At 41.6% G+C, this 69,117-nt stretch overlaps 8 protein-coding genes across 8 annotated transcripts in view; 7 read left to right on the forward strand and 1 right to left on the reverse strand.

Annotated features, from left to right (window-relative positions):
• Positions 1–10,249: 10,249 nt before the first annotated feature.
• Positions 10,250–12,615, forward strand: LOC115787459 (signal-regulatory protein beta-2-like). The gene is made up of 6 exons (XM_030740183.1): positions 10,250–10,307; positions 10,425–10,745; positions 10,830–11,189; positions 11,907–12,023; positions 12,353–12,402; positions 12,494–12,615. The coding sequence occupies exons 1-6, from the start codon at positions 10,265–10,267 to the stop codon at positions 12,599–12,601; spliced, it is 999 nt and encodes a 332-aa protein (XP_030596043.1). The 5' UTR covers positions 10,250–10,264; the 3' UTR covers positions 12,602–12,615.
• A 3,186-nt stretch (positions 12,616–15,801) lies between these two features.
• On the forward strand, positions 15,802–17,715 carry LOC115787157 (uncharacterized). Its single transcript, XM_030739735.1, has 6 exons — positions 15,802–15,844; positions 16,000–16,320; positions 16,404–16,763; positions 16,947–17,063; positions 17,379–17,428; positions 17,519–17,715. Exons 1-6 carry the CDS (start codon positions 15,802–15,804, stop codon positions 17,633–17,635), a joined length of 1,008 nt encoding a protein of 335 aa, XP_030595595.1. The 3' UTR covers positions 17,636–17,715.
• Positions 17,716–22,207: 4,492 nt separating this feature from the next.
• Positions 22,208–23,739, forward strand: LOC115787129 (signal-regulatory protein beta-2-like). The gene is made up of 6 exons (XM_030739705.1): positions 22,208–22,262; positions 22,357–22,686; positions 22,776–23,129; positions 23,239–23,361; positions 23,463–23,500; positions 23,605–23,739. The coding sequence occupies exons 1-6, from the start codon at positions 22,220–22,222 to the stop codon at positions 23,737–23,739; spliced, it is 1,023 nt and encodes a 340-aa protein (XP_030595565.1). The 5' UTR covers positions 22,208–22,219.
• A 14,232-nt stretch (positions 23,740–37,971) lies between these two features.
• LOC115787130 (signal-regulatory protein beta-2-like) lies at positions 37,972–40,613 on the forward strand. The gene is made up of 5 exons (XM_030739706.1): positions 37,972–38,065; positions 38,191–38,514; positions 38,763–39,113; positions 39,195–39,320; positions 40,552–40,613. Exons 1-5 carry the CDS (start codon positions 38,023–38,025, stop codon positions 40,611–40,613), a joined length of 906 nt encoding a protein of 301 aa, XP_030595566.1. The 5' UTR covers positions 37,972–38,022.
• Positions 40,614–43,243: 2,630 nt separating this feature from the next.
• LOC115787131 (uncharacterized) lies at positions 43,244–46,166 on the forward strand. Its single transcript, XM_030739708.1, has 5 exons — positions 43,244–43,286; positions 43,395–43,718; positions 43,796–44,169; positions 44,716–44,756; positions 46,118–46,166. The coding sequence occupies exons 1-5, from the start codon at positions 43,244–43,246 to the stop codon at positions 46,164–46,166; spliced, it is 831 nt and encodes a 276-aa protein (XP_030595568.1).
• Positions 46,167–49,807: 3,641 nt separating this feature from the next.
• LOC115787132 (signal-regulatory protein beta-2-like) lies at positions 49,808–51,225 on the forward strand. The gene is made up of 5 exons (XM_030739709.1): positions 49,808–49,873; positions 49,964–50,287; positions 50,365–50,721; positions 50,877–50,998; positions 51,097–51,225. Exons 1-5 carry the CDS (start codon positions 49,831–49,833, stop codon positions 51,223–51,225), a joined length of 975 nt encoding a protein of 324 aa, XP_030595569.1. The 5' UTR covers positions 49,808–49,830.
• A 1,864-nt stretch (positions 51,226–53,089) lies between these two features.
• Positions 53,090–56,656, reverse strand: LOC115787133 (uncharacterized). The gene is made up of 4 exons (XM_030739710.1): positions 56,581–56,656; positions 56,073–56,411; positions 55,632–55,976; positions 53,090–53,106 (listed from the first exon to the last, which is right to left on the reverse strand). The coding sequence occupies exons 1-4, from the start codon at positions 56,621–56,623 to the stop codon at positions 53,090–53,092; spliced, it is 744 nt and encodes a 247-aa protein (XP_030595570.1). The 5' UTR covers positions 56,624–56,656.
• Positions 56,657–63,557: 6,901 nt separating this feature from the next.
• Positions 63,558–69,117, forward strand: part of LOC115787436 (uncharacterized) — a 9,169-nt gene continuing 3,609 nt past the window's right edge. Inside the window, exons 1-2 of the mRNA XM_030740141.1 lie at positions 63,558–63,620; positions 64,611–65,243. The gene's annotated coding sequence lies outside the window, so the exon portion shown is untranslated. The remainder of the gene's footprint in view (positions 63,621–64,610; positions 65,244–69,117) is intronic.

A 69,117-nucleotide genomic window follows, 5' to 3' on the forward strand; every position in this document is an offset into this window, starting at 1 on the left:
AAACACTTTTCATCACTGAAATCCATTCAGCATTCAACATCGCAAAACAGGAGTTACCGACGTTTGATAACATTTATTTCAACAATGAATTAAGACCTTCACTCCAAGGTCAGAGGTAAAGTTTTATGAAAATCTTGTGAACATGATACCTGGAGAAAGATGTCACCCAAGATTTTCAAATTGATGCCGTGGATGTATCTACTACAAACCTCAGACGAGTTAGTTTTTTACCATAATGATACCCATCACAGAAAGTGACATTATTCTCAGTGGTTTATATTTATTATGGATTTAGCATTTCTAATTCCTGATTCTTACTTAGCCATTTGCAAATTACTAAGGTTCATATGGACCAATTAAAATCTATGGAGACCTGGTAATTATGTGTTCTAGAACTCGTACTTCCAGCAGATTTGTGCCACCTAAACGGGGTGCACTGGTGGCTACCAATATTTTTTTTTTTATTTTACTCTCATTGCATAGCAATTTATTGCTGCAGTCTGAAATGGCAGACATTTCATAATCTGTGCCATCAACATAAATTAAAGTGATATCAGTGAAATAGTCTGTGTCCTAATGTAGCTAGGCCCAAACGCAGGACTGAGAGTTAGACGTGACAAAAGATGAAGATTTATTGCAGGAGTGCCGCAAAGACCGAACTGAGGCAACAGAAAATCAGCTTAAGAACACAGAAATTGTTTGATTTGTGAATTAAGATAATTGGATAACGTTAACACTTTTTAAACTGATTTTTCTTTTTAAAGTGACAGTACAAAAAAATAAATTTTCTTATTCTCTTGTTTGGTCAAGGTCCTTGGTCTGCAACCTAATGCTTTTGTGTTTAATGGACTTTAAATTAGTTAGTTTGCCTTCATGTTCACTGAGTTGTTTTATTGTTTCATGTGTTCTCATACCTTAAGTAGCCTTAAGTTTACAGTATATTCATTCCTGTGCCTGCCTCTGAGCGTTGTCAAGTCTACGTTCCTGTTGTTTCCTGTTGTTTCCTGTTTTACTTTGTCAGTCTGTGTCTCTTGTGCTCTGTTTAGTTTACTTCCTTGTCTCGTTTTGTGATTACATTCAGCTGTGCTCCCCACCTGTTGCCTGTTCATTGATTGTCCTTCTGTGTATTTATTGTGTCAGGCTTCCTCTTGTCTCTTGTCGGTTTCTGGTTTGTCGTTGTGTTCTGTTCCTGTGCACTCTGTGCTCCTCGTGCTCCCTCGTTAGTTATCCCTCCCAGTTTGGGTTTGCTTAGTTTCTGTACTCACCTTATTTTGTTTGTTTGTTTAATCAACCACAATAGAGTCCTCTCCTCCACCCACGCCACACACTCTGCTTCCACACACTGTGACATGTTTCTATATAACACCACCTCACATTATTATCCAAATACTGCCACAAGTTTAATGTCGACATTCTTGTCTAAATTCTAAAGATCTGAAAGAAGTTAGTAATTGGTTAAAGTTCAGCATCTCATTACTTGATCCTGTCCCCATCAAATCTCTGTCATTCTTTTATTACATTTATATTGTTGAGTCTCTCCTCCTTAAGAAAAAACAAATAAACCCATAGTTTGTTTGTACTCTTTTATCACCAATACCTACAACCTGTACCTGTCACAGTTACCTAAATGGATTCATGGATAGTACATGATAGAAAGTTGACAAGATAGAAAGTTTAGTAAACTTTAATTTCAGCAGAGCAGGAGTTAAATAAGGATGGTACAGGAAGATTTGCAAGGTATGCAACCACACAAGCAGACCTAAATATGTTATGTTTTCATCTTTAATGATAAGTACATTGATTTACTGGTACTGAAATGTGCTGTATTAATGAAATTGCCATTGCCAGTCAGGCTCTTCTTGATGGGATTATTGCTTGGCTGCTTCTTTGTGCAGCTGGGACTCTCGGTCTGTGTCTTGCATGGCTTTTCCTGTGCTGTATCGCAAATGTTGGATAGGATGAAAGGATGGTGTGGTGACAGTTTACATTAAAACAGTCAGTTTAACTGTGAAAGCGTAAGATTCTATAAAAACATTTTTGTGGCCATTATTTGATGGCATAGCAAACAAAATTAGATATTGTGACCACATTTCACAGATTTTGAGTTTGTGACGTTAATCTGGTTGACCTTGAACCTGTGGCGATTGTTTAGATGTTCTTTGCTGCTGTGTTGCACACATGTTAACGTGTGTGCAACACAGCAGCTAAAAATGTCTGGCTTTCTTGCAGCTTCCTGTAGGTATAATAAGTAGGTGGCCTATGTTTGTCCACAGAGTGTATGTCTTCCCCCATTTTTACTGGGTCAGATTGGTAGCTGTTTTAAGGCCAGGAGAGGTCTGTTTATTTAATTCAATTTAGTTTATGTATATAGCACCAAATCACAACAAGCAGTCACCTCAAGGTGCTTTATATTCTATATATCTACAATAATTACAAAGAAAACCCAACAGTCAAAACGACCCCCTATGAGCAAGCTCTTAGCGACAGTGTGAAGGAAAAACTCCCTTTTAGCAGGAAGAAACCTCCAGCAGAACCAGGCTCAGGGAGGGGCAGTCATCTGCTGTGACCGGTTGGGGCTGAGGGGAGAGAGACAGGACAAAAGGCATGCTGTGGAAGAAAGCAAGAGATTAATAATAACAAATGATTAAATGCAGAGTGGGGTATAAGCAGAGTAAAAAGAGGCAAATGAAAAGTAACACTCAGTGCATCATAGGAATCCCTCCCCCAGCAGCCTAGGCCTATAGAGAGGGTGTCTGTCTCCGGAATCCAAACTGGGAGCTGGTTCCACAGAAGAGGGGCCTGAAAGCTGAAGGCTCTGCCTCCCATTCTACTCTTAAGTATCCTAGGAACCACAAGTAAGCCAGCAGCCTGAGAGTGAAGTGCTCTGTTGGGGTGATATGGTACTATGAGGTCTGTAAGATAAGATGGGACCTGATTATTCAAGACCTTGAATGTGAGGAGAAGAATTATAAATTCTATTTATTCTAATTTCCCTGATCGAATCTTCCTAAAGGGATTAATAAAATTTAATCTAATCTAATCTGAAGCATTTTGCATCAGCTAAAGGTTTTTAGAGAGCTTTAAATACAACCTGATAATAATGAATTACAATATTCCAGCCTAGAAGTAGAGATTTGGGGGAGGAGTGGAGGGGAACATTAACAGATGTACTGGTGCAGCATGTGTTGTGATGGCGACCCTGTATTTGTATGTTTTGGTAATCAGAGAGCTGACAGTGAAAGCAAAACTGTGGTTTCTGGTTAATCTACATTCATTAAACCTCAGGTTTGGCATCTTTGCTTCAACTGTTTCCCCCAAGACCTGAATCCAGATAAGCTACTGCATATTGACAGATGACTGCACATTTGTATTTTAAGAGAGTAATTCACACTTTACAAATGGGCAGTGCAGTTGTAGGGTGGTTAGCATTGTCACCTCACAACAAGAAGGTGCCTATTTTTAACCCCAGCATAGATCATTCTTTCTGCAGTATCAGTGTTCTCGTTGTGCCGGAATGAATTTCCTTCGGAGACTCCACCTTTCAACCACAGTTCAAAGATGTTGCATGTCAGGTGATTCTAAATTGGCCATGGATATGCCTTAGATGAAGTCTATAGAATAAAGCCCTGTATGAATGCTTGTGCTTCGAGGAAAATGAAACAGGCATTGAGAATAAACTGAGTAAAAAACACAGTTTTACTGATAATTTACTATTTTCATGATTACAGGTCAATCATTTTTTTAGGATATTTAATAGAAAAATAATATTGTACTCAAAAATATATATTGATTAGTGTATAATTATGTCTGATTCATTCTCCTAAACTTAGAATTAATATGTTAAAATACACAAGAGCGGGCACCAGTTTGTGGAAGTTGCCATGTTGCCCCACCATCTTGAGCACAGTGTGATGTACATTGGTATTCCAATGAATTTTATGTATGTGGCTAAAGATTGGTGAAACAGCAGTGCTTACTGACAGAAAAGTTCAGGATATATTCAACAACTTATCACTGTGTCTGTCATGTCCTGGGCCGTTGGCCCAGCGTTTTGTGTTAGTTTATTTCCTGAGTGTGTCCTCCCAGTAGGTTGATGTCTTGTGTTTCCTAGTGTTGTGATATGTCTGCGTCTCTGTCCTGAGTCTGTGCCTGTTCCCCGTGTTTAGTCAGTATGTTCCTTGGTTTGTCACTTCCTGTTTATTTTGACAGTCTGGTTTTCCTGTGCTTTGTGTTCAGCTTTGCTTCCCCTGTGTAATTAGTTTCATTTGCCTCACCTGTTGTTCCCTGCTGTTTCCTCTTGCCCTGATTACCCAGTGTGTATTTAAGCCCTCAGTTTCCATGTGTTCCTTGTCGCGTCGTTGATGTTGTGTGCCCGTGTGTTCCCTGTGTTTGCCCGTCGTCTCCCTTCCAAGATTTTTGTATTTGTTTTTCCCCTGCTTAAATAAATCCCTTTTAAGTTACGCTGACTTCTGGAGTCCTTCGTGTCAGCCATTCCTCGCCTGTTTCCTCCCCGGCCGTGACAGAACGACGCGACCAGACTATGGACCCCGCGGATACCAGGAGCCCCTCCGAGCAAGAGGAAGTGATTTTGGAGCTCATAGATCTCTCCAGGAACATCATTCATGCCACTGATGAACCCCGTCAAATTATTCAGGCAATTTTCTGCTGCAGACTTTTTTCTTCCTCCACTTGGCTCCTCACCCATCCTGACACTGCCTCCCTTGCCCATTCCATAATCATGCTCCGGAAAAACTTACAAGCTAAACTGTATAATATTGGTCGCCCTGTCCAGGGCAAGGACACAACCTTTTTCCTCCAAGCCATCACTAATTCACCTCTCCTGCAGCCGGTCATCTCACCTCCGTCGTCTCCTCCGCACCACTGCAGCTCAGCACCACAGGCGCTGCCTCGCTTTCCGGATCCGCCGTCATCCCTTCAACTCACCTCTCCCACCTCGTCATTTTCATCCTTTCACCCACAGCCCACCGCCTCCCCAGACCTCTCTTGGCTGCCAGATGATGTGGAGATTATTGATTCACCTCTGCTGGTGGACATCCTGGATGCTGAGAATCGTGCTTCCCACTCCAACAGAACGCGAAGGAAGCAGCGCTCCCGGCGTCGCCGTGCTCCTCCCCAGCCACTCTCGCCTCAGTCAGCTGTAGCGCCTGCTCAGTCGCAGTCTTCCCAGTCAGCTGTAGCTCCAGCTCCCCCTCAGTCGCAGTCTTCCCAGTCAGCTGTAGCTCCAGCTCCCCCTCAGTCGCAGTGTTCCAAGTCAGCTGTAGCTCCAGCTCCCCCTCAGTCGCAGTGTTCCAAGTCAGCTGTAGCTCCAGCTCCCCCTCAGTCGCAGTGTTCCAAGTCAGCTGTAGCTCCAGCTCCCCCTCAGTCGCAGTGTTCCAAGTCAGCTGTAGCTCCAGCTCCCCCTCAGTCGCAGTGTTCCAAGTCAGCTGTAGCTCCAGCTCCCCCTCAGTCGCAGTGTTCCAAGTCAGCTGTAGCTCCAGCTCCCCCTCAGTCGCAGTGTTCCAAGTCAGCTGTAGCTCCAGCTCCCCCTCAGTCGCAGTGTTCCAAGTCAGCTGTAGCTCCAGCTCCCCCTCAGTCGCAGTGTTCCAAGTCAGCTGTAGCTCCAGCTCCCCCTCAGTCGCAGTGTTCCAAGTCAGCTGTAGCTCCAGCTCCCCCTCAGTCGCAGTGTTCCAAGTCAGCTGTAGCTCCAGCTCCCCCTCAGTCGCAGGGTTCCATGTCAGCTGTAGCTCCAGCTCCTCCTCAGTCACAGTCCCAGACCCCTCAGTTAGCTCCAGCTCCCTCTCAGTCGCAGTCCCAGACCCCTCAGTTAGCTCCAGCTCCCTCTGTTCACCCTGCTCCAGCTCCCTTAGCTCCAGCTTCCCCTGCACCTGTACCTGTTCGGCGGGTGGGGGCAGCCGCGGACGGGCTGACCTCGGCACTCGCACCTGTTCCGCGGGTGGGGGCAGCCACTGACGGGCTGACCTCGGCACTCGCACCTGTTCCGCGGGTGGGGGCAGCCACGGACGGGCTGACCTCGGCACTCGCACCTGTTCCGCGGGTGGGGGCAGCCACGGACGGGCTGACCTCGGCACTCGCACCTGTTCCGCGGGTGGGGGCAGCCAGGTCCAAGCCTTCGCATCGGTTTTCTGTGTTAGCTGCAGCAGCAGGGTCTCAGTCAGCTCTAGCTCCAGTCGCTCTCCCTCGCCTTCAGTCAGCTCCAGTAACTCTTCCTCGGTCCCCAGTGTCAGCTGTTTCAGTGCCCTCTCAGTCAGTTCCCTCAGCCCCTGTCTTAGTTCCTTCGGTTTTGGTCCCAGTTCCCTCAGCTCCTGCTCCTTCTGTAGCTCCAGTAGTGTCAGCTCCCTCTCAGGCCCCAGTGTCAGCTAGCTCTCGGTCTGTTTCCACGCAGCCAGATCTCCCTAGCTCTCGGTCTGTTTCCACGCAGCCAGATCTCCCTAGCTCTCGGTCTGTTTCCACGCAGCCAGATCTCCCTAGCTCTCGGTCTGTTTCCACGCAGCCAGATCTCCCTAGCTCTCGGTCTGTTTCCACGCAGCCAGATCTCCCTAGCTCTCGGTCTGTTTCCACGCAGCCAGATCTCCCTAGCTCTCGGTCTGTTTTCACGCAGCCAGATCTCCCTAGCTCTCGGTCTGCTTCCACGCAGTCTGCTCTCTCTCGCTCGCGGTCTGTTTCCACGCAGCCAGATCTCCCTAGCTCACAGCCCGCTCTCTCTGGCTCCCGGCCTGCTTCCACGCAGCCAGGCGTCTCCCGGCCTGCTTCCACGCAGCCAGTCGTCTCCCGGCCTGCTTCCACGCAGCCAGTCGTCTCCCGGCCTGCTTCCACGCAGCCAGTCGTCTCCCGGCCTGCTTCCACGCAGCCAGTCGTCTCCCGGCCTGCTTCCACGCAGCCAGTCGTCTCCCGGCCTGCTTCCACGCAGCCAGTCGTCTCCCGGCCTGCTTCCACGCAGCCAGTCGTCTCCCGGCCTGCTTCCACGCAGCCAGTCGTCTCCCGGCCTGCTTCCACGCAGCCAGTCGTCTCCCGGCCTGCTTCCACGCAGTCCCCTGCACCTCGGCTATTCCCCGAGCAGCCCCTGCTGCTCAATAAAGCAGCAGTGTGCCCTGTTCCGCGGTCCCAGCCTACGCATCCGGTGCCTCACTATGTAGGCCCCGTTCAGCCCATGGGCTCAGCTCACTCCGAGCCAATGGGGGTCTCCGCTCAGTCCGAGCGCTCCGCGCCTGAGGGCCCCGCTCAGTCCGAGCCGATGGGGGTCTCCGCTCAGTCCGAGCGCTCCGCGCCAGAGGGCCCCGCTCAGTCCGAGCCGATGGGGGTCTCCGCTCAGTCCGAGCCGATGGGGGTCTCCGCTCAGTCCGAGCGCTCCGCGCCAGAGGGTCCCGCTCAGTCCGAGCCGATGGGGGTCTCCGCTCAGTCCGAGCGCTCCGCGCCAGAGGGTCCCGCTCAGTCCGAGCCGATGGGGGTCTCCGCTCAGTCCGAGCCAGGGGGTCCCGCTCAGTCCGAGCGCTCCGCGCCAGAGGGTCCCGCTCAGTCCGAGCCGATGGGGGTCTCCGCTCAGTCCGAGCGCTCCGCGCCAGAGGGTCCCGCTCAGTCCGAGCGCTCCGCGCACGAGGGTCCCGCTCAGTCCGAGCCGATGGGGGTCTCCGCTCAGTCCGAGCGCTCCGAGCCAGGGGGTCCCGCTCAGTCCGAGCCGGTGGGGGTCTCTGCTCAGTCCGAGCGCTCCACGTCACCCGAGGGTTCCCCACCAGAGCCCGGGGTCGCCCTTCTCCGCCGCCGCATGCCCCGCGGTCGGCCTCCAGTGTCTGCTTCCCGTCGCCGCCGCCGCATGCCCTGCGGTCGGCCTCCAGTGACCCCTCCTCGTCGCCGCCGCCGCTGGGAGCGCGGTCGGCCTCCAGTGACCCCTCCTCGTCGCCGCCGCATGCCGCGCGGTCGGCCTCCAGTGTCTTCTCCTCGTCTCCGCCGCCGCCGCTGGAAGCACGGTCAGCCTCCGGTGCCTGCTCCCCGTCGCCGCCGCCGCTGGGAGCGCGGTCGGCCTCCAGTGACTCCTCCTCGTCGTCGCCGCCGCCGCTGGGAGCGCGGTCGGCCTCCAGTGACTCCCCCTCGTCGTCGCCGCCGCCGCTGGGAGCGCGGTCGGCCTCCAGTGATTCCTTCTCGTCCTCGTCGCCGCCGCCGCTGGGAGCGCGGTCGGCCTCCCTCGTTGGGACTTTGCTTTGTGGCCCCTTGGCCTCTGCGGCCTCCTGAACTGTGTGTTTTTTGTTTTGGATTTCCCACTGACTCCCCTGAACTGTGGACTGTTTTTTCCCCTGCTGTTTTTGTTTTGTCATAGCTCCTGGACTGTTCCTTGTTTCGACCCCCTGTTTTGGACATTGGAGCTCTCCGGCCTTGTGCCGTCGCTTTTTGTTTCATCCGGTTGTTTTTTTTTTGTTTTCTCATCCCCGTGTTTTTGCTCTGGTTTTTGGACTGTATTCAGCTTGTGCCATTGCTTTTCTTTGTTCGGTTCCTTGTGCTTATTGTTTTTTGCCCTTGTGCTCTACCCTTGCTCCAGTGCTTCCTTGTGTTTTTGGGTTTGTTCCTGACTTTGTTTGCTCCCTGTCTGTTTTTGTTTCGGGCCCTCCTTCCTGGTCCCCCGCCTCCCGCCCTGGTCTGGTTTTGTTTCTTGTTTTGGCCGTCGGGAGCCGGCCTTTGAGGGGGGGGTACTGTCATGTCCTGGGCCGTTGGCCCAGCGTTTTGTGTTAGTTTATTTCCTGAGTGTGTCCTCCCAGTAGGTTGATGTCTTGTGTTTCCTAGTGTTGTGATATGTCTGCGTCTCTGTCCTGAGTCTGTGCCTGTTCCCCGTGTTTAGTCAGTATGTTCCTTGGTTTGTCACTTCCTGTTTATTTTGACAGTCTGGTTTTCCTGTGCTTTGTGTTCAGCTTTGCTTCCCCTGTGTAATTAGTTTCATTTGCCTCACCTGTTGTTCCCTGCTGTTTCCTCTTGCCCTGATTACCCAGTGTGTATTTAAGCCCTCAGTTTCCATGTGTTCCTTGTCGCGTCGTTGATGTTGTGTGCCCGTGTGTTCCCTGTGTTTGCCCGTCGTCTCCCTTCCAAGATTTTTGTATTTGTTTTTCCCCTGCTTAAATAAATCCCTTTTAAGTTACGCTGACTTCTGGAGTCCTTCGTGTCAGCCATTCCTCGCCTGTTTCCTCCCCGGCCGTGACAGTGTCATTACCATTAGACAGAATTGACTCATCAACCAGTATCAGACTCTTTTCACAAAGTTTTATCACCTCCTCCAAAGTAAACAGACATGGACACTTCTCATTCGATATGCTGTCAGCTACGGTAGAACAGACTGACAGCCTACACTGACACGAAAATGTTTTTATGAACAAACAATAACAGAAACACGGTGGGTGGCAGCAGCTGTTATGGGGAAACACAAAGTGGCCGGCCATGGCTACTGTGTGGTACAGTCTAAATTCCGTGTGTTTGATCTCGCTTGCCTACTAAAATGTGTTTGTCGTATAGCGGCCATGGTAGCTATGAATATGCACTTGAACTGGGTAGGGGGTAAAAAAAAAAAAAAAAATTCAGTTGACTGCAATCTACTGACATCTAGTGGTGAGATTTTACATACACAGGTTTTACCTTTTAACAGCTTTCCGCAGAATTTTTTATTTTTTTTTTACTGACTTTCATTGCCCTGTATGACCTGTTTGTGACTGGGTAATGCCAGCAGAGGTTTTCAACGAGTCAGATAAAGAAAACCTATCTTGGCCCATTAAATGATTTCTATTAATATATCTCATTAATGCTGATGACATTTGCTGCCAAAACCATCAAATAGTTCTTTAGAGAAGTTTAAACTATCTCCATTGAGCACCGGGCATTGGTTCAGTCTACTCTTCAACACTCCAGGAAGCAAAATGTCATGACTACCAACCAATGAAATATCCAGCATGCAAATATCCTCTCAAATGCAGAATGTGGTAGATTTGAGGTATGTCTTGCATAAATCTAAGAATATAACTATCATATTGGCAGTGTTCAAAACTACACTCGACATAAAAACTGAACAATCTGGACAATTGCAATAGTAGATGAAAGAGAGGTGATAGGTTTTACAAAGCGCAGGAGGAGGTAAATGTGACAGGAAGTGTACTTCTGAATCTCTTCTGTGTTAGCCAATCAGTTACAGTTTACCATCTGACCTAAAGCAATCCTCTCACCTCCTTCACTCATTGAAAAACCAGTAAGGTCCCTGAGAAGAAGCAGTGTCAAGATGATTGTCCTGTGGATTATATTCTTTTGTCTTCAACAAGCATGTAAGTGCTTTATGATTTTGTATAAAAAATGTTCTTAGTTAACAAATTTACATGTCAAATAGATTTGCACTGCAAAGTTACCATGTCAAACAGAGTTCTACTTTTCTATTAATTCAGATTCTTTAGTTCCAGTGAAAACTGTTCAGCTTGGTGAACCAGCAACTTTAACATGTGCTTTACCCAAAGAGCTGAGCAGTAGAGGAGTCAACTGGTACAAGCAGAGCGTTGGGGACACTCTTAAACTAATAGCCACACTGTATAAATCTACAAGTGATTATGGTCCTGGATTTTCTAGTACAAGAATTCAGGTTCATAAAGATAAGAATTTTACCAGCCTGACCATTTTGAAGACAGTTCAAGAGGATGAGGCACTCTATCACTGTGCAAATACAGAATGGATTGGAACTACATGGAGTGGAACATATTTGTTAATAAAAGGTAATAAACTGTCATACTTTTACAAACTTTGAAATTGTTTCTTAGCATGTTTTAAAGAATGTCTTTGTGTTTTGTATTACACAGGAGATACTCAGGGGGTGTCAAACTATACAGTCAGTCAGTTGCTGATAGAAATGAATCCAGTCCATCCAGGAGACACAATGACTCTCCAGTGTTCAGTCTTCTCTGACTCTGAGAACAAGACATGTCCAGGAGATCTCAATGTCCTCTGGTTCAGAGCTGGATCAAATAAATCTCATCCAAACATCATCTACGCTGACAGGAACAGACGTAATGAATATGAGACCAGATCTGAGACTCAGCAGAGTTGTGTTTTTCGCTTCTCCAAGAACGTCAGCTCCTCTGATGCTGGGACTTATTACTGTGCTGTGGCCACATGTGGGGAGATATTATTTGGAAATGGAACTACACTGGATATTCAAGGTAACTTTATCACTGATCTATCAATTACACTTTAACATTTATGTTTCAAACAATTGGTCATAATTAACTATTAGTAATTTTTTTTTTGCATTCGCAGTCATCTCATCTGTAGGTGGCATTACTATTCAGCACTGGAAGTTATTTCCAAATATGTTGATACTAACATGATTGTGGGCTTTGGATTCAGTGTTTTTTAGTTTTTGAAATTTAGCAGTTCCTGGTTTTCATGTTTTGTTTTTTTAAAGTGCTTCTTCTTGTGCTCTAGTTGTATTTCCTGTCAATACTTACTGTTCCCTCAGTGTTCCTACTGTGCTTAATGCTTTTTCCTGACTTATTTTGGTAGCTTTTTGTCTCCTGTGTTTTGCATTTAGTTTTACTTCCACTGTCTTGTTAAGGTCACATGTTCCTCGTTTTCCCCAGCTGTGTCTCATTCCCCTGATTAGCCCTTGGTGTGTCTGTGAGTATAAGTAGTGATGTCTTCTCTTTGTCCATGTTACAGTTTCCAGTGTGTTCTCTTCTAGCTCTGAGTTCTGTTTACCTCATGTATGTGAACTTTCTATGTATTTTTGTCAGGTAACACAAAGGCTCACTTTCTCTTTCTGCAGTTTGTCTCCACACATCTGTGGGTCCTCTATCCTGCAACACTGTGACAGTGTCAGATACCAGTTGGGGTGATAAATATTCTTCAGAATTAATTCTTTGTTTGTTTTTTCATAGTGCCATCCACACAGTCATCATTTATTCATATGGCAATATTAATAGTCTGTTTGGCCATTTCTGCCATTGGAAATGTTTTCCTTATCTGCAACCAAAGACTATATAAGCAATTTAAAGGTAAGTGTTACAAGAAGCTAAAGAACATTATAAAGATTAAACTTATTCAAATTATATTTAAATGATTAAAAAGAACAAATATTTATCCCTATTTCATAAGAGAGTCACATTACATGAGCTGCTGTAATACAAAGATTCAATCATTGTATTATAAAGAAACTACATGCACAGGTCTCCATAGTGATTACTTCATCAATCAATCCAGCTTAAGTTTGACAAATAATTGATTATTATCAGTGAGATTTTTTATTAATAATAGGTTCTAATGGAAATGCAATATTAAGTTAATTTCACTATTATATATTTACTACTCATTCATTTATCCTTAGGAACAGAAAGTGCTATATCAGATACACAAACTGAGACCTCACACCAACCAGTAAGTGATGGAAATTTGTGTTATTCACTTCACATATGTTAGAATTTTTCTGTATTACTTTATTGATAACTTTTTAAAAATTATTACACAGACTGAAGCACTAAACTACGCTGCACTGAATTTCTCTGAAAGAAAAACAAGAGGAAGAAGGAAGAGAGAGTTTGCCGAAGACAGCGTCTACTCTCAAGTCGCATGCTGATGTTGATGCCACTGTTGAGCATATCTTGAAATTTAAATTGACACTGATGTCTTGTTACACTGCCTATATTTGTGACTACTTCTTGTTGTTTTTTATCTTAATATTTAACAGTTATTGTGTCATTATTTCTGCAATTAAAAGAAAACTGTACACATAATGCCTCATAAGTTTATTTAATGTTGTACTTCCTCATTCCGCCACCAAGTCTCCTTGTCCTCTTTTCTCTGTCAAGATTATACAACAAGTACTTTCTAGGCAGATTCCCTCAGCACTTCTGCTGTACTTTCTCAGCCATCGTTAAGCTATTCAGTACTACCCAGAGCCTCAACTGCATTCTGTAACACCATCCCAACCCAACATCTCCTCATTACCTACAGTGGGGGAAATAATTACTTGATCCACTTCTAAATTTGAAGTTTGCTCAAAAATAAATGAACAGTCTCTAATCTTTATGGTAGTTTCATTTTAAAGAAGAGAGGCAGAATATCATGTAAAAGTCCAGAAAAAACACATTACATAAAAGTCATAAACTGATTTGTGTGTCATTGAGTGAAATGACTGTGATTCCCAAGCAACTTGGCACTTGGGGGAGAAACCCTTGTTGCCAAGCACAGTGGTAAGATGTTTGTTGTAGAAGTTGGCCTTCAGGGTTGCACACACCTCAGAGGACTTTTTGGTCCACTCCTCTTTACAAACACTCTCTAAATCCTTTGAGTTTCTTGATTGCTGCTTGGCAGCTTGAAGCTTCAGGTCCCTTCACAGATTGTCTATAGGACTGAGTCTGGAGACTGGCTAGAACACTCAGTGACCTTAATGTGCTTTTCTCCTTCTCCAAACATGATGGGGTCAAGTTGATGCTAGAGAGTTTCATCTAACCACAACACTTTCTCCCAGCCTTCTCTGACTCATTTAAATATTCACTGGGAAGCTTAGGTCAACCCTGTATATATTCCTTCTTGAGCAGGGGGGACCTTAGGTGCACTGCAAGCTTTCAATCCATTATGGCGTAGTGTGTTACCAGTGGTGTTCTTGTAGTCCCAACTCCCTTCAGATCATTAAGAAGATCTTTGCATACAGTTTTGTCCTGATCCAACACTTTTCTCAAGATCATTCTTACCTTATAAGGAAAGATCTTGCATGGAGCTCCAGACCGAGAGTAATGGTAATTTTATATTTCTTCCATTTCTGACTAATGGCACCAACAGTTGTCACCTTGAAGATGTTTCACCTCTCATCAAAGGCCTTTCTGATGAGAGGTGAAACATCTTCAAGATGAGGAGGCACAGAGGAGGCCTCAGGTGAAGCTACAGTTTCAAAAGATGCGGGCATTGAAACATTAGCAGTCTTTGGAGGGGTTGGCACAGCAACACACACAGCCTCAGAAAGTGTTGGCCTGTAATCAGTAGCAGTCTATAAGAGGTCCAGCAAAGAAAGAGAAGTAGTATTTGAATTTGCTGGCAGAAGAACACAAAGTCTTTGGGGTGCTTGATCGGATACATAACAAAAAGGAACAGGCTCATGAACACTAGTAGCAGTCCTATTTTGGTGGCTGTGGCTCAGGAGGTAGCGCAGGTCATCTACTAATGGGAAGGTTGGTAGTTTGATTCCTGACTCCTCCAGTCTGCATGCCAAAGTATCCTTGGGCAAGATACTGAACCCCAAGTTGCTCTCCGATGCAACCATCAGAGAATGAATGTGTGTGAATGTTAGATAGAAAGCACTTTGATATAGAAAACAGTGCTTGTATGAATGTGTGTGTGAACAGGTAAATGCAAATGTGTTGTATGAAGTGCTTTGAGTTGAGATTTAAAAAATACACTTTTCCTCACATTATATTTATTGTTTAGATTTTCTTAATACTGCTTGCATCATCTCACTCATATGTGACTTCTTCAAGGTCATAATTTTCACTTAAATATAAAACTACTGAGCCCCGTTTGAAGCCTAATCAAAAAAAAAAGAAATCACAGGCAATGACAGGTATAAGCAGCAGAAAGAACTTCTGGGGTCAACCTTAGTTCCCTTCTGCATCATAAGGAACCAGCAGAGGTGGTTCAGGCATCTGTTTAGGATGACACCTACCAGATGGGGACATGCCATACTGAGAAGAGAGCTGTGGTTTGGTATCTCTGCTTGAACTGTTTCCCCCAAGACATAAGTGGCAGAAAATTGATAGATGATTGCATGTTTCTAGTTTTGGAGCTCTATGCAACTCACAGATTACAAATGAGCAGCACAGCAGTGGGGTAGTTAGTTATGGTGCCTGTTATTAACCCGAGCTGAAGCTGCTCTTTCAGGAGAGTGCATCTTCTCTCTGCTTCTTAATCGATTTCCTCTGTTCCAGCTTTGCCTACACGGATCATGTTTAGCTTTTTTAAATTGGCCGATTTGAGTGTATAGAATAAAATGGTGGATAAATGTATTGTTAAAAATGTGACTTGTGTTCTAAAGCATTTTGAGTGGTCAGTGAGACAAGAAAGTGTTATATTATTGCTTTTACATTAAAAATGAAACAGGCTTTGAGTATATATTGAGCAAAATCAAGGTTTACTGATATATATTTACCATTTGGATAATTAACAATAATTAACAAACTGCAGAAACTGTAGCATCACTTCATTATTTCTTACCATTATTTCTGTTTCTCTCTGCTGTGAACTAAAATATATTTTTAATATTTTTCATTGTTCTTTAAGACCTGTAAAAGCTAAAATATTGTAGTCTGAGTTCAGCATCATTCTGGATTTAACTCTAGCTCCACCATGGGGTTAACGTGTGATTTGAAATCTCTCTTTAATACTGATGAAATTTACTACAAATTTTCCAAATGGTTCTGTTTTGTCATGACCCCTGACCAATGACATATCAAGCCTGCAAATATCCTCTGAAATGTGATTCATTTGAGGTATTTTTTTTCTTTTTTACATAAATCTAAGAATAAAGATAACTATCATACTGGCAAGGTTCAAAAGTACAGTCAAAAGAAAAACTGAACAATCTGGACAACTGCAATAGAAGATGAAAGAGAGATGATAGGTTTTACAAAGTGCAGGAGGAGGTAAATGTGACAGGAAGTCTACTTTTGAATCTGTTCTGTGTTAGCCAATCAGATACAGTTTACCATCTGACCTAATACAATCATCTCACCTCCTTCACTCACTAAAATACCAGTAAAGTTCCCCAAAAGAAGCAGTGTGAAGATGATCGTCTTATGGATTACAGTGTTCTGGCTTCACCGGGGATGTAAGTGCTTTTTTTAGTTAAATTTTGTCTAAATATATTTGTAGTTAATAATTTACATGTCAAATAGACGCATGTAGACTATTTGAGAAAATATTTTACACTGCAAAGTTACCACATCAAACAGAGTTTAATTTTTCTGTTTTCTCTTAATTCAGATTCTCTGGTTCCAGTGAAAACTGTTCAGGTTGGTGAACCAGCAACTTTAACATGTGCTATACCCAAAGAGCTGAGCAGTAGAGGAGTCAAATGGTACAAACAGAGCGTTGGGGATAGTCTTAAATTAATACTTACACTGATCAAATCTACAGCTGAATATGATCCTGGATTTTCTAGTTTAAGATTTCGAGTAAATGATGATGAGAATTTTACCAGCCTGACCATTTTGAAGACAGTTCAAGAGGATGAGGGACTCTATCACTGCGTGAACACAGAATGGATTGGAACTACATGGAGTGGAACATATTTGTTAGTAAAAGGTAATAAACGGTCATACTTTTACAAACTTTGAAATAGTTTTTACCATGTTTTGAAGGATGTCTTTGTGTTTTGTATTACACAGGAAACACTCAGAGGACATCAAACTATACAGTCAGTCAGTTGCTGATAGAACCAAATCCAGTCCGTCCAGGAGACACAATGACTCTCCAGTGTTCAGTCTTCTCTGACTCTGAGGACAAGACATGTCCAGGAGATCTCAATGTCCTCTGGTTCAGAGCTGGATCAGATAAATCTCATCCAAACATCATCTACACTCACAAAAACAGACGTAATGAATACGAGACAAGATCTGAGACTCAGCAGAGTTGTGTTTTTCGCTACTCTAAGAACGTCAGCTCCTCTGATGCTGGGACTTATTACTGTGCTGTGGCCACATGTGGGGAGATATTATTTGGAAATGGAACTACACTGGATATTCAAGGTAACTTTATCATTGATCTAATTCATTTATATAATTTTTATTGCATTCACAGCAGTCTCATCATTAGGTGACATTAATGTTCAATACTGGAAGTTACACACCAATTGTGTTGATACCAGAAGTGATAAGGGTTGTTGAAATTTTATTTATGTATTTATTTTTGCTTGTTTTTTTTTTTTATAGTGCCATCCACACAGTCAGGATTTATTCAGATGACCATATTAATAATCTGTTTGGCCATTTCTGTCACTGGAAATATTTTCCTCATCTGCAACCAAAGAATATGTAAACAATTTAAAGGTAAGCGTTACACAAAGCTAAAAACATTTAATAGACTAAACTTATTCAAGTTATATTTAAATGACTAAAAGAAAAACCTTTATGCATTTTATTTTATGTGCATAATCACAATATAAGATCTTTAAAACCATATAGATTAAATTACTGTACACACTGTTAATGAATCTACAAACACTGAGGTCTAGATAGTGATTCCTTTGTACACATTATTATTCAGGCCAGCTTTAGTTGTACAAATAAAGCCTAAGGTAAATGCCATATTAAATAAATTTCACTATTACGTATGTTTATTGTTATTATTTCATTTATCCTTAGGAGCAGAACATTGTATACCAGATACACAAACTGACAACTTACGGCAGACGGTAAGTAATGAAAATTGTTGTTATTCACTTAAATGTGTCAGAAGATTTCTGTATCACTACACTGACACCTATTTTTAAATTACTGCACAGACTGTAGTTGATGAAGAACTAAACTATGCTGCGCTGAATTTCTCTGAAAGAAAAACAAGAGGAAGAAGGAAGAGAGAGTGTGCAGAGGACAGTGTCTACGCTCAAGTTAAATGCTGATGTTGACGACACTGTTGAGCTGTTGAGCAAAAATTTAAAATGATCCTGACATCTTGTTACACATCTTATGTTTGTAAATCTTTGGCCTCGATATTTGGTTTTTATCTTAGTTAATCATCACTGACAATATTTGGGTTCCCATAGCATGAAAGCTAATTGCAGTTCTGTCATCACTGATTTTAGCTGTATTAACTGGTTGTCATGCTTTCTGCAATTAAAAAAATTGCACACATAATGCCTCAGAAGTTTATTTTATGTTTAATGAATTATTTAATTATGGAGTCAGTTTTGAGATTTTGACTTGTTTTGCTTGAAATAAATTCTCTGGGAACAAAGATGTTAAATACACATTTAGGTGTTTATTGTACTACATTTTCTGTAACTGAACAAATATTACAGAATATTGTGTTAACACCTCATTTGCATGTTTAAAGTAACATTTCTAAAAAACATTTAATGTTGCCTATCCCCGCTGTCACATACAGTACCTACAGCCAATTTAGAATCGCCAGCTAACTTCAACATGCATGTCTCTGGACTGTGTGAGGCAGAGTACTCAGAGTGAACCCACAAAGACAAAAACTCTACAGAAAGGCCCCAGCTTAGATTCAAACGACAGCACTAACCACCGCACTGCCATGCTGTCTGCACTTTAATTAATTTTTAGTGTAAATAGAAAGCGCTCTCTAACAGAAATCAACTAAAAACAAATATCCATCCATTTACTTCCGCTTATCCTATTTGGGGTTGTGGGGGGGCTGGAGCCTATCCCAGCTGACATAGGGTGAGAAACAGGGTACCCCCTGTACAGGCCACCAGCCTGTTGCAGGGCCAACACAGAGAGACAGACAACACTGTCTTTGGACTGTGGGAGGAAACCAGAGTACCTGGAGAAAACCCACACAGACACAGGGAGAACATGCAAACTACACACAGAGAAAGAGGGAGGGGCCCGGGCCAAGGTGGAATGGAACCTAGGCCTCCCAGATGGTATTCTAACTGCAAGGCAGCAGTGCTAACCACCGCGCCACTGTGCTGCCTAAAAAAAAAAAACAAAACAAAATAAATATACATAATTAAAATCTACAGATTGCAATGTCATCTGCAAACATCATAGTCCATGGAAACTCCTGTTTGATCTCGTCAGCCTGTCCATGACCACTGCAAACAAGAACAAGAAGCTCAGAGCTGATCCCTGAACCCATCTCTCTACTACTACACACCTCAGCACTCTCTTGCTGTCCTTACACATGTCCTCTACCATCATCTCCACTCCCGACTCCCTCAAACAATACCACAGGTCCTCCTTTGGCATCCTATCATATGCTGTCTCTCAATATACAAAGACAAAATGCAACTCCTGACCTTCTTTATAAGAATCTGTGGTCCTGCAAATGGGGTTGTATGTGCGTGTGTGTTGGGTTTTTTTGTTGTTTTTTTTCCTTGGGGGTGGGGTGCTAAGATTATGCAGAACTTGATGGCTAACCAATAGGACAGCGTAGTGGTGGGCAAGCAAAGGGAGAAAGCCGTATTGATAGACGTTGCAATACCAAGTGTTGGCAAGAAGAAAGAACTTGAGAAGCTTGAGACAGAAGAGCTAAAGATTATGTGGAAGGTGAAGGTAACAGTGGTCACTGTGGTAATCAGAACACTCTGGGCAGTGACCCCCAAACTGAGAGAATGGCTCCAACAGATTCCAGGAACTGTCATTGTTCTGGGCCGGAGGTCCAGTGTGTTTAGTTCCTTTTTTTGCAGTTTTGTTTTGTTTCAGGTTGTGTTTCATAGTTTGTCTTGCAGTTTTGTTTCTCTGTTTGTTGTTTGGGTGTTCTGTTATTTAGTTATTTGAATGTTACTCAGGTGTCCCTTCTTTGTGTTCCTGTGTCTGTTTTGTTCCCGTGTTTTGGCTCTTCTGTGTTTAGTTTCCCTTCCCTTTGTTTCCTTGTTTAGATTCCCTCCGTGTCAGGTAGAGTGTTAGAGTGTGTGTGTTAGAGTTGGTCACTTCCTGTTTTATTTTGACAGCCTCATGTTCCTTGTGCATTGTGTTTAGTTTTCTTTCCCAGTGTAATTATGTTCAGCTGTGCCCCTCACCTGTTACCTGTTCCCTTGTCATCCCTGGTGTATTTATTGTCTGCTTTTGTCTTTGTCAGTGTTGGCGTCTATGTTGATGGTCCTGCTGTGTGCTTTAGTTTTTCGAGTTTCTCTAGTTTCCTGGCACCCATCCAGCCTTGTAACCCTGAGTTGTGTTTATTAAAATGAATCAGAATCAGAATCAGAATCAGAAGGTTTTTATTGCCATATGGGTGAACAGGTTCACAGCATTAGGAAATTGCTGCGGTACTTCGTGCTTACAGAAAAAAACAAATAAGTATAAAAACTATAAGACAATATACAAGTATACAAATTGCAAATATACAGAGATATTAGAGCTATAACTATAGCACAATATTACAAAATTACAAAATTACAGAAGAACACGTTAACTCTTGTCTCTGAGTCCTGCATTGAGGTCCTCTCTGCCTTGCCTGCCGCAGCAGTCATGACAGGAACGACATCCAAGATCTCTGTCCAGAAGAGCTCAGTTATGGGAACAGCTAAGATACTGCACAGAACCCCCAAGCTTCCAGGCCTCTGGCAGAGAGGACCCGAGCTTGGAGAATAAAGACTGCCCAACAACTTGTACTTTAGGGAAAGTGTTTACCTGTGGACTTTAGGAGAAGCTGCCAGGCACAATAAAAGGAAATGTGGCCACAAAGATGGTCAGTTAATGTGGTTAACTGACAGGTAAATCTATATGAGAGATGGGGGGAGGGTGAGAGAGCACTCATACTTGTGTCATTTGCCACCAAGATACAGCATTGTATTTTTAGCAGCTCACAAAAACATATTTTTCTATTTTGTGTTTTTACCTGGGGCAGCATGGTGTCATTGTGGTTAGCACTGTTTCCTCCCAGCTAAAAGGTCCTGGGTTCAAAACCACCTCGGCCCAGTTCTTTCTGTGTGGTGGAGTTTGCATGTTTCTCTGGGTATTACGGTTTCATCACACAGTCCAAAGATATACAGTTACTGGGTTGCTCAGATCTTAAATTCAAGTCTCAGCTGTTTTATTCACATAGTTTTTGCCCTGTAGGCTCACATAAGACTTCTCTGTCTCATTGGTAAATGTGTGTCAGTTGAGTCTCAAACTTCTCATAACCTCCAGCTCATTGTGGTTTTGTGACACAGTGAGAATGCTACTCTGATTTGAGTGTAGAGGATGGAAGTTACCTCAACCATCTCCTGCTGGTGCATGCATCTCCTGGTGCAATGCTCAGAGAAAGTGCAAATACCCCCAAAAACAAACAAACCAAAAACGCAGAGCTGCAGTTCAGACTCTGCAGGCGTCAGTTAGTAGATTAATATTTGTGACAGTTCAGTTATAAAAACAGTGAACAGGTATGGTTTATTTGGACTGTCAATCACACTAATGGAGGGGTGATGATTTTGACCATGGCACCTTTTGGTCCTTCAGTCAACCATGAAATCTTTGAGGCCATCAGTAAGACTGCTAAAACTTAGCCAAGATTGGGGTGTGCAGTCACACAGACCCTCATCTGAGTGAAATGCTGAATCATTATGTTCAAATCTAGTATAATAGGAGGAGAAACATATTAAACATACAGGCTCACAAATCTTAACCTAATACACAAATGTCTGTCTGTCTGTCTGTGTTTGTTTGTTTCTTGGCCACAAACTCCTCCCAGACCATCAAGAGTTCTGCAACTGAACTTGCCACCCTGATACATCTGAGGTTATAGACAGTATGATGTCATTATGGTCCCTGACAGCCACCTAGCATCATGCTCCAGTGACCCAATTTAGTGTATAAACAGTATCTTCCACGACTGTGAACACACTCACCATTCAAATGAATGTGTGAACGCCATAATGTATGCTAGTTGGAAAAGCTCTTATAAAATGCCTTTGGAATCCATATTTTGGAGTAAGATTCATATTCAAAAAAATTTTTACATTTTTTTTTAATCTCTTTTGCAACACTAAATTGCTGGAGTCATCCATCAGTAAGTACTTTTTATAACAGTTAAGTTGCCATTAGAAACTTTCTCTAACCTTGAGTACTCGTAGTTGCATAGTCTTAAACGTAATCCTAATCCTAACCACAGCTCAATCTTAAATTATATTTTTGGAAGCATGGAATATTATGTCCCCCAATTTATGTTATCAGAGATTATCAAGGTGAACTGTGTGTGATTCTAAATGGCATGACCATTTTAGAAAGAATAAACACAATTTATTATGGAAATTTAAAGAAATTTTGTGAGTGTTTTGTTTTACTGTGTCACCTTGTGAGTTCATGCTGTGTGAGTTAAAGAAACCCACTGTAAAACAAAACCGTGCTGTTGGTGTTGTTTCGGTTGTTTGGGCCGGAAAGATGATTGATTTTTTTCCCACTGTGGTGGAGAACCAAGGTAACGAACAGCCAATCAGATTGTTCTGAAATTGTTCCCTCCCACTTGATGTGATTATATTGAGGGGGATCGTTTTAGAATGCTTAAATGTAAATGAGCCAAGTGAATTAATCAGAAAATGCTGATCATATTTTATATACTGCTGAGCTTCAGACTTGGTCGTAAGTTTAGAATCAACTTCTTTCCATAAATATTTATCCAGTTTAACACCTGACACATAGAAATCTCTCTCAAACTGCTCTGTTTTATTTTCAGGAAGCACAGATGATCTGTTCTTTGTAACAAAGACTATTGATGTTGGAGATAATGTGACTCTGACATGCCCGCGCCTGACATCTGAACTTGAAGCAACCTTGTATTGGATCAGGATTGTTTCTGGAAACCATCCTGAATTCTTGGGAGGAACATTTACCTTTGATTATGGTGGTATTAACAAGACTCCTCATATTACAGCAAAACAAGGGCCTGGAACCTTTACTCTGGAAATAAGCAAAACTAAGCTAAACGACTCTGGTCTTTATTACTGCATAAAAGTAGATCAACTCGACATGGAATTTTTGAATGCAACATTTCTCAAAATTAACGGTAAATAAAGCTGAATATGTCTGAATATTTATACAAATCAATATTGAACAAAAATAGTTATGTATTAATTTACTTATTTATTTTCTAAGGGCCAGATCCAGCGATCACTGACATCATTCAGGTGCCCCAATCTGGTCCCCTCCGTCCAGGAGACCCAGTGACTCTGCAGTGTTTGGTTCTCTCTGACTCTGAGAACAAAACATGTCCTGGGAATCACCGAGTATTTTGGTTCAGCCCTAGAGCTGATAACTCTCATCCCAACTTAATTTATGCTCATGAAAATAATGACAGCTGTGAGAGGAGTCCAGAGGATTCCTCTACACAGAAATGTGTCTACAGCTTCTCCAAGAACGTCAGCTCCTCTGATGCTGGGTCTTACTACTGTGCTGTGGCCACATGTGGACAGATACTTTTTGGAAATGGAACAAAACTGGACATTAAAGGTAAATGTGAAAAATGTTAAAATAATTTAGAGAAGGTACAATACATCTGTTTCCAATTTATAATGTTATCAAATATAATCATTATTACTGGATCCTTCTATTTTTCCAGCACTCAACATGTGGGACTTGCAGAAGGCCAATACAGTTCTCTTTCTGTTATGTGCTGCTTTGGCTACAAGTCTGATTGTTATAGCCTTCCTCATTTGTACCATCAAGAAGAAAACTTCCAATTGTTGGTGTGGTAATAGAACTTCTGTTGACATCAACCGCTTTGTTGCAAATTAAGTGCACATGAAGCATCTTTCAGGTTAAATTTCTTTGTCCTACGAACAGATGGTGGAACAGGAAGTGATGATCAGCAGAGTCAACAGGTAAGGTTTAGATAAAAAAAAAAAAAAAAAACAGAAGTCAGTGCAATGTTTTCTTTCTCTTGACATTTTTTTTTTTTTGTTCTCTTTTTCATGAATTTCTTCAGAGAGTTGAGAACCCAGTGGTTTACTCTGCCCCAAACATCAACAGGAGGAAAAACAGCAACTCAGAGCCGAGGAATAAAAGAGCAGCAAAGGGCGGGACGGTCTACACTGACGTCAGTGCTTTTGCAGTGGAGTAATAATTTACACACTGTGGGAAATGCACATTAAGCTGCACTGTGGCTTCTATTTCACCAACCAAAAGTGTATTATAATGATAACCATGATTTTTTTTAAATATGTTTATTAAAATTATAAATAACATGATAAATCATTAATGGTAATAGTATTATATTCTGTTATGTCCAGTTTGTGGTTTTTTTGCTATTTTAAAAAAGGTCATTTTGATGCTCATCATTTACATATTTGTAATATCCTACATCATATCTACTTTACTGAGGAACTGATTCTTGATTTTTGTTGTTATTGTTTGTTTTGTTGTGGTTTTCCTTCAAGAGTAGGTGAGAAGCAGTCTTAACCATTCCTTTATATATCAGTGTAATATAAAATGATAACACTTAACTTATCAAGATGAGTGGCTTATTTCCCTAAATAAATGAATGAATGAATACATAAATAAATGACAAAAAAAAATACCACACATATCAAAACTTCAGGCTTTGGGCTCATTCATTTAATTTTTTATGCACCAGTTTTCCTCTCTTTGATTTTCTGTTTGCATTTTGTTGTTTTTTGATTAATGCAATCAAAAAATGTCCTAATTATGAAATATAATAGTGAAAATCATGAAAAAAAAGTATGAAAAAATGTACAATTGATTGAACATCTTTATTTTACATCACAGTAGAAAGAACTATACATTATTTTGGAAAACTAAAAGAGCAGCATCATGCTTAACTAAAGGTGACTGGAATTCTGAAGATGTTTCAGTTCTTATCCAAAAGGCTTTAAGTAGTGAAACGTCTCTTTGAAAGTGGACGGGCAACTTGAGAGGATGGCAGGATGAGAGAGTACTTTTAATACTCTTATGCAAACATTAGAAAAAAAGTCAGTAGAATTTCGCTCACAGGGACCTTCTTGGATGGGACTCAAGGCTTACCCGTAACGCTGGTGGTGTACTTCCTCATCCAGCATAATGGCTTTCTGATATGGCACAGAAAAAGGATAAATAGCAAGTTTAAGAGTGACCAAGCTCTGGAAAAGATGAGCTGAGAGTGACAACATGTGAGTCATTCTGGCACAGTCACGGTTCACTGGAGTCCCAAAGTCTCAAAGATGGCTTTGTAACCCTTTCTAGGCTGATAGATATCAATAACTTTGGTTCTCAGTTCTTGAGTTTCTTTAGTGCAATGATGAGTTGCTTTTTGAGACTCTTTAGCCTCCTTTATATGAAACAGGTTCTGCTTGTGACCGGCCGGAGCGCCGGCGCTTCCAACTACTAACTGCTTTTAAATGCCGGTAGAATCGCAAACATATATGATAGAGCAATAATTCTTTTGCATATGAAACCAGAGGATTTACACTAACATGCATTCAACGTGTTCCAGAGCGCTGTATCCCTCCTCTAACGGGTTCACAAAAATTGTGTAAAAAGCACTAGCAACAAAACGTACTCCATGCGCCTAATCATGTGCATTAGCGTGTACAGCTATGGCATTTCTGTATCTAGCATAATATGTAGATACAGAAAACATTTTTCAATTTCTTTGTGGGTTATTGCATGTTTTAGCTACCTCATTCAGTTACTATGGATTTCCTTCATAAATATTATAATAATTATGGTTATGAAGACTTTTTTTTTTGATGTATAGTGGGTTGAAATATTCCACAAGACGGTACTACAGCATGTATAACTGTAAAGATATGGTCTGGTGGACGTGTTCCATTACAGGTCTTAAAGGGCTACGTGACCTCTTGATTCAGCAGGACTGGCTTTGAAACAGGTCTGGGTGTAGCTGGTCAACATGAACTCAGATTTCCAAAAAATGTGGTTAGTTTACTCAGGTTATCTTTGTCTAATATGAAAAATTGTTGACGATCTGACACATGTAGGTGTGACAAATGCAAAAGGGGGCAGATGTTAACTTCAACAACTACTTCTTCCAAACCATCAATGCGTCAATAATGTGAGGAGTGGTTTATTTGAAGAGTTTCAGTCAGGTTTCAGAATCCATCACATCACAGAAACAGCGTTAGTGAGCGTTGATCTTCTTATGGCCTCTGACATAAGCCTGCAGTTATAGTCTTAATAGTCTTACCACTTTGTACATGCTTTGTCAAAGCATAAAAAGCACAGGGGAAGCATAATAACATTTACTAGTAGAATAAGAAGAACCTGCGCTCCAGTCTAAATGTCTGCTGTGAAAAGAATCGTTTTATCTTTGATTTCTTGCCACATGCAAATGGAGACAGAAATCGAGAGACAAAAAAATTGCAGACAGGCCGTGGTTTTTGTTTGTCAACCAAACCTTTCCACAAATATAGATGGAATCATGACATTTTAGATCATTAAAACAATTTATTTGTTTAAAAACATTTACAATTATTTATTCAGATTAATAAAACTAATTCTTTATGGTCTCACAGCACTTTCTAAAGGGCTTCTGCATTGTACTCGTGAGAACAACAAGCAAAGCCACATGCAGCAGCTTCACTGACAAACAACAGTTGTGGTGGGCCATTTCTCCGCCCCTTGACCAACTACTGAAGCTCTTTACTCAGAACAGCCCTCACTGTGAGCTTCAACAGGATATGAAGCGAGAGAAGACTTCAGCAAACTACACTTAGTGTTTGTTTGTTTGTTTGTTTGTTTGTTTGTTTGTTTGTTTGTTTGTTTGTTTGTTTGTTTGTTTGTTGAGTGCATCATCTACAACTTTATACAGCTCTCATAAAATGTCATATGTGTGCATTATTCATAAAACTGAATTTAAATGTATATTTACGCTGTCATAATTAATTTGTTCTTTTGAATTAAGCTTCCATCCATCACTGTGCTGAGAGAGGCATGTAGGAACATACTTAAGCAAGGCTTCAAACCTACAGTCAATAACTTACCGAACATTTAAAAAGTCCTGCCACTGCCACAGAGGACAGGGAGGGAACATTGATTAGCACCACCCCTCTTTTAAAAGTGTGGAATAATTAAATTTAAAAAGCACTCAGTGTAACTGTGGAGGCGAGTTTGTGTCCTTTCCGTTTCTACCCTACAAATGCTCTTTTTGGTAGTTCTTTTATACATATTATTTTTAACAATTATATTGTGTCATTCTACTTGACTTTCAAAATAGATAAAATAGCGTCACACGACCAGCTTACTGAAGTACAGAGTGAGACAGGAAGAAAAGCCCCTTTGTATTCACACCTTTCTTTGAAACCCCAACCACAGAAAGGCTCAAGTTTCCATGCACTGTTTGTCAGCGGTGACGGTGACTTTGTGTTTGTCTTTGTGTGCAAACACTTCTCTGCACACAATGAAAAGGCAGATTTAACAGATGACAAACAGCATTTTAACCAAAGTGCTTATTTATTGTTGGACTTTAAATTTCACATTTATTTCTCACAGTACTTTCAGTATATTTTTTTTATGTGTGATTATATTACATGTACAGAATTACTGAATGGCAAAGCTGTGAATGTCACCATACACATTATCACTGTGAAGAAAACTTTTTTTTTTTAAACTGGTGTGAGCAGTGAAATACAGGAATCGTGGTCTTAAAGGGTGGTGGTGGGGGGGCATGCTGTTAAACCTCTGGGTTGTATTTTTCTGGCCTTGGCTGAAATTCAGCCAGTGACATTGTGGTTTCGTGCTACTATATTAAGAACAACTTCACTGTCATACTAACATATTTTGGCTTGCGGTCCATCATACGTTGACCCCAATTTGATATGATGGCCCTGAGTCTGTGGAGAGATAGGTATGAAAACTGTCCCTGACTCTGAACCACAAAGCAAAATGTTCCAGTCTTACAGAGTTTGCTGTTAAACCTTGCGGTCATGTTTTTAGTGGCAGTAGTTACGCATTTCTGCCAAAAACCCACACATGTGATTTTTGGTAATTACTTGATTTAAGTGCAGTGCTAGGGTTAAGTTTCAATGCAGATGCTTTAATTCCCCTGTTAAACAACACGGCAGGTACAGTATGACAGCAGGATGGTGATTACAGACGGTTTGAGTATCTTCAGACTTACTGTTTCTCATGCCAAACTTTTTCCCATTCCGTAAAGTTACAGTAATCAGAGTTTCTTACAGATGCAGTGAGGATCTGTTTTCACCTTAAAAAAAGTTTAGTAACTTGTGTTAGCTGAAGCCTAACAGACAGGCAGGTGGCAGACTGGTTAACCCCTACACTTCCCTACTTGTGATGAATTTCTTAACCATTAATCTCATTTGGATGACCACATAATCTGAAGTGTTAACAACCCACGAGTTCTCAAAATTTAAAACCCTATACAGCTGTGCTGAAGGAGGAAAATGGCTAGACTAAAGAAGTTCACCATAACCCCTCTGAAGCTAGAAGCCAGACATTATAAAAGTATATTTATATATCTAACTGTTATTCTGTCTATGATGATGAAAGACCAGACCAAGCTGATTACAATGACTCTGTTCTTGCCTCCTGCTTTTTTTTTTTTTTTTTTTTTGGCCACAGCGGCTTTTATTGACAGTACAGGGAGACCGGAAACAGGGGAAAGATACAGGGGAAGACACGCGGGCAAAATGGTAACGGACCAGGGCTCAAGTCCATGCCGCCCACACCGCAGCGCGGCATGTGCATATAGTCGCCTGCTCCACCACTGAGCAACCCAGGCGCCCCTTCCCTCCTGATTTTAAAATAACCGTCATGCTCCGCACTGACACACATGATCTTTGATCTACTGGATTAAAATGGAGGCTCTGTTCTTTATTTACCTGTTGCCATAGGGAATCATTGGAGCTCCACTGATTATGACTTTCTTTCCTTACTCATGCACATGCTTAACTCAGAGTGAACATACTCAGAGGTGACTGAACTTGAGTTTGTTGAACATGCTTCCTGGAATAGGGCCCAGGTGTCAAGTTCATGTGTCTGGTCTCAGTTAGTCATTTCCTGTCTTATTTTAACAGTTTCTTGTCTTGTGTACTTTGTATTTAGTTCTACTTCCCTTGTCCCGTCCTCTTATTTGTTCCAGCTTTGCTCCCACACATTCCCTCTTCTCTTGTTACCTCATGTGTATAATATTGCCTCGGTATTCCCTTGGTCTTTGTTGTGTGCTCCCTCATGGCTCTGTCCCTTCTCGTTGTGTGTTCTCCTAGAGGAGTTGTAGTTTCAGATTACCTTTAACAAGACTACAGTATTTAACACCCTATAAATGAGAACACATTTAACTCTGCATTACAAAGACTGTTGTTTTTAATGGATTTCCAGAAGCATTATTTTGCATGTTATACATGTGATCTGTTCATTTCTAAGGGCTAAAGGTATCAAAATTCCTCTGAAATTATGTCGTAATTAGTCAAAAAAGGTTACTGTAAATATTTTCTTCTGTTGAGATCTTAAATTTGTACCAGTGGATTTAATGATGACAGTGAGCAGATTAAAAATCCAATTTAGATTTTTAGAAGCTCATATTGGTAAATAAAGTGCAGTCAACATGATTTTTGATGGGCTTATATATTAAATGAACAATCTTTAGGAGTCTGTGTTATTGTACCTAGATTATAATCAATCCAGTGCTTTTTGGCCACTTCAAACATGTTTAAAGAACTGTGTTGTTATATTTGTTGTGATTTCTGACAGATTTCTGTTTAAAAAGACATTTTTAATGTCAATGACAGTTTTTACCTTGATAAAAAATGAATATATAAAAGCCACTTTGCCAAAAACTTATTGCAGCTTCTACCTTGTGATAGAAATGCTGTTTCTCACTCAAAATGACCTGATATCATTCCTGAAAGATATGTTTGACATATGTTTCACAGATTATAAGTCAACAAGTCATTTACAGCCATTTAAATACAGGCAATCAATTTTTGGCAAATACTGAAAATCACTTTTTGGCACAACACCGGCAGCACCCCCACCACCACCACCACCACCACTTCTTCTGGATGGTTTACTCATTGCCTCTTTTGTTCAGGACACCACCAGCTGAAAAAGCGAGCTAAGGCTGGGAGAGTCTTGGGAGGGTGGAGTTTCAAGGAGAAATGTTGCTCGCCAGTATAAGAGGTGTAAATAAACTCTTTTAACCTCAACTCGTTTCCAAGCTGTGTCCAGACCTTCAGGGGTTTAACATTATAGCCTTATGGAAAATATGTTTTAGTTGTCTAACTTCGACCATTTCTCTAACCAAGCTGACAAACAGTTTTTATATATTAGGTTCAGTGATCAATAAGATCATAACTTTTAAACTATGAAGCTTGATCAAATACAGCTTAAATAAAAATGTATCCACACTGATCACTTAAAGTTAAGTTCTTCTAAAATGTTTGTATATAAATGTTTGCAGTACCTGTATATCTGCTATAGTGGCACTAATACAAAACGTTCTGGTGCTTTGTTGTTTCAGTTTAAGAAACCCACAAGAATCAAAGATGAGACGATGGAGCCCACATTTGGTGTTGTTTCATGTTCTTAGCTTAGAACGATGGTTGATATTGTTTCCACTCTGGTAATGTAGAGATACACCAACATAATAAGAAGCCAATCAGACGGCTGTGAAATAGTTCCCTCCCAATTCCAATAGTTATATTTAGATGGATAATTTAAATTAAGTCCTTATTACAGCAGTATCAAGTGTAAAAGAAAATAGAAACAGAAATGATGATGATATTTTATTTTTTTCTCATGCTCAGTGTTGGATGTAAGTATATTGTATATAGAGAGAACATATTTACTGCTGATACACATTTAAATTATTGACATAATGAAGAAGAGGGCAGACATGATTCTTTTGTTCATGCCTGACTGATCTTTTCCAGGTTGCTCAGATGAACAGATCTTCGAGACAAAGACTGTTCGTGTTGGGGAGAATATAAACCTGACGTGCACCCGCAGGGATGTGGGAACCTTGTTTTGGATCAAGCTGGGTTCAGGAAAATTTCCTAAAATCTTAGGGAGATCATTTAGCTCTCAGAGTGATGATCAGCACATTCGAACTGGAACAGAGCCTGGAACATTTGTTCTGTATATTACAAAAGCACAACAAAGTGATACAGGAGTTTACATCTGCATGAAAACAGCAAATCGAGATTTAACATTTTTGAATGGAATCAACCTGAAAGTTGAAGGTAAGTATATAAAAACCTAAAGATTTCTTACAATTCTTAAAAAATGTGGATTTACATATCTGTGCAAGAACGACATGTAACATATTTAAATGATTAATATAAAAGTTTTTAGTTTCTATTAAGAAGTTCATTTTTACATTTTTTTTTTGTTCCATTTCCCAGGACCAGACCCTGTTTTCACTACTGCTCCATCTGATCCTGTCCATCAGGAACACACAGTGACTCTGCAGTGTTCGGTCCTCCATGACTTCCAGAATAAAACATGTCCAGCCGATGGCAGAGTGTTCTGTTTGAGTGCAGGATCACATCAGTCTCACCCAGATTTTAATTGTAGTCATATGAATGGTGGAGATGAACATGAAAAGAACTCAGAGGAACTGTCAACAAAGAAATGTTTCTACAGTTCCTTCAGGAACTCGTCTGACTCTCAGAATTATTACTGTGTGGTGGCCACATGTGTGGAGTCTGGAGATAAAACAGAAGGCAACACTGAAGGTAATAGCATCATATTTTTGAAATAATGGAGGAAATTTGAATACCTGTGTATCTGCTGAGATTTTAGCTTTCAGTCTAATATTCTGTAATCAAGTTCTTAAAAAGTCCTTTGATAACATTTTTAATCATTAACTTTCTTTTTTTTTACTTTTCATTTTATGTCAGCAGCCAACAAGAGCGATGCAAAGAAGAACAATACGCTCTTTCTGTTAGTGGCTGCTTTGGCTTCACGTCTGATTGTTACAGCCTCTCTAGTTTATTCCATCAAAAAACTGAAGAATAACTCATATCTGTATTCTGATGGTAAGAAAACTCACTCATATGTCAGTGTGCCAAACAATATTCAGCAAAACTGGACTCATTCTCATGCTGTGAATTTATCTGTCAATACAGCTGCAGCTGCTCTGCAAACAAATGTGACAGCACATGGAGATCAAGAAATTCCACAGGTAATTATGTGAAACAATCAGCAGAAAGATTTCAGTATGTTTAATGTCTGCCTTTCAATATTTTTCTGTTTCCTCAGACAGATGAAGACTCGCTGGTTTATTCTGTAGCAATTTTCACTTGTAGAAAAATTAGAACCTACTGAAGAAAACAGCATCAATACTGATTTCAAGGCTTTTCAGCTGGATCAACATTGTTATATTTTGACTATAACTCTTGCATTTTTTTGCATTAGAAATTTACTTATTCTACCTACAGTAACAGGTTATAATATTTTTTTCTTTTTCACATTTTATTAATAGTGTCATGGACTAAAATGAATTCAAATCATAATTCTTTTTTATGCTTTTGCAGTACATGTAAACATTCGTGAATGTTTTTTCTCAATTATTTTGTTCCTATTCTTGTATGCATAAATCTTTCTCCATGGCAATGTAATGTACTAAAAGGACAGACTGGCTACAGTGGATGTATGGCTTTCTTCTTAATAGACAAATGTACAATGGTGTGCTTTAAAACAATAATATGACATTTAAAAAGCTACAATGAAATCATGTTAACTAGTTAATAAAATGTTGAAGTATTTGGTGTGATTTTTTTTCTTTTTTCCTGTTTTTTTGTAAGCTCTGAATGTAATATTTTGAAAATATCTAAGTTAATTTAGATTTAGATTTTTCTTATTACTATTTTATGCAACATTGACTATGTAGCTATATAATAATTATTATTAATATAAATATTAACTAAGAGTCATAAATATTGTTAAAAATTATCAGTGTTGCAAGTAAACTAGAAGGAAACCAAATTGGCTTCTGTCAGTAATTATGAGTTTATCAAAAATGAACATTAAAATCATAGTAAAGGAAAATTATCAGGTGATGCTCAAGACAAGTTAAGTTGGTCCAAAAAGATGTAGAACTTCAGATCATCTCACTTCTTCAAGAAATATTAATGTTCAAATAGTCATCAATACTGTATATGGGATGCATACTTGTGTAGTCCTTATCATTTCACACTAATAAGGTTCCTGGTTTGAACCCCAGCTGGAGCCTTTCTGTGTGCTCTCCCTGTGGCCTGACTGCGTTCCTCTGGGCACTCTGGCTTCTTCCCACAGTCCAAAGACATGCATGTTTGGTTAACTGTGATTCTAAATTGTTTATGGACGTGAGGTAAGTGCTTCAAGAGTGTAGAATAAATTACTCCATGAATGGATGGTTAAATGTGGTTTGTAGACAAAAGTGTGTTAACAGTAAGACAAGAAAAGCTCTAAATATCAGACCATTCAGATCATCGTGTAACTTTTTATTCTCAGCTCGTCCTCGTATTATATGCCGTTTAGATGTAAATATGTATGTAATGGTAAGCATGACATGCACTATTACACAGAAAATATCACTGTACGCTGTTGTTGCACCACTTACAGTATATTGTGTGTATGTTCTTTACATATGGAAATTTACAAGAGCAGTGTTGGGGGCAGGGAAGGTTGTTGCAGGTCTCGATAAGGCTTTCACAGGGTCTTTATTACATTTATTACAGCAGGATGAGGAGGTCAATGGCTCAGAGCTTTTTTTGACCCGTAAGTGTCTATAAAGTTTTACAGAAAGCTTTATGCTTTGTGTTTGTGTTTTGTTTGTGGGGGTGGGGGTGGGGGTATTTGTTTGGGAGGGAGTTGTAAGTTATGTATCAGAGAAGGACTATTAGGAGGATTGTGGTCTTTATTTTTATGTGAATATGTAGTGTTTACATTTACTGTAACTTAATATAATCAATATACAATTTATTTATTTTGGGTGTGTGAAGGAATCACTGAAAATAGACTGGGGGGTTTGTGAATGGAGGCCTAACATTTTCCTTCTTTTACAAATTAGGGCAACCTCTGATTTATATGTCTATACTTGTAATTAATTTGTACTATCAGTAACTTTGTGTATAGCAGAGGATTCCTCAGGGTAGTATCTTTGATTAGAGCCCTCATTGATGACTGTATGTTGAAGCATTGAGGAGTTACAGCCATTTGAAGTTTGTATATCAAAGGCTGCTAACATGTGGCACTCAGAGTCTCCAAGTGGCACATGTGAGACCACGCCTGAGATCAACACACAAAAACCTTTACAAAACAGTACGTTTTTGTGCTATCTTGATAAAATTTGAAATCCATGTTGAAAAGACTTCATTCTACAGCTTCATTATATTTATAATGGAAATCTCATACACAATAAAAATCCATCCATCCATCCATTTTCTTCCGCTTATCCGGGGCCGGGTCGCGGGGGCAGAAGCATAAGCAGAGAAGCCCAGGCTTCCCTCTCCCCAGCCACCTCCTCCAGCCCATCCGGAGGGACCCCAAGGCGTTCCCAGGCCAGCCGAGATACACAATCTCTCCAGCGTGTCCTGGGTCTACCACGGGGCCTCCTCCCGGTGGGACATGCCCGGAACACCTCACCCAGGAGGCGGCCAGGAGGCATCCTAATCAGATGCCCGAGCCACCTCAACTGGCTCCTTTCGATGTGGAGGAGCAGCGGCTCTACTCCGAGCCCCTCCCGGATGGCTGCACTCCTCACCTTATCTCTAAGGGAGAGGCCAGCCACCCTTCAAAGGAAACTCATTTCTGCCGCTTGTATTCGCGATCTTATTCTTTCGGTCACTACCCAAAGCTCGTGACCATAGGTGAGGGTAGGAACGTAGATCGACCGGTAAATCGAGAGCTTCGCTTTTACGCTAAGCTCCCTCTTCACCACGACGGACCGGTGCAGCGTCCGCATCACTGCAGAAGCAGCCCGATCCGCCTGTCGATCTCCCGTTCCCTTCTCCCATCACTCGTGAACAAGACCCCGAGATACTTAAACTCCTCCACTTGAGGCAAGAGCTCGTTCCTGAGCCGGAGATGGCACTCCACCCTTTTCCGGCTGAGGACCATGGCCTCAGACTTAGAGGTGCTGATTCTCATGCCAGCCGCTTCACACAATAAAAATGTTTCTATTATATAACCATGTAACTCTCAAGCTGTTGTTAGCAGTTGTTGATGTCAGTGCACTTGGATGTTTCATTTACCTGCAGGCCATCCACAAATAGCCTGAAAGGGCCTCCACACAACAGGGTGGTCTCTCATCAGCATGTCAGCTGAGGTGATGAGAGACTAAAGAAAGTCAATGAGATTCAGCAAAGACAGGCTGGCGATACCAATGAAAGCAATGACATGATTGACTGACATGATAAATATATTAGTTACCTAGGCAACCAGAGCGTGGAGTTAGTGACCGACAGTCAGTGACAAAGAAATGCCCAACAAAGCAAGGTGTGACAAAGTGATCTGCAACAAATGAACTGGTTCCTGTGTTGATGCACCATTACTTCTTGGTTCAGATGGAGGCTGTCAAGTTCTTAGGCATGCTTTTGTGGGCTTCTGTTGACAAAGAGGAACTCCAAGCAAGTAATTTCACAAGGAGCCAGACTTCCTTGTACTTTTTTAAAGTAGTCTTCATAAATAGTTCTCCAGGCATACTTAAATTCTTTCAAAGTTTTTCTTTGGACATTGGCTGCTTTTCACTCAAACACAAAACATTCCTCTGAAAATGGTCAGGTACAAGGAAAAAATCACTGCTGCCTCACAGCTGGAATAACATTTAGAAGACCTGGGTTTGATTCCACCTTGGCCCGGGCCTCTCGCTGTGTGGAGTTTGCATGTTCTCCTCATGTCTGCGTGGGTTTCCTCCCATAGTCCAAAGACATGCAGTTACTGGTTAGGTTAATTTAGGTTAGTTGGTGATTCTAAATTTCCCATAGGTGTGAATGTGAGTATGAATGGTTGTCTGTATCTTTGTGTTAGCCCTGTGACAGGCTGGAAACCTGTGCAGGGTGTACCCTGCACAGGTTTCCAGCTGGGATAGGCTATGTCAGCTGGGATAGGCTCCAGGCCTCCCACGACCCTGAACAGGATAAGTGGAAGAGAATGGATGGATGGATTAATACTGATATATGAATCATTTAAGCCAATGTTCCCTCAAATTTTTCATGTGTCTGGGCATACACAAAAGCTCCCTGAGCACACTGAGGACCACTGTGAGCAACATCAGATGTGCACGCTGTGGCCACACACCAGTATTACACCTGTTACAAACCAGGGATCATGCTCAGGGTCAGATTTTTTTTGTGTGTGTGACAGCTTGTTCCTTTTCTCTCAGTCTTTTGTGCTCTCTTGCAATAATGTACCAATTCCCATTCCCATCTTGAGTCTTCTTACAATTCATTACAATAGTATGTGATGATTGGTTGCGTAGCGTAAGTGAGCCGTATCATATCATTGGCTGAATACCTGACACTCACTGACTTAAACTACAAAATGGTACGGAAATAATTTTTATTGGTCCAATTTACGGTTTATGTTGGATTCAGTTTTTTGCGCTGCATAGATTTTCTTTTGCGTAGAGAATGTGTGAGCAGTGCGCGATTGCACAGGCGCGCAGCTTAGAGGGAACATTGATTCAAGCATAAACAAAGCACCTAACTCAAAGGATGGACCAGTGGTGTAGCTGCACATGGCAACTTAAGAGCCAAATTTAAATTGTAATTTGGCAGTAACCTGTAACAGTTTGGCACACAAGGTGATTCCCAAAGTGTCATTAGCCAAACACTTAATATATCTCAGTATGATGTGCAGTGTGTCATTTGGAAATTGAAGAATTGTATGACAAAAAGTGGTCTGTTTAAACAAAAACAAATATCTACAGACCAAATATTGACTTTCAAAATCATTAGACAAGCTGTTTTTTGCTTTATATAATGTTTTCTCCCTATTTCTCATTTTCTTGCAGTATATAAATGAGAGGTGGTTCAAGATTTTGCACAGTACTTTATCTTATAATCGTGTGTCTCAGTGTTAAATACAGTGCTCAGTACCAGAAGTGTGGTATTTAGAATGAAATACAATGTGCCCAGGACAAGTTTGTCTTTTGTCAGAATCATAACTACTCCTAAATGTCTTTCAGTAAATTCTTTACTATATATATTTTTTTAACCAAACAGTCAAACAAGTGAAAACTACAACTTTAGTGATTGGCAAAGCCATATTTAATGTTTCTAAAAGATTGACATATCAGCTGTGATGACACTGGTTTGTGCATTACTTTTGTCAGTGCCATTTGAGGGCTCAAGTAGAGTAGAAGACAGCTATATAAGAACTAGTCCACATATTTTATGCAGCCTGAGGAGTAACACCATGTTGGCCATTAGGGAAAAAAAGTATAGGTTTAATGCACACATACCTCTCTCAACATCCAACAGTGTGTACCAGTCAAAATAGAAATGAAATGTGGAAATCCTGTGGCATGCTCTGTAACTCAGACCACTTGGCTTGAATGCATAACTAGTTTATTTTAACAATATGATATTTCCCTGATTTGAAAAAACAAACCAAAAAAAGAATATATTTGACGGCCAATGTAAAAAACCCACCACCAACAACAGCAACAACAAATAACCTTCATCTCTTCTAAGCAAAGTTGCTGGAAATGTGGTTATAGCTGTGCAGCTAAAACAAAAATTGTCCACCCCCTGAAAATCATCGCATAGATTTGTGTAAGCTGCAATTATGACCATTTAAGTTTTACACTTAAGCAGTCTCTATTGGCTGTATAGATAAATGCATGTAAAATGCATGCAAGCGTCTACATTGTTAGCTAGAGCAGAGCATTGTCACTCAGGTAGCACAGAACAGAAGGTGTGCCTGTTGTTGTCTATTTGAACCTGAGACCTAACCTAGATTTATTATCTAAACTTAAGCAGGCAGGAAGTGAAAATGAAAGTAGTCAGTGAGTGAAAGGAAAGGCTGAAGACGGTTCCAGATAGGACTTAAACCCACTAACACGCCTATATTATAACATGAACTTTTTTCTGACAGTTTAAAGTGAAAAGAATCCAACATGTCTGTTGAGAAACTCTGAAATGGATTTTTTGAAATGATAGAAACAAATGATACAAAGTGGATAATAAAGATGAAACAACTACAAGATGAGCTCCTAACATTCACTAGAAAATGGATTTACATTATAATTAAAATGAGTGAATGGACAAGGAAGAGGTGATATACTCCTGACCTGGACAAGGGCAATGTGACAGGAAGTGCCCTTAAATGTGTATGCTGTGTTAACCAATCAGATCCATTTGACAGTGTGACATAAAACGCCCATGCCATAATACCTCCTACAGTCAATAAAACATCTGCAGGGTCCCCAAAAAGAGACATTGTCAAGATGATCATATTATGGGTTACACTGCTTGTTCTTCATCAAGGATGTAAGTGTTTTCTTACTCTGTGCAAGTTGTCTCCATAAAGGTATCATGTATGCTGGTTACATGGTGATTTTCCTGCATTATTATCAGGTAATCTTTTTGATTTTGTGTGTTTTCTTTCAATTTAGATACCCTTGTTTCAATAACTACAGTTTCTCTTGGTGAACCTGTAACCTTCCCGTGTGTCCTGCCTAAGACTGAGTTCAGTCGTAGAGAAGTCGACTGGTACAAGCAGAGTGCCGGGGACTTTCTGAAAGTGATGTGGACACTGAAGGAATCTGCAGAACCGGAGTTTGCCCCCGAGTTTAATGACTCAAGATGGAAGGTTAATTACGATGAAAATTTCACCAACCTGACCAGGACAAACCAAGAGGACGAGGGAATCTATCACTGTGGAATCACAGAGTGGTTCCAGAATACAAAATGGACCGGGACCTATTTGTTAGTAAAGGGTAATAATGTGATCTACTCACCAATTTTCCAATCTTCAACCAGTAAAGCAGCACTTTATCTTATTAAGGAAAAATAAGTTATTGTCAATAAGCATGCTGTGAAAACTGACTGAAACAACATAATTACGTCTAATATATACATTTCATTTATTTTCTCCAAATAATTGCAGTTATCTCAGCAACTGATAACACATACATGACTATCATGTGTACAGTCACATTTTTTAACACTGTTTTATTTTACAAAGGACACACTCAAAGGACATCAAGCTATACTGTTGTTCAGCCACCACTGATGAAAGTCCACTCAGGAGATTCAGTGACTCTCCAGTGCTCAGTCCTCTCTGACTCAGACAATAAGACATGTCCAGGAGATCTCACTGTGCTCTGGTTCAGAGCCGGCTCACATTCATCTCATCCAAAATTCATCTACACTGACAGAAACAGAAGTGAAGAATGTGATAACAGATCTGAACCCCAGAAGAGCTGCGTTTATCATTTTTCTAAAACTGTCAGCCCCTCGGATGAAGGGAATTATTACTGTGCCGTGGCCACATGTTGGGAAATGTTATTTGGAAATGGAACTAAACTTCAAATAGGTATGATTTTGAATAACATCATGACAGATTGTTCCAAGTGTCTTTCATTATCACTAATAATTTCTTTTCTTGGTTTTCTAGAGCAAGTAGCAGGTTCTGAATTTATTGCGCTGATCATAACAATAATCTGCTTGGTTATTTCTGCCATTGTCAATATTGTTTTGATCTGTTGCCGAACTCAAAGAGTAGCATGTGGACAATTTAAAGGTAAGTTTCGTTCATTAAATCTAAAATTATAATACTGTGATTTTTTTTCATCAAATTGCACTTAGTGGATCATTAATTAGTATAAAATAATGCATCTTTTATATACATTTTGACACTTCATACTTGATGTTCTATACAAGCTCTATGTGAGCACATCAAGGTCAAAAAGTTCATTTTAATATAAAAAGTAAAATTGTTCAGCCAGCGATTGGAAGCATCAGATGATGTTCATAATATTCTTATTTTATTGTGATTATTCACAGAAAACAGCTTTTCACAAGCAAGACAAGGCGGCTTGAATCAAACAGTGGATGATAGTGTAAGTAATCAGACCAAACCATATGTTAATTCAGTGAAATTATTTTAAAAGGCTGATATAAGAATATTAATTTTATTATTTTGCATAGACTGAGAGCGGATATGATTTGAACTATGCTGCACTGCATTTCTCTGGAAGGAAAGGTAGAAGGGGACAGAAGAAGAAGAATGAAGTGGAAGCTGAAATTGTTTATTCTCAAGTTAAAAGCAGAGTGTGAAAACGTGTCTATGAAAAACTGGGGTTTTCTTATATCACTGATCTGTTTTACTGAAAATAAAGAAATATAAAGAACTTATTGCCAATTTATTAAAAACATTTTCTTTTGCACACACACACACACTGCTATTTACATATTATTGTGTTTGTTCTTGTTCTCCTGTTTCTGTGTCCGTCTGCCTCAGCTTTCTCATTGATTGAGACAGAAAAAATTTCCACTCATTATTTGGACTTTTACTCTATCGTCAAGATGTGTGATTCTCAGCAAAATTACACAATCTGATGAATGATTTACCAAAGAATTTGTAACACAAAATGCACATGATATCTGGCTTTTGAAGGGGCTGAATGATCTCACTCTGCAATTTGGTTCAGCGTGCTCTTTAGCACCTTGAAGGACAAAATGTTGCACGTCTGTGTGAATGACAGAATCAACCTCATAGTTCCCACTGAGACGCAAAATGTGAATTTAGGTATCTCTTGCAGTACATACAGTAGCACAGCCAGCAGTAGGTAATGTGCTGACTGCTGTTTGCATGCTAATCCCCTTCGGTCATCACGGCTTACATAATTGTGTAAATCACTTTCATTAGTTGTATGTTCTAATGTAATATTCATTTTCTGACACCTACCTAAAAAGATTATGTGGGCAGAACATGAATCTTTTTTCACCAAATTCCTGTATCCTGCCTGAAGGGGTTCTGGTTCATGGACAAGGAGAGCAAATGCCTAGAGATGGGCAGCAAGTGTACTTTTAAATCTGTTCTGTGTAAACCAATCAGAAGCATTTTACTGTCTTACCTAATGATCATTTCACCTCCTTCACTCACTGAAATATCAGTGAGATCCTGAACAACAAGCAGTCTCACATCGATGGCATTAAGAATGAGCTTTTTCTTCTTCAAGAAATTAAATGGTTTTTAATGTGTTGCCTAAAAATGTTATAAGCATATTCTAAATGCATCTGTTGATTTTACATGTCAAATAGATGAGTGGAAAATAATAGAAAATAATTATAGGATGTTTCCACATCACCCAAAAAATGTTTTTTCTATATTTTATTTTAATTTACACTCTGTGGTTCCAGTGAAAACTGGTCAGTTTGGTGAACTAACAAACTTAACATGATTCAATCTAAAACAGTATGGCTCAGAGCTATCTAAATCAAGATTTCATACACATAATAGTAACAGTTTTAGTAACCTGACTGTTTTGAAGACAGTCCAGGAGGATGAGGGAACCCATGACTGTTGAATCACAAAATTGCTTCATCTTGAATGGAGTGAGGCATACATTCATTGGACATAATAAAAATAACCTGCTCTTTTGCAGGTCTTAAAATTAGGTAAATACGTCACATAAACAACAACACATGACACAGTACATTGTTTCATAATGTATTTATATATTTTTTATTATAAACTAAACAGAAGTGGAACTAAACTGGAACTTGGTTTGGCTTAGTGTTAACTACTTCAAGGAATACACAAAATATGCTGGGAACAACATATTTGGATACAATATACCAGGTATAAAGTATAAAACCGTCACGTTCTTCTAGAAGCCACTCAAATTTGAATCTAAAAAGATCATCATTTGTGCAGAAATGTTTGCTATTGATTGCAAAGTGGCTGGTATTACCTTCTCCTAATCTTAAACCATAGTTCTCACCCAATAAAGGGTGGGTTGTGCACTCTGGGTTGGAGAGGAGTTTCTGCTCAGAGTGGGACACCGACATATGGATTAGTCAACATCTGCAGTGATGCTGTACTGATCTGTTCTGTTGTGTTGTGTTGAAGAGAGAGCTGAGATTCACTGGTCTACATTTGTGCCTGTAAGTGTGGGTAGTGACTGAGAAGTTTGGTGGTTACCAGGAAAACGGTACTTCTCTGACTGCGTTGTGCCAAGTGTACAGTTTGGCGGGGGGGGGGGGGGGGGGGGGGGGGGTTATGACGTGGGTTTGTTATTAAGGAACTGGGCTCAGCCCCTTAGTTCCAGTGAAGTGAATGCTCAGTGCTTCAGCTCACCAGGACAATTTGGACAATTTCATGCTCCCAACTTTGTGGGAACAGTTTGGGGATGGCCCCTTCCTGGTCCAACATGTGCACCAGTGCACAAAGCAAGGACCATAAAGACATGAATGAGCGAGTTTGGTGTGGAAGAACTGGACTGGCCTGCACAGAGTCCTGACCTCAACCCAACAGAACACCTTTGGGATGAATTAGAGGCAGGCCTTTTGGTCCAACATCAGTGTTTGATCTCACAAAGTGACTTCTGGAAGAATGTTCAAAAATTCCCATAAACACACTCATAAACCTTGTGGAAAATCTTTCCAGAAATGTTGAAGCTGTTATAGCTGCATTGGGTGGGTCGACATCATGTTGGGATCATTTTTAAAATTAAACTGAAAGAGTTTTTAAAGATTAACCAGTCATGCAGTTATCCTATTTTATTATAATGCAGTCTGTGCAACGTGTTATTGTGCTTTAGTTTTGTATTTTAAATGTATTTATTATACAGATTGTATATGATACTGGTTTTCGCATGCTTTAAAGGCCCATCTAGGGACAAGCAGTGCAAACTAGCTTAGGCTATAAATGCTGTTGCCTGGTTCATGTAGCATACTTGTACCTATGTAACAATAAATTAAACACCAACTTGATAGGAATTCACACAGAGCCTAATGAAGAAATGTGTCTTGACAGACATTTGACTTCATAACCATCGCCATGATAGCTGTTACCTCTGATTGAGATTTTAGGTTTTCTGGAGCTGCCAGATGCAAATAAGAGCTAAAATCATATAATCAGTCTGACATTATTCTAGATTTTCCTCTGGCTCCACCATGGGGCTAATGTGGGATTTTTTTCTTTCTGAGTATCTAGACAACTGCTGGATTGTTCATTATGTAGTTTGCTCAAAAAATTGGCCATTAGCTCTGTTTTTTAACGGGGGAAAGCTACATTGGTTCAGGCCCACTCTTCAGCTCTTCGGAGGTACACAATGCCACGGCGCCTCACAATAGACAGTCAGCATTGCAATTGTCCTCTGAAATTCAAAATGTGATGTATTTCTGAGGTATTTCTTGCAGTACATACTAGAGCCAGTAGTAGGGACTGTGCTGATTACTGTTTGCACGCTTAAGGTTTAAAGACAAATATAAGAATCACCTAGAGATAGAAAAATGGACAGCTGCAACATAAGATGAAAAAGAGGTGGGAGGTTTTACAAAGCCCAGGAGGAAGCAACCGTGACACAGGAAGAGTACTTCTGAATCTTTTCTGTATCGACCAATCAGAAGCATTTTAGTGTTTTACCTAATACCATGATTTCACCTCCTTCATTCACTGAAATGCCAACAAAGTCCTCACCAAGGAGCAGTGTCACAATGATCGTGTTATGGATTATTTTGGTTTTTCTTCATCAAGGATGTAAGTGCTCTTTTATCTTTCCCATTCTAGATTTGTGGAGAATAACAGAAAATTTGCATTAGGATGTTTTAACATTGTCAAAAACATTTTTGTTTTCTTCTAATTCAGATACTTTGGTTCCAGTGAAAACTGTTCAGCTTGGTGAACCCGCAAAATTAACATGTGCTTTACCCAAAGTACTCAGCAGCAGAGGAGTCCACTGGTACAAGCAGAGTGTCGGGGATACTCTTAAATTAATAGTGACACTGTATGAAACTTCTAAACCTGAATTTGGTCAAGAAATATTTAAATCAAGATTTCAAGCACAGTATGATAAGAATTTTAGCAACTTGACCATTTTGAAGACGAACCAAGATGATGAGGGAATCTATCACTGTGGAATCATAGAATGGATTAATACTGAATGGAGCGGGACATATTTGTTAGTAAAAGGTAATAAACTTACATACTTTTACAAACTTTTTAGATTTGGTTGAGCATATTTTGAAGAATGTATTTGTGTTACACAGGAAACAATCAGATGACATCAAACTACAGTGTTGTTCAGCGGCCAACGGCATCAAATCCACTCCGTTCAGGAGATTCAGCGACCCTGCAGTGTTCAGTCCACTCTGATTCTGACAGCGTGTGTCCCACTGATCATAATGTGTTCTGGTTCAGAGCGGGATCAGATAAATTACATCCAAGTGTCATCTACACTGCTGGAAACAGTCATAATGAATGTGAGAAAATATCTGAGTCTGAGCAGAGATGTGTTTATCACTTTTCTAAGAACATCAGCTCCTCTGATGCTGGGACTTATTACTGTGCTGTGGCCACATGTGGGGAGATATTATTTGGAAATGGAGCTACACTGGATATTCAAGGTATCATTTTCTGTCAAGTATTTCAAGCTATACTAAATGTTGACAAACATGATTGATAAGCCTTTTTGAGAACTGATGTTTGTTTTTGTGGGTTTTCATTTTTTTTTTTTTTTAGTACAATCAACACAGTCAGTATTTCTTCAGAGAGCAATATTAATAGTGTGTTTGGCCATTTCTGTTGTTGGAAATTTCGTCCTCATCTGCAACCGAAGATTGTGTAAACCATTTCAAAGTAAGTTAAGAAAGCTAAAACTATTTAGATTATATTTAAATAATAAAAATGCTCAACATTTATGTATTTTCTATATAAAATCATAAGACAGTTTCTACTGTAAAACCATAAGTAGTCAACTGTTGTCTATATTTTCCATGAATTTAAAAGGATTGAGGTTCTTGGTTCTTTGTGTACCTCACTAATACACACTAATTTATGTGTATAATTCATTTCCGTCAGTGAGGAGTGAAAATAAACCATTTAATAAATGCCAGATTATCAACATTTCACTATTATATATTTAGTATTGGAATCTAATAAATGTAATTTATCTTGTGTGCTACATCAGATGCTCAAACCAATACCTCGCACCAACAAGGACATGCTATTGTAAGTAATTAAAATGAATGGTATTCAGTTAAAATATGTCAGAAAACTCTCATCACTATATAGATAACCATCTTGCTTTTTTAATTATTATACAGACTGAAGCCGATGAGGAACTAAACTACGCTGCACTGAATTTCTCTGAAAGAAAAACAAGAGGAAGAAGGAAGAGAGAGTGTGCTGAGGACAGTGTCTACTCTCAAGTTAAATGCTGATGACAGTGACAATGTTTAATATTTCCTGAAATTTAAATTGAACCAGATGTTACAGGCCCTCTGTGATTCTTTGGTCTTGTTATATTTCTGTCTTAGTTAAATATTAACTATGAATGGTTACATTGGTTCATCAATTTAAATATATGGTCTCTGAAAGCCTTAAAGTTAGGGATTTTTTTTTGTATTTCTGATTTGTAACTGTATTAATTGGTTGTCATGCTTCCTGCGATTAATAGAATACACATTTCAGTGTTTATTTTAATATATTTTCTGTATTGAACAAATATTACGGAATACACCTTTAAAAAATGGTGGATTAAACATTTCTAAATAAATACTACATCAAGTACAAACAAGTTATTTAGTAGCTGTTAATTATTCACTGTGTAGAAAGTCTAAGTAAATCATTAACAACACTTTAAGATGCACATTTAGACATATACAGATTATAAAATGAGCTAGTTGTTTATGGGTGCGTTAATGGAAGTTTTATATTTACTTATTTCATATTTTAATTCATGGTTAATTCAGGCAGTTATTAGTTCTTAAATCTCAAGAATCTCAAGGTTACAATAAGTCTCAGAAATACAGAAAATTTAGATAATTATTGCAAAAGGCAATGATAACTCCCTTAAAGTTTAGAGAACACTGAAAGGTATGTCAGACCAGAGTCTGAGGGCATCTCCTTGGTAAATCACACACTTGATGTTGACTTGTGCGATGGGCTTGGAGTTGGCCTCTAGTGTTGTTCTCCACATACCCAATGAGTTCTTGATGAACTCTCTTAGGGTCCTGTTGATCTTATACAGTTATATTATAGGCATTCCAGGATCGATGTATGAGGCTTTCTTGTAGTCAATCCAGGCGGTGCACAGGTTGGTCGGTTGGGTCTTACAGTCTCGAGTGACACCAGCTATCTACCAGCTATCTACTAGTAGCTGGTGTTTTGCTCCCCTGATCTCCCTGCCTATCCTTTTCTGGGCCTCGCTTTTTCTGGGCCACATGCTTACTCATCTTAGCTGCTATGATGCCTGACAGGAGTTGTGTTGTACCTCATCAATCTCTAGCTGTGATAGCAGTTGCTTGTGTAGTAGCATTCCAACAGTTCCCGGTTCTCATCTTGTGTCCACTTATGCCGTAACCTTTTAGTTCCAGTAACCCACTTATCGTCAGAATGCCCTGGTTCCTCAACACCTGATGCGGACCTTGTTAATCCAGGTGATGTCCGAGCCGGTATGGCTTCAATCGTGTATCTCTTGCTCATATTCCGAGGTAGGCTTGGTTAGCATGAGGGGTCTAGCCTGGGGACCCTTACTGGAAGTATGCCGCACTGAATTTATATATATATATATATATATATATATATATATATATATATATATATTTTTTTTTTTTTTTTTTTTTTTTTTTTTTTTTTACACACACACGGACACATAATAATTAAACACAACAGGCACTAACCACTAATAAATATTAAAAATAGAAAAAAATTAAAAATGCATTACAGTTAGGATGTGGAGTGATGGTAGAGACCTGTGGTGCCACTGCAGTGACTTGTGCAAATGACAGCAGCATGAGTGTATGCAGAGGTTTGCAAGAGCAGTGCAGCTACACAGCTCCACCAGAGTCCAACAGTCTTACAGCTTCAGGGAAGAAGCTGTTCCTCAGACTGGTGGTCCTGCTCTTGATGCTCCTCAGGCTTCTACCTGAGGGGAGTAAAAAAAAGAGTGTGTGTGCTGGGTGTGTGTGGTCCTTCAGGATGCAGGCGTCCCTTTTCCTGCATCTGGAGGTGTAAATGTTTGTGGTGGTGGAGAAGCTGACTTCAACAGTCCACTGTGCAGCCTTCACCAACCTGTGCAGAGCCTTCTTCTCTGCTGCAGAGCAGCTTCCATGCCACACAGTGATGCAGTAGCCCAGGACGCTCTCCACCACACATCTGTAGAATGAAGACAGGACTGAGCTTCAGAGTCCAGCACGCCTCAGCCTCCTGAGGAAGTAGAAGTGCTGCTGTGGCTTCCTGACCAGACTGGAAGTGTTGTTGCCCCAGGTGAGGTCGTTACTTAGGTGAACGCCCAAGTACCTGTACCTGGGGACCACTTCCACCACAGATCCTCCAATGTGCAGGGGGAGGAGGGGGTGTCTGGCTCTTCTGAAGTCCACGATCATCTCATTTGTTTTTGCCACATTGATACAGAGATTGTTGTCTCTGTACCAACCCTCCAGGTGTTCCACCTCCTGCCTGTAGCCAGACTCATCGTCGTTAGCGATGCATCCGACCACTGCTGTGTCAGCCACAAACTTCACAATATGACAGCCAGGGTGTTTTGCTGAGCAGTCATATGTGAGCAGGGTGAACAGGAGAGGGCTCAGCACACAGCCCTGGGGGAGCCAGTGCTGAGGATGATGAGGGAGGAGGTGACATCATGGATCCACATCGATTGCAGCCTGTTCGTCAGGAAGTCCAGGACCCAGTTGCTAAAGGGTGGAGTGTCCACTCTGAGTCAGGCATGAGTTACTGGCCCATGTGGAGGAATCTAAGTATCAAGGTTTTAATCACAAGTGAGAGGAAAGGGGAGTGAGAGATTGACAGACAGACAGGGGTTGTTTGTACCAGCTGACCTATGTCACTGGTCTATGCCAGCCTCACCTACAGTATAGTAACAAGCTCTGGGTAGTGACCTGAGATTGTGGATACAAGTGGCGGAAATAAGTTTTCTCTGAAAGGTGGCTGGTCTCTCAGTTAGAGATAGGCTGAGGAGTTCAGTCGTTCAGGAAGGACAGAGTAGAGCCACTAATCCTCCACATTGAAAGTGGTTTGGGCATTTGACTGGAATGCCTCCTGGGCAAGGTGTTCAGGGACACAGTGGGAATCTCTGCTAGAGAGGAAATAAAGGACTTAGATTCAGCTAAATGTAAGTGTTTCTGAATCTTTATCTTAATTTCAGAAGGAAGTGGAGTTGTAACCTACTCAAATATTCTTGTCAACAGAGTGTGGGGGATGCACTAACTGGCTGGAGGACTCATATTGTACAGTTATAATTACTTACTGGTAAGCTTCATTTCATGTTCACACTAATCACATCATTAGGTGACATTAAACAGCATTTACTTTGAATGTAATTTTGTACACCTTTATTTTCTTTAGGATATGCTCTTCTGAACTGAAGTAGGGAAGCATAGGATGAGCATGTACTGTCCAGAAGAAAATTCAAATGATGGGTCAAACTCCCACTTGATGGGAGTTAACACAGAGCCTGAAGAAATTTGTCTTGACAAAGACTTTGACATTGACATTGCAAACATCACCACGATATCTTACCTCTGGAGTGTGTCTGTGTAGGTTCTCAGTCATCCAGGTCATAGTAGTCTGTGGAGCTTGAAAAAAGGGTGACTAGACTTCTTTTTTTTTCTTGAAGACATTTCACCTCTCATCCAAAAGGCTTCTTCAGTTCTCTAACCAGACGGAGTCTGCTGGAGGTAGTTTATTATTATTCATAATCACATGCGCCAAGATGTGAAAGGAGGAGTGGGGTCATTACAATCAGTGGTTTCAGGTGAAACCAATTTGGGAATTTGCCCCATTCTATCAAGTGACCTGTTGAGGTCACCTAAACAAAGGCGTGAATGGGGGTTGAGGCACCTGGGGAGGGATCTCAGGACAGCACTGTATGCGGGGGAAAAGTTGGTGATGTAAACCACCTCCTCTGTTCAGTGATGGTTGCTCACAGTGGACATACATGGTTCCTTTTACTCCTTTTTCAAACCATTATTTGTGAAGAGGCTGTTTGGTTTCTCCAAAGTAGAAGTCCAAGCACTCTTCACTGCACTGGACAGCATACACTATGTTGCTTATCTTATCTTGAGAAAATTCTTCTGAGTTTCTCTGATAAGCCTGCCACATAAGGGCTGACAATGTTGTTCTGCTTGTCATTCTTACGCTCCCCAGTTTATGTTTGACCTTCTTTCCTGTGCATCTTGGCGGATTTGATGAAAGCCCAGTTGGGGTAACCACATGTTTTAAGGGCTTTCTTTACATGCATGTCTTCCTTTTGTTTCCTTTCTGCCTTAGAGGGAATATTTTCTGCCCAGTGTTGCAGGATCCTGATCACCCCAAGTTTGTGTTCCAGAGGGTGGTGGGAACCAAAGCGTAGGTATTGGTCTGTGTGTCAGCTTCCAGTAAATTTCAGTGTTGAGGCTTCCATCTTCCTCAATATGGTTGTTACAAGTTTTTACATGCTTTGTGGAGTCAAAGTCTGGCATTATTCTAACTATTCCTCTGGCTCCACCATAGGGTTAATATGTGATTTTTTTTCCCCCCTAGCAACAACTGCTGGATGGTTTGCTATATAATTTGCTCCACGAATTGCTCACTAGCTCTGGTTTTTGAAGAGGCTGAATCATCTGCTTTGGGCAAGTAGCATTGGTTCTGGCCTGCTTTAAAGTTTTTCTGAGGTACAAAATTACATGGCCTCTCGCCAATGAATGATCAGCTGTTGAACTTTCCTTTGAAATGCAAAAAAGTGATGTATTTCTGTGGTAATTCTTGCAGTACATACCAGAGCCAGCAATAGGGACTCTGCTGGTTCCTGTTTGAGTGCTTAAGGTTTAAAGACAAAAATAACAATCACCTAGAGATATGCAGTGTTACGGTTAACAAAATGGACAGCTGCAACACAAGATGAAAGAGAGGTGGGAGGTTTTACAAAGCCCAGGAGGAAGCAACCGTGACACAGGAAGAGTACTTCTGAATCTTTTCTGTATCGACCAATCAGAAGCATTTTAGTGTTTTACCTAATACCATGATTTCACCTCCTTCATTCAATAAAATGCCAACAAAGTCCTCACCAAGGAGCAGTGTCACAATGATCGTGTTATGGATTATTTTGCTTTTTCTTCATCAAGGATGTAAGTGCTCTTTTATCTTTTATGAAAATGTTCAAAATTGAGAATTTACCTGTCAAAAACTTAACTTTTCTATGTTTTCTTCTAATTCAGATACTTTGGTTCCAGTGAAAACTGTTCAGCTTGGTGAACCCGCAAAATTAACATGTGCTTTACCCAAAGTACTCAGCAGCAGAGGAGTCCACTGGTACAAGCAGAGTGTCGGGGATACTCTTAAATTAATAGTGACACTGTATGAAACTTCTAAACCTGAATTTGGTCAAGAAATATTTAAATCAAGATTTCAAGCACAATATGATAAGAATTTTAGCAACTTGACCATTTTGAAGACGAACCAAGATGATGAGGGAATCTATCACTGTGGAATCATAGAATGGATTAATACTGAATGGAGCGGGACATATTTGTTAGTAAAAGGTAATAAACTTACATACTTTTACAAATTTTTTAGATTTGGTTGAGCATGTTTTGAAGAATGTATTTGTGTTACACAGGAAACAATCAGATGACATCAAACTACAGTGTTGTTCAGCGGCCAACGGCATCAAATCCACTCCGTTCAGGAGATTCAGCGACCCTGCAGTGTTCAGTCCACTCTGATTCTGACAGCGTGTGTCCCACTGATCATAATGTGTTCTGGTTCAGAGCGGGATCAGATAAATTACATCCAAGTGTCATCTACACTGCTGGAAACAGTCATAATGAATGTGAGAAAATATCTGAGTCTGAGCAGAGATGTGTTTATCGCTTCTCTAAGAACGTCAGCTCCTCTGATGCTGGGACTTATTACTGTGCTGTGGCCACATGTGGGGAGATATTATTTGGAAATGGAGCTACACTGGACAGTCAAGGTAACTTTATCATCGATTTATTAATTAGAAATCTTTAAAATTTAATCTCATTGTCATTATTATTAGTAATTTTACTTTACTTTCAAAGTGATTAAACATTATTCACATTATTTACATTTTATGTAACTTTGTTTTTTATTTTTAATATGTTCCAGAAAGAAACATCTGCTCACTGAGTGCCAGTATAATAATTTTTCCAGCGTGCACTTTCTTGAGTATAAGTCTGTTTCTTACAGCTGTACTCATGAAAAGCTTTACTGGCCAGAAAAGACAACAGGTAAAATACACTGAGGTAGTATTATTTTCAAATATAAAATGTGATCATTTTTAAAGTTTGATGTTTATACATATTTTTTATTTACCCTATTTTCCCAGAATAATGCCACATCAGTGTTTTCTGCTGTTGTGTTTACCGTGATGATAGCTGACAGAGGTGAACTGGATGCAAAGAAAGCGGAGAGGCAGCAGATCTACAGGACTGTCAAGGCTTTTGGGCTGGATTAGGTCCATTTTCCCTCCTTTGGTATAAGATATTATTAGGCTTCTATGTGTTCTTGCTGTATTTAGACTAAACAAATAATGTAAATGATAAAAATGTGTGGATTACGTCCGTATCAATATTGAACAAAATTCCAAGTCTAGTCTGGTCATGAATGCTTGTTGCTTTTCTGTCCTGTTTCTTATATCCTGTCTTTAATGAGTCCAAAAACAAAAAGAAAGAAAAATTTAAAAAGAAAGTTTAGAATCCTCTAAACTTAAAAGAAATCCCAAATTAATTACTTTGGAAGTGGACATTACTGAAATCCCACCATTACAGAATGATGACCAAGTAGGATTCATATTACATGGAGGCGCTGAGTAGTTTAGTCAGTACTATTGTTTTCCTGCTCTCAGTTCTCATGTTTCCTGTTTCTCCAAGACAACTGTATATGAAAATAAATATATATTTTTCTTTCTTTCTTTTTTAATTAAATCTCTTTCAGCTTCATTAATTGCATTCATAAAGTAAACTGAAACTGTAAACTGACTGCGTGATGATAATGAGTGATAGTCTGAGGAAACACCACCGTACTCAAACTTACAGACTGACAGCAGTGTTGACAATGATTTTGATCAGTACAAAAGACAAATGTGCAACAGGGAAATATTACAAGTAAGTTTATTACATGATCATGAATCTTGACCACGATGCTGCAGTTGTTTTGTAATAAAATATGTTAAGAACTTATCCTTGTCGTTACTGTGTGTTCATCGACATCAGCTGTAAATCATTAAACCCTGAAAATGGATAACCTGTCATTGTGCAACTTTATTTTGAAGCTTTCTAAACTTTTATCAGAATCATGGAAATCAATTTGTGCAACTGGAATTTAATAAGCTTGATATTTTTCAACAGTGATTTAAGATACAGTTACCCAGTGTGAATTACACAGCATGCTGTCCTTAAAAAATACTGCCATATGTAATGATGCTCCCACAAAATCAGTCTTCCACAGGGTAATCTGAATATTCAAATAAACACATTAGAAAGGCCTGAGCAGCTGTTAAAGAACAGCGACTCCTGCCCTTCTTGGCCTATGCTGACAGTTGCTGCTGAGTGTGGGAGTCTGATCTAACAGCAGCGTACACACAGTCCTGTGCTGACTCTCTTCTCTTCCTCTTCTCTCTTTTTACTCTTCTTGAGGAGAAATCCACCGCTGCATAGGTCACTGTCTGAAATGACAGGTATTTCAGTATTTATGTCATCAAATAAAGCGAGATTAGTGAAATAGTCTAAAGTTAAGTCTAAAAGTAAAGAGCTGCTGTAACATGCAAATTTCCCCGTCGTGGGATCATTAAAGTTTTATCTTATCTTACATACACCCATCAGGTAAAACATCATGACCTGCCTAATATTGTGTTGGTTCCCCTGTTGCTGCCAAAACAGCCCTGACCCCTCAGGGCACAGACTCCACTAGACCCCTGGTGGTGTGCTGTGGTATCTGTACCAAGTTGTTAGCAACAGATCCTTTAAGTCCTCTAAGTTGTGAGGTGGGGCCTCCATGTATCGGACTCAATCATCCAGCACATCCCATGGATGCTCGATTGGATTGAGATTGTAGGAATTTGGAGGTCAAGTCAACACCTCAAATTTGTTGCGCTGAACGATTTTTGCTTCATGGCAGGGCACCACACTGCTAGCAAGTTTTACATCACTTGGTGGCCCGCTCTGTAACTGTATGCAGTCTGCCACTTCATGGCTGAGTTACTGTGGTTCCTGAAGGCCTCCACTTTGCAATTATTTATACTGAAGTATGTAGGAGGGAAGAGATTTCACAAACTGAATTGGTATCCAATTACGGTATCAGGCTTAAATTCAGCGAGCTCTTCAGCGACTGAAAATCCCTGAATGCAAAGATTAAGAGGTGTGGCTCAAAAGGGTATGCTATAGAAAACATGGCTGTAATTCCCAGACAGTTAATGGAATGCTTTTGTTAAACCCTTGAAAGAAAGCTGAAAGTCTTCACGTCAATCAGATTTTAACTGCTTATTTTAAAATCCACTGTGGGGGTATACAGAGGTGAAATTACAAAAACTGTGTCACTGCCCAAATATTTGTGGAACTAACTACCTATTAACTTTATTCCAATACTTCATATAGTAATATTGTAGCAAAGTTCAAAAAATGGTTTGATTATGATATTTTACTTGTATGCTATGACTATGAAACTGTTCATATCTTTTCCAAAAGCATCCCGCAGAATATATAATAAATGCATATTTACTGAATAATTTGCTTGGTCCACAGTTGACATGCTGAGTCCCACATGGTTGGGTGCACTTATTTCCCCTAAAGAAAAGAAATTTGGACATTAAAATTGCCCAGATGAACAGACAGACACATTCTTTCCTGTGGTGTGCCCAGTGCACCTCCAGTTTTCTAATTATTATATAATATAATTACACAGATTATTTCTACAGACACTTTAAGCAATTGATGTTCAATGTTTCTTTTTGCAATACAATATTGTGATGTCACTACTGTAGCTTTCCAAACGTTTATCAGAAAGTGAAAATGCTTAGTTGAATGCAATTTTACCTTCAGCACAATTTTACCTTCAGCACAAACCTAAATTTTCTTTGACGACCCTTCAACCCTCAAATTAATGCACAAGACGAAGAACAAATCTGGCAAGTATCTAATTAGAAGTCCCAAATCAAAATTACACACACACACACACACACACACACACACACACACACACACACAGTAAACCTACCTTTGCAATGCTGACAAACATTTTTCCTTTTGAAGTACAAAATAAGGAGGACAATCACAGCTACACAACAAGTTAGCAGCACCCCAAGAACAAGGAAAACAGGGCCTAATTCTGGTCCTGCATTAATTAAAAAAGAGAAACATTTAACATTTTATTAATATGGACTCTTAGAATTCATCAGTTGTTGCAAAAATGTGTTAAGCTACAATGGAATAAGTGACAGCTTTCTGGAGAAAAATATGTACACTTTTCTAGTACTGGGTTGGACCCCTTTGTGCCTTCAGAGTAACTTTAATTTTTGATGGTATAAATTCAACAAGCTACTGAATCAAAATCACTTTCTGATGCCTGATTTGAACCTCAGCAGATCATCTTGACTATATTTACATGCCTACATGCACTGAGCTGCTGCCATGGTTAACGAGAGGTTGATAGAAAGTGGCCAGTGAGTGAATTGTTAACATGGCAACATAGCCAATTACATGGCAAGTCATTTTGTTTATCATTTCATACACTGCTCAAAAAAGTAAAGGAACACTTTTTAATTAGAGTATAGCATGTTACACAGCATCTGAGTATCTGTGGGATGTGCTGTACAAATAAATCAGATTCATGGAGGCCTCACCTCACAACTTACAAGACTTAAAGGATCTGTTCCTAACATCTTTGTGCCAAACACCACAGCACACCATCAGGGGTGTAGTGGCATCCATGTCTTGATGGGTCAGGGCTGTTTTGGCAGCACAATAGTGTATGTCATAGTGTATGTCATCTCATCAACATGCCTTGATGTTGTCAGGCATGCATCCAAGCCTGCAGGAGCCAATACAAACTATAATTCTGAGTTGCTGCAATGAAATTGTGGCAAAATGGGCTAGCCTGCCACATCATTCTTTCACTTTGATTTTCAGGGTGTCCTTGAATTCAGACTTTTGTAGGTTGATCATTTTAATGTCCATCAAAATAATGTGGCATCCTTTCATTCCTAACACATTACGCAGTCCATATTAGTACAGATATCCAACATGATTTTTTATCCTTTGAGATCTGATGTTTTGAAAGCGTTCCTTTAATTTTTTGAGCAGTGCGTGCATACAGCAGAGCGACTTTTTTGTATTATGCACCTCAGCGAGTGTGACCCCATTCTGTAACTTTATGTGATCTGCCACTGTTCCTAAACGCTTCCACCTTGCAATAATACCATTTACATTTGAGCATGTAGGTGGGAAGAAATGTCACAAACTGACTTGTTACAACTGTGGTATCCTACTACAGTACCACACTTGAATTCAGTAAGTTCATCTAAACAACCAATTCTTTCACAAATGTTTGTAAAAGCAGACTGCTTGGCTAGGTGCTTGATTTGATAAATATGTGGCAACAGGACTGAAAACAACTGAACTGATTGATAAAGATTAGAGGTGTGGAAGATTAGACGAAGATTAGGAGGTGTTTTTATCCAAACAATGTAACTTGTAAAATGTAATATTAGAAGAAGTCAATCTCATGATATTGTGTTGCACTAAAATAATTAAGTATAGATTATAGCACTTAGCTTGAGTTTTTTTTTCTTCTCCAATCAACTCAGTAAGTCTACCCTAACTGTAATGAAAGAGAGTTTCTGATTTAAACACACATGTGAGTACATACGTGTCTCCACTTTAGTTCCTTCACCAAGCAGGATCTGTCCACACGTGACCACAGCACAGTAGTAAGTCCCAGCATCAGAGGAGTTCTGTATAATTTTGGGCAGACTGTAGACACATCTTCTCTCCAGATCTTCATCAGTGCTGTCCATGAGAGTGTAAATGATGGTTGGATCAAATCCTTTCAATCCAGCTCTGAACCAGTACACTCTGTCTTCATCTGAACACTGAACTGCATTTTCTTTGTTCTTAGAGAGAAGTGAACACTGAAGAGTCACCGAGTCTCCCAGCAGGACCGACGCTTTCTTTGGAATTTGTTTCACATAGACAGATTTCTGCTGATCGTGATCTGTAAATTCAGGCAGATTTGTAAAATAAACTATTTTAATTGATTTAAATGATTTGTACCACTGAACTTTTGTTAAAGAAAAGAGAAACACATTACCTTTCACAGCCAAGAATGTGCCATTAGGGAACGTCTGTGAATATGTGGTTCTAGTTTCACAGAAATATGCTGCTTCATCCTCTTTACTGACATTTCTGATAATAAGAAAAAATTTAGTTGCTTCTTTTTTCACTGTGAAACGTGATGGATCAAATCCACCAGATAAAGTTGTTTTGCCAAGAACATGACTAGCAACACTTTGGGGCATATGTCCAAGAGACTGTTTATACCACCAGGATTTTAACTCCTCAGGAACTTCACAGACAAAAGTAACACTGTCACCAAGGCCAACATTAGTTAAAGTGATGAGCTGAGGAATCTCTGCAGTTTGAGTCAGAGCTGAAGAATTAAGACAAATAACAGAGTTACAACACAAAAAGGACAAAATCAGTGTAATTACCTTTTGAAAGGTTAATACATAGTTGCAGCTAAGATGTACTGCACACACAGTGATGTGGTAGCAGAAGGTTTCTATCTTATTTTTTCAGTACTGCAGAACTGCACTTACATGGTGTGCACAGAAGAATCAAAGCAGTCAGCCTCACAATCATTGTGGCACAGCTCTCTTGTCTCACGCTACTGATCTCGTGCCCAAATGGAAGGTTTAGTCACAAGGTGATGAAGGTTTCCAATGCAGAAATCAGTGATTGGCTGAAATGTAGGAAATTGCCGCCCCCATTTAGCAAATCTGTGGTCAATTTTCATTTGATAGAAGATGTATTTGTTTGTAGCTTTTGGTAGCTATGTGGTATCAAACATCAGTGTCTGTATTCTGACTACTTAAAAATGTGACTGAAATTATTGTTCCTGTGATAATCAGTTACTGATTATGGTTAGCTGCAAGTTCTTCAAATTTTTAAAAACCAGAAGGTACCACTTTAAACACTCATACAGGGTGCCAAAGGATGGTTAACTTTGTGTGTCTACCAGTATATGTACAAGTATGTACAAATTTAAAAAATGTTTAACAAAAGTAAAATTTTACTTTTTTTAAAAATGAAAATCATGACTGAAGACATGTGCAGTAAGCTGCTTTTACAATTAGACAGAAACTAATAATTAGATTTTTTTTTTTAATTTTGTGATTTTTAAATCTGTTTATTTTAAATTGAAAGGGAGCGTTTCACTTCTTAACAGACCTGTTCTGCCAGACCTTCTAAATCTGAGGCAGCAGTGCTAACCAACTGACATATATTTGCTTTTCCAAACAAAACTCATACATAAAAATGTAATGCTTTAACACTGTTTCTAGTTTTTTTCAGTTTGTGTGAAGCTAAGCTCAATCATAGACTACAAATAACAGATGGATGCTGTCACTGTTACGTCACTTTTTAGTTTTTCAAGTTTCATTGTGGATGTATGAACTGATTATTTTTGCTGTCACCATTTTGCATCTGACTGTGAAACACTGGGCCACTGCACACCTATACGGTAGTGGCTAACAATGGCACATCGCCAATGATATTCTTAGGTCCAGGACTCTCAATATTTCACATATAAACTAAAAGCACCATTGTGAAGTTACATATGAAATTACACTTAAATAAATAGAATATTAGTACAATATTCACATGTGCTTTGTAGGCACATGTGAATGGGGTGTAAACATGGATCAGGATGTTATGGCCACATGTTGGAAAGTCTACATGCTGCTGGTATTTTGGCAAAACCTTCCTAAGGTTGGCTTTGTTGACATCGCCAGCCACGATGAAAACCACCTCCGGGTGTAGTGTTTCCTGTGAACTGTATGGTATTTTTCCAACACTCTTTGATACAATTGAACTTCTTTTTTGGCAATATATATATATATATATATATATATATATATATATATATATATATATATATAAATAGCTACCATACAAATCAGGACTTCAAACATTTTTATAATTTTCTCATTATTTTATGATGTGCCAATGACAAATTTAAGGTAACAGCTAAACTCTTACATACAAAGACACAAGGTCCCAAAGCTGTTTTGACAGTGAACTCAAAAGTATCATAGATTTATCAACTATTAACTGTTATTGGTCTTAAAGTTTTAAGAGGCTAGATTTTTTTTTTTTTGGAAAATATTTTCCCACTGTGCCAGCATGCCCTCCTGCATGACAAGAGAACAACAAGCAAAGCATCATTCAACAGCTACATTGACAAGATGACGCTTGTGGTGGGCCACTTCTCTACCATTTGGCCAATCACTGAAGCCGTTGACTAAGAACAGACCTCATTACGAGCTTGCAGATGTGAAGCGAGAGAAAGTGAGAGAAGACCTACTGTACAAGACACTTCAGCAGGGCAGGTTTTAGATGAAGGAGTTGGATTTATAATTTTAGTTTGTAAATGGAAAACTGTGTCCATCCATCTTCAGATTTTTAATCAATTATAAAAATGATCTGGACCTGCTACATCTGCAGTCACGGTATACAGAGAATGATATCAATATGCTATTTAATAATGTAAATTAACTGTTTTAGTAACTATTGATTTAGACGGGCTGAAAGTCCAACATTTTGCTAAGTGATGCTCATACATACTCTGCTGAGAATGTCAATCTACTGTTGTTTATAAGTAGCAAACAATTTAAAATCCTGCTTTGGGGCAAATGTATGATGAGCAGCTCCCCTCATGTCTTTATAACTGCCAGTGATCACTGCACTTAGGCACAGAACAAGGGCGCAGGCCTGAATGTGTGCCTCTTTTTCACACATCCTTTAACAGCTCCTTAAGATGTTTTGATATAAATATTAGTCATACATAATGAAGCGCTGTTGCAGGTTCCTAAAATAGCTAAAACACCTACGCAAGATTAAAACAGAGAGCGTGAGACTAAGTACAGTAAAGTCCCTTTGTATTCACACCCTTGTTTGAAAGGCCAACTACAGCAATACATAAGTTACTCTATTTATCTTTGTCTTGTAGAGGATATAAAAAGAAAAAACTGACTGTTGGTGCTATGCTTTAAATTATATTTTACAGGTGTGATCTTGTAATATAATATGTGACCACAGTGTCTCGGGAAAATACAGGAAATTACTTGAACTGTGTGACATATTTATGTGTCAAAAGTCGAGCAGCAGTTCATTCAAGGTCATATAAGATTTCCCTTTTACATTGGTACATATGTCTCAGTTGAGTCAGGAAGTTCTCATCACTTACAGTAAATGTGCTTTTCGGACACTGTGGGAATAGTTGTCATGGCCGGGGAGGAAACGGACGAGGAAGGACAAACATGCAGGACTCCGGAGATGGGCATAACTCAAAGGCATTTATTAATGTAGGGAAAAACAATACAAAAACCGTTCAGAAGGGAGACGAAGGGGAACCACAGGGAGCACAGGAACACACGGGCACAACATCAACGACGCGACAACAGGCATAGAAAACGCAGGACTTAAATACACAGAAGGGCTGATGAGGGAAGAGGAAACAGGTGGGAACACAGGTGACACAGATAACTAAGACGAGACCAGAGGGAAGCAAAACTGAATACAACAGACAGGGGCTGGACGAATATCAAAATAAAACAGGAAGTATGACAAGGGAACAGAGACGCAAACCTGACACAGAATACAGAGAGACACGAGGGACTAGAAATAACTGAGGGCAACTCTAACAGATAACAAAACAACCTGAGAAAACGGAAACCATACCAAGAAAACATAAAACACTGGGCCACCGGCCCAGGACATGACAGTACCCCCCCCTCAAAGGCCGGCCCCCGACGGCCAAAACAAGAAAACAAAACCAGACCAGGGCGGGAGGCGGGGGGACCAGGAAGGAGGGCCTGAAACAAAAAACAAAAACCAGGCAGGGAGCAACAAGGAAGAAGGCCCAGGGACAAAACCAAAACACTGGGGAAGCACAGGGGCAAGACCTAGAACACGAGGGCAAAAAGACAATAAGCAGAATAAACAGAATAAACAAAAGCAATGGCGCAAGGCTGGAGAGCTCCAAAGTCCAATACAAGGGTCAAAGTTCACGAACAGAGCAGGAGCCAAAACAAAACAAAAAACAGCAAACCGCAGGGGAAAAACAGTCCACAGTTCAGGGGAGTCAGTGGGAAATCCAAAAACAAAAAACACACAGTTCAGGAGGCCGCAGAGGCCAAGGGGCCACAAAGCAAAATCCCAACGAGGGAGGCCGACCGCGCTCCCAGCGGCGGCGGCGACGAGGACGAGAAGGAATCACTGGAGGCCGACCGCGCTCCCAGCGGCGGCGGCGACGAGGACGAGAAGGAATCACTGGAGGCCGACCGCGCTCCCAGCGGCGGCGGCGACGACGAGGGGGAGTCACTGGAGGCCGACCGCGCTCCCAGCGGCGGCGGCGACGACGAGGGGGAGTCACTGGAGGCCGACCGCGCTCCCAGCGGCGGCGGCGACGACGAGGGGGAGTCACTGGAGGCCGACCGCGCTCCCAGCGGCGGCGGCGACGACGAGGAGGAGGAGTCACTGGAGGCCGACCGCGCTCCCAGCGGCGGCGGCGACGGGGAGCAGGCACCGGAGGCTGACCGTGCTTCCAGCGGCGGCGGCGGAGACGCGGAGAAGACACTGGAGGCCGACCGCGCTCCCAGCGGCGGCGGAGAAGGGCGACCCCGGGCTCTGGTGGGGAACCCTCGGGTGACGTGGAGCGCTCGGACTGAGCAGAGACCCCCACCGGCTCGGACTGAGCGGGACCCCCTGGCTCGGAGCGCTCGGACTGAGCGGAGACCCCCATCGGCTCGGACTGAGCGGAACCCTCGTGCGCGGAGCGCTCGGACTGAGCGGAGACCCCCATCGGCTCGGACTGAGCGGGACCCTCTGGCGCGGAGCGCTCGGACTGAGCGGAGACCCCCATCGGCTCGGACTGAGCGGGACCCTCTGGCGCGGAGCGCTCGGACTGAGCGGGACCCCCTGGCTCGGACTGAGCGGAGACCCCCATCGGCTCGGACTGAGCGGAGACCCCCATCGGCTCGGACTGAGCGGAGACCCCCATCGGCTCGGACTGAGCGGGACCCTCTGGCGCGGAGCGCTCGGACTGAGCGGAGACCCCCATCGGCTCGGAGTGAGCGGAGACCCCCATGGGCTGAACGGGGCCTACATAGTGAGGCACCGGATGCGTAGGCCGGGACCGCGGAACAGGGCACACTGCTGCTTTATTGAGCAGCAGGGGCTGCTCGGGGAATAGCCGAGGTGCAGGGGACTGCGTGGAAGCAGGCCGGGAGACGACTGGCTGCGTGGAAGCAGGCCGGGAGACGACTGGCTGCGTGGAAGCAGGCCGGGAGACGACTGGCTGCGTGGAAGCAGGCCGGGAGACGACTGGCTGCGTGGAAGCAGGCCGGGAGACGACTGGCTGCGTGGAAGCAGGCCGGGAGACGACTGGCTGCGTGGAAGCAGGCCGGGAGACGACTGGCTGCGTGGAAGCAGGCCGGGAGACGACTGGCTGCGTGGACGCAGGCCGGGAGACGACTGGCGGCGTGGACGCAGGCCGGGAGACGACTGGCTGCGTGGAAGCAGGCCGGGAGACGACTGGCTGCGTGGAAGCAGACCGAGAGCTAGGGAGATCTGGCTGCGTGGAAGCAGACCGAGAGCTAGGGAGATCTGGCTGCGTGGAAGCAGACCGAGAGCTAGGGAGAGCTGGCTGCGTGGAAGCAGACCGAGAGCTAGGGAGATCTGGCTGCGTGGAAACAGACCGAGAGCTAGGGAGATCTGGCTGCGTGGAAACAGACCGAGAGCTAGGGAGATCTGGCTGCGTGGAAACAGACCGAGAGCTAGGGAGATCTGGCTGCGTGGAAACAGACCGAGAGCTAGGGAGATCTGGCTGCGTGGAAACAGACCGAGAGCTAGGGAGATCTGGCTGCGTGGAAACAGACCGAGAGCTAGGGAGATCTGGCTGCGTGGAAACAGACCGAGAGCTAGGGAGATCTGGCTGCGTGGAAACAGACCGAGAGCTAGGGAGATCTGGCTGCGTGGAAACAGACCGAGAGCTAGGGAGATCTGGCTGCGTGGAAACAGACCGAGAGCTAGCTGACACTGGGGCCTGGGAGGGAGCTGACACTACTGGAGCTACAGAAGGAGCAGGAGCTGAGGGAACTGGGACCAAAACCGAAGGAACTAAGACAGGGGCTGAGGGAACTGACTGAGAGGGCACTGAAACAGCTGACACTGGGGACCGAGGAAGAGTTACTGGAGCTGACTGAAGGCGAGGGAGAGCGACTGGAGCTAGAGCTGACTGAGACCCTGCTGCTGCAGCTAACACAGAAAACCGATGCGAAGGCTTGGACCTGGTTGCCCCCACCCGCGGAACAGGAACGGGTGCAGAGGTCAGCCCGTCCGTGGCTGCCCCCCCCCCGCGGAACAGGTACGGGTGCAGAGGTCAGCCCGTCCGTGGCTGCCCCCACCCGCGGAACAGGTACGGGTGCAGAGGTCAGCCCGTCCGTGGCTGCCCCCACCCGCGGAACAGGTACGGGTGCAGGGGGAGCTGGAGCCAAGGGAGCGGGAGCAGGGTGAGCAGAGAGAGCTGGAGCTAACTGAGGGGTCTGAGACTGCGACTGAGGAGCTGGAGCTACAGCTGACTGGGAACACTGCGACTGAGGAGGAGCTGGAGCTACAGCTGACTGGGAACACTGCGACTGAGGAGGAGCTGGAGCTACAGCTGACTGGGAACACTGCGACTGAGGAGGAGCTGGAGCTACAGCTGACTGGGAACACTGCGACTGAGGAGGAGCTGGAGCTACAGCTGACTGGGAACACTGCGACTGAGGAGGAGCTGACACTGGAGGAACTGACACTGGAGGAACTGACAGAGTGCTAGGGTGAACAGACATTAGGGAAACCGACTGAAGGCTAGAGGGGCCTGAGTACGTCAAAACTGGCCGCGTGGAAGCAGGCCGGGAGACAGAAAGAGCAGACTGCGAGCTAGAGAGAGCAGGAGCTAAGGGCGTTAGAGCTAACTGCGAGCTAGGGGAGACTGACTGCGAGGAGACTGACTGCGAGGAGACTGACTGCGAGGAGACTGACTGCGAGCTAGGGAGAGGAGCTGACTGCGTGGAAGCAGCCTGAGGCACAGCTGACTGGGGAGACTGAGACTGAGCCACAGCTGACACCGGGCACTGAGAATGCGCTGACACTGGGGACTGAGAATGAGCTGACACTGGGGACTGCTGTAGGTGAAGGGTGGAGGTTAAGAAATCCTGCACTAACCCATGCAGAGAGCCAAATAACCAAGGGTAATCATCGACTAGCCCTTGCAGCTGGGCCGTGAGCTGTTGCTGTTCCTGCTCACATGGGTCAGCCAGAAGGTCCATAACCAGTGAATCCACCCAACAGATAATGGTCTGCTTTGCCACCTCAGGGAGGGGAAAGGCAGGGGGGTGACGGGAATAATTGTCCGCAGGCATAGTAGCGTTGAAGCCAGTGTTACTCACGGAAACGGAGGATTGGGTGTGAAGTGGTGAAGCGGTCCGCGGCGTTATACCGCTCGGGTCTCGGGGTGCCTTCCGCCGTTGCTGCCGGGAACTCCCTCTCCTCCGCGGCTGCCGAGGAAGGGAGGGATCAGCGAAAGGGGAGGCAGGTGAGTGACGATGACGGGGACTGTTCAAAGACGTCGGGCCCCCCAGCGCTAGACGAGTGCCGTCGAAAAAATTGGAGCCGGAGGGGGTTTTGTAATGGTCGCGTCGTTCTGTCATGGCCGGGGAGGAAACGGACGAGGAAGGACAAACATGCAGGACTCCGGAGATGGGCATAACTCAAAGGCATTTATTAATGTAGGGAAAAACAATACAAAAACCGTTCAGAAGGGAGACGAAGGGGAACCACAGGGAGCACAGGAACACACGGGCACACAACATCAACGACGCGACAACAGGCATAGAAAACGCAGGACTTAAATACACAGAAGGGCTGATGAGGGAAGAGGAAACAGGTGGGAACACAGGTGACACAGATAACTAAGACGAGACCAGAGGGAAGCAAAACTGAATACAACAGACAGGGGCTGGACGAATATCAAAATAAAACAGGAAGTATGACAAGGGAACAGAGACGCAAACCTGACACAGAATACAGAGAGACACGAGGGACTAGAAATAACTGAGGGCAACTCTAACAGATAACAAAACAACCTGAGAAAACGGAAACCATACCAAGAAAACATAAAACACTGGGCCACCGGCCCAGGACATGACAATAGTACTCTGAAGCCAGTGTAGAGGATGGAGAGTGAGACCACAACCACCCCCCATATCTCTGTATTCTGGTGCATGTGTGCTTTTCTACTTAAGTCACTGACAAGCCGACTGGGTGGGTTATCACTGATAATGTGACAAAAATTCTTTGCATGAAGTGCCTTTACTTCGTGTGCAAAGCACTATTTGACAATAAAGTGGAATCTAATCTGCTGAATTCTTTATCTTTATGCATTGTTGTAGCATAAGGTTGGCTACGTTTTTGAAATGCCACAAACACAACACTTTCTGTTATTTCTTAACCTACAGACCCCCCCCCCCCCCCTCCCCCCTCAGGTCAGAATATTTACATATATTAACATCAATTAAATCCTCAGGAGCCAATAGAGGCAGCCAGAGGTGGAGGAGAGCAGACAGCCGGCAGCAGTGGCAAAAACCCTTTGGTGATCAACAAAACGGCCAGGGACGAAGGAGGCAGGGATACTCTGGTGGTTGAGAATGGTCCCAATGACAGCAAAGGAGCCAGGACCCCTCTGGAAGCCAGATTGGAAGCCAGCAGAGAAGAGAGGAGGCTTGGACAGTTGTCAAGGTGAAGCTTCTAAGAAAGCTGGGAAGCAGGCCAGCAATTGCAATGCAGCCAGAAGTGGGACAGAGTCCTTCTGAAGGATAGAAGGATTGCTGGCAGTGGTCCAGTCAAGAAGCTTGGAGAGCTGGCTCAGGCAATGGAACTCTGTGGCTCAGGCAACACAGGGTCCTCTTGCCTAGGTTCTGGTTGCACTGGCCCAAGCAACACAGGATCAGGTTGTTCAGGCCCTCTGGATTCTCTGGACACTGTGGCTGCTTGCAAGTGCAGGATTCATAGTGTCTGAGGTTGCCAGCTCCATTTCTAAGCTAGCAAGCTCTGGTGAGGCCCCAGGCAGCGCAAGCTCTGAGGCTTGCCTGGCATCATCAGACCCAGGCAGAGAGGCAGACTCCAGGTGCTCAGACTCCAGTTCAGCCAGCTCAGACAGGTGAAGCTCAGTTTTTTGTTTTTTTTTGTTGGTTGGTTGTTTTTTTGTTTTTTTCTAGGGCCCGTTATCACCTGGCCCAATGGAGAAATAGGCTCATAGTTAGCTAGCTCAGGAAGCAGAGTTCCAGGGGTGGCTAGCTCAGGCAGAAGAGGTGCAGTCACTGGGAAGGCTAGCTAAGGCAGAGGAATAGGAGTCTTTTTGGAGTGCCTGGCATTAATAGACCCAGGGAGTGCCTAGGCAACAGGGTCTTTGATGGGCCAGGCATCAGATCCTCCAACAGGCCTGGCAGCTGGGTCCAGGTTACAGGCTGAGAAGCAGCATAAAGGCTGGAGGGCCAAGCAGTGGGGCAGATAAGCTGGGCAGCAGAGAGTCCATGGGTCGCAGGGTCAAGTCATGCAGGAAGGATGCCATCTTGTCAGATATGTCAGATGTTATTGAGGTCACTGGCTAGTAACTTCAGTTTTACTGCTTGGAGCCATGCTTCCTTGTCTTGTGAAGTGGTTGTAGTTAACTAGCTCCTCTCCATTGCTGCCATGACTGAGTGAGATGGGGAGGAGCTAGTCAGCAGCAGCACTGGTGGCGTGAGGCAGGCCTGTAGAAGTAATAAAGAGGATTGAGAAGCATCTCAGTGGTCACCAAAATAAGACATAGGAGAAGTTTGTCATTCAACATGTGGTTAATATTGTGAGGGGGTATATTTAACTCAAACCACATAATTTTTCTAATATTTTTCTGTCAATCACTGACAGAAATTCAAGAATAAAATTTTCTTCTTGTTGAATTCAAGTTTTGTTTTTTTTTTCTGTCCACCATCACCTGGTGTTTGCTTTTAGGGAATCACCTGATTGTTGGGGTCTTCTCGCGAATATTGTATGGCCTTTATCTTACAGTATAAAACATGGTGAGGTGACTGTTGTTGGGATTTGGAACTATATATAAAACTGAACTGAACCAAATTAAATTGTTTTGAAAACACAAATCTGAAATGAGACCATCTGACCATTTCAAAAGGTACACTTTTTACTTTGAAGGTGAAGGTTCTGTGTTTACAACTTGCATCACACTCTTCACAGTTTCACTATTGCTTATTGAGTAGTTGTTGAGTGTTACAGACAAGTCAGCATCTTTCATGCGAACTGTGGGCAAATGCAGTTATCTGCTAATGACCAAAGAAATAGTAAGAAGCTTTTGGTGCACCACCAGTTTCACCTAGCAACATCAAGCAACCTCCAGTAAAAGCTAACCAAATGGCTGAGAATACACATTTTCTCCAAGCAGCTGTGGTTACCAGGGGGTCACTGACCACTCTCCAGGCCTGCATGACTGTGACTTTAGTATTCAATTTCATCACGGCTGCTATCAACCTCTAGCAATCACATACAATGGGTCGAGGAATACATTTTTTTTCCTAGTATCAGGCCTCAGGTCATACGTGCTGAGTTCAGTTTATATGTGGACAGTTGTGCTTGCACTCACATGACTATATCCTCAAATAGGTATAATAAAAAATGCACATTGAAAAAAAAAAAAAAAATAGACTCCGGTGTACATTTAATATGGTCACACAAGAGACAATCCTATATAATTCTAACCTATGCACTGTGCCACCTTTAAAGACAACACAGCAATTTCAGTGGTAACAAATGCACTTTAAACAACATCATGAACCAATAATATTATAATATTAAATAATTAAAATGAAATCCAGTGTCCCCCTCATATGTCCCCCACATATGCTACTGTGACTGCTGCAGAAGCAGTCACAGTAGCATTTTTTTTTTTTTTTTTTGCCACATGCAAATGTAGACAGAAAGTGAGAGACGTTCACTTGCAGACAGGTGGTGGTTTTGTCAGAGTATATATTTGAGTGTATATTTGTCTACCAGAATGTTCCACAACTATAGATGAGAGCATGGTATTTTATACTGTTAAAACTATCTCTTTGTTTAAAAAGGTATTTGTTCAGATGAGTGAAACTCCCTTTATGGTCTCACAGCATAAAGAAAAAAGGCCTTCTGCAATTTTTTTTTCTCAACAAGCAAAGCTCCATGCAACAGCTACACCAACAGAGGTTGTGGTGGGCCTTTTTACCGCCATTTGGCCAACCACTGAAGCTGTTTACTCAGAACAGGTTTCACTGTGCTTTACCAGGAAGTGAAAGAATGGTTGCCAGGCTTCAGCAGGCTACTTTTAGCTAAATAAACAGAATTGATTTAGTTCTTTCTTGCATTTTAAATGACAAATACAAGCAAGTGCAACCTTATGCACCTCTGATAAAATACAATATATATGCAATGCTCATAGGACTGCATTTAAAGGTTTAACTAATTCATTCTTCATTCTTCATAATTCATTTTAAAAGTCCTGCTTTTGCAACAGAGGCCAGTGAGGGATGAGAGATTAGTACCTCCCCGCTTTTATCAGTAGCTTTGAAAAACCACAGAAAAGTGTGATTAAAACAGTCACCGTATAACTGACGCGGTGACCATGTGTTCTTTTCTTTTCAGCTCTTTAACTTCCCTGTAAGCTGTTTTATTATACATGTTACTTATAAAAGTTATACCTGTGTCATTCCATTTGCCTTTTTAAAAACTGATAAAAACAGTGCTGCAAGACCCGCTTCCTGAGTGTACAGCAGAGAGTGACACAGGAAGAAAAGCCCCTTTCACGCCTTTCTTTGATAGCCCGACCACAGAAATGCTGAAGTTTCCATGCTTTGTTTGTTTGTCAGTAATGACTGTGACTTTGTTTGTCTGTCTGTGTGCAAATAATGCTTTGCACACGAAGTAAAGGCATGTTATGTAAAAAAGACAAAAAGTTCCTCAAGAAAAAAAAAAAGAAGATATTTATTGCTGGTCTTTAAATTTCAAGTTAATTTCACATTTACTTCTCCCATACTTGAAGAAAAGATATACAGAAGCTGGACACAGTGATTGTTTCAGGGCATTGATTTACTGCATGGCAACACTCGTTGCACCTTGTGCTTTTTTTTCCTCTTTGCTGGCGTAAACAGTGAGGCAACAGACAGGAAGTGTGGCCTCAGAGAGGGGGGGCTGTGACATGCAGCGCAGATCTCTAGATTTGGCTGAACTTGAACCGGTGACATTGTGGTTTTGTGCTGCCATTTTAAGAACATCTTCTTTGTCAGACCAACATGTTTTGGCTTGTGGTCCGCAGCATGTTGACCCTGATTGGACCACTAAGCAAAATGTTCTGGTCTGACAAAAGTTGCAGCATTTATTTATCTATTTTTTTTTCTGTCAGTATGAACAAAGTAGTTCTGCTGCACATGTATGCACATAATTTTGGCCATTTTTATGCAGTTTTAGTGGACTACCTTTTAGTGGCTGTTTTGACTCAGTTGCTTTCTTTTTTGCCTGACTCATAACATATGAAGTGTAGATGTCTTCCAATTAATTGTTTTGGTCAAACACACCAGCAATTTTTCCTCTATGTGTCAGTAAACTTGCTCTAATCAGACTATTTTGCCGATGCAGAACTGATCTGTTTTCAGAAAATGAATAAATAAACAAACAAAAAAGTTCACTAATACCGTCAAGAGGACGACTTCAGTAACTGAAGCCTAGCAGGCAGCTAGCAGCTTAGTCAAACTCTAACATTCCCTACCTCGTTTTAATGTTGATAAATTTCCTATGGATAAAATAAAAAAGAAATTTATGAAATATCAGTTGATGTGTTTGCTTGAAATATTGCTTTGCCACATGTTGCGACTGCTGTTGTATTTGTCATTTTGTTTAACTGGTGTTTCCTTCCTTTTATATAAAGATCAGTATAGCGTGATTAGTGAACCTGCTAATTAGAATATGCAGCTGCCCGGCTGTGACTTGTGTGGCAAATCTAAAGTTTACAGATG

Source organism: Archocentrus centrarchus, chromosome 10, assembly GCF_007364275.1.
Source record: "Archocentrus centrarchus isolate MPI-CPG fArcCen1 chromosome 10, fArcCen1, whole genome shotgun sequence".
In the NCBI taxonomy this organism is placed as follows: Eukaryota; Metazoa; Chordata; class Actinopteri; order Cichliformes; family Cichlidae; genus Archocentrus; species Archocentrus centrarchus.

What these genes read in the sequence shown, in the direction of transcription:
- LOC115787459 (XM_030740183.1), top strand. Translation starts at nt 10,265, where the DNA reads ATGATTGTCCTGTGGATTATATTCTTTTGTCTTCAACAAGCAT. An exon ending in AACATATTTGTTAATAAAAG is followed by an intron (nt 10,746 to 10,829) that starts GTAATAAACTGT and finishes TGTATTACACAG; the next exon opens with GAGATACTCAGGGGGTGTCA. An exon ending in AACTACACTGGATATTCAAG is followed by an intron (nt 11,190 to 11,906) that starts GTAACTTTATCA and finishes GTTTTTTCATAG; the next exon opens with TGCCATCCACACAGTCATCA.
- LOC115787157 (XM_030739735.1), top strand. Translation starts at nt 15,802, where the DNA reads ATGATCGTCTTATGGATTACAGTGTTCTGGCTTCACCGGGGAT. An exon ending in AACATATTTGTTAGTAAAAG is followed by an intron (nt 16,321 to 16,403) that starts GTAATAAACGGT and finishes TGTATTACACAG; the next exon opens with GAAACACTCAGAGGACATCA. An exon ending in CTGACAACTTACGGCAGACG is followed by an intron (nt 17,429 to 17,518) that starts GTAAGTAATGAA and finishes ATTACTGCACAG; the next exon opens with ACTGTAGTTGATGAAGAACT.
- LOC115787129 (XM_030739705.1), top strand. Translation starts at nt 22,220, where the DNA reads ATGCTGATCATATTTTATATACTGCTGAGCTTCAGACTTGGTC. An exon ending in AACAAAACTGGACATTAAAG is followed by an intron (nt 23,130 to 23,238) that starts GTAAATGTGAAA and finishes CTATTTTTCCAG; the next exon opens with CACTCAACATGTGGGACTTG. An exon ending in ATGATCAGCAGAGTCAACAG is followed by an intron (nt 23,501 to 23,604) that starts GTAAGGTTTAGA and finishes GAATTTCTTCAG; the next exon opens with AGAGTTGAGAACCCAGTGGT.
- LOC115787130 (XM_030739706.1), top strand. Translation starts at nt 38,023, where the DNA reads ATGATCATATTATGGGTTACACTGCTTGTTCTTCATCAAGGAT. An exon ending in GCTTGTTCTTCATCAAGGAT is followed by an intron (nt 38,066 to 38,190) that starts GTAAGTGTTTTC and finishes CTTTCAATTTAG; the next exon opens with ATACCCTTGTTTCAATAACT. An exon ending in TGGAACTAAACTTCAAATAG is followed by an intron (nt 39,114 to 39,194) that starts GTATGATTTTGA and finishes TTGGTTTTCTAG; the next exon opens with AGCAAGTAGCAGGTTCTGAA.
- LOC115787131 (XM_030739708.1), top strand. Translation starts at nt 43,244, where the DNA reads ATGATCGTGTTATGGATTATTTTGGTTTTTCTTCATCAAGGAT. An exon ending in AAGGTATCATTTTCTGTCAA is followed by an intron (nt 44,170 to 44,715) that starts GTATTTCAAGCT and finishes GTGCTACATCAG; the next exon opens with ATGCTCAAACCAATACCTCG. An exon ending in ACCAACAAGGACATGCTATT is followed by an intron (nt 44,757 to 46,117) that starts GTAAGTAATTAA and finishes GTAACCTTTTAG; the next exon opens with TTCCAGTAACCCACTTATCG.
- LOC115787132 (XM_030739709.1), top strand. Translation starts at nt 49,831, where the DNA reads ATGATCGTGTTATGGATTATTTTGCTTTTTCTTCATCAAGGAT. An exon ending in GACATATTTGTTAGTAAAAG is followed by an intron (nt 50,288 to 50,364) that starts GTAATAAACTTA and finishes TGTGTTACACAG; the next exon opens with GAAACAATCAGATGACATCA. An exon ending in AGCTACACTGGACAGTCAAG is followed by an intron (nt 50,722 to 50,876) that starts GTAACTTTATCA and finishes AATATGTTCCAG; the next exon opens with AAAGAAACATCTGCTCACTG.
- LOC115787133 (XM_030739710.1), bottom strand. Translation starts at nt 56,623, where the DNA reads ATGATTGTGAGGCTGACTGCTTTGATTCTTCTGTGCACACCAT. An exon ending in GATTCTTCTGTGCACACCAT is followed by an intron (nt 56,412 to 56,580) that starts GTAAGTGCAGTT and finishes TTAATTCTTCAG; the next exon opens with CTCTGACTCAAACTGCAGAG. An exon ending in CACATTCTTGGCTGTGAAAG is followed by an intron (nt 55,977 to 56,072) that starts GTAATGTGTTTC and finishes CTGAATTTACAG; the next exon opens with ATCACGATCAGCAGAAATCT.